Raw genomic sequence first — 63656 nt, 5'->3', positions numbered from 1 at the left:
TGTTTAATTATAGGTCACTACTTTAGAACTGTAAAAAATGAGATCATATGAATTAGCCACCAATTCGCCGAAACATACAATAGTTACAAATTGCCATGAGGTTGTGTCAGACCAGAATGATAAATAAAGTCACAACTGAGAGATATAGACCCGATTTTCAAAAAGAATGTCAAATTTAGAAAGTGAAAATGACGTGACATTCAGCCAAGTATGGTGACCCATACTCAGAATTCATGCTCTGCATTTAACCCATCTGAAGTGCACACACACACACACACACACACTGTGAACACACACCCGGAGCAGTGGGCAGCCATTTATGCTGCAGCACCCGAGGAGCAGTTGGGGGTTCAGTGCCTTGCTCAAGGGCACCTAAGTCATGGTATTGAAGGTGGAGATAGAACTGTACATGCACTCTCCCCACCTACAATTCCTGCCAACCCGAGATTCAAACTCACAACCTTTCAATTGCAAGTCCGACTCTCTAACCATTAGGCCACGACTTCCCATTGTCAGAAGTGGGATTTGAACCCACACCTCCATTTGGAGACCAGAAACCTCAGCAACTGAGAAGGGGGATGTGTTTTGAGCCTGGCGCCTTAGACCACTCGGCCATTCTGACATTACGAGAAATAAAGTTACAATTATGAGAAATAGAACTGTAATAACAATCACAAGTCACACTGAGATGTGTGCTTTTGCTATCTTTCTTTGAAAATAAATGTCACATGGTTTGATTTTTGTTAAAACACATTTGCAAACAGGCACCACATCAGACCTAAAATAATGTAAACATTATACTTGATCACTTAAAAAAAAAAAAAAAAGATTCATGATCATGCACAGCAAGTTAATGTGAGATCTATTTTGCCTGCACGGCATGAACTTTAAGCTTAGAGCTGCACTTTTTCAGCAGGACATTAAATGTAAAATTCAAGGGCATGGTGGCCCATTTCCCTCCATCAGCTCTGTGAATGTTGTTTTGGTTAGAGAACAGAGATCCAGATGTTGAGCTCTAAGCGTTGAGAGTCAGCCCAGCCAAGAGGGGCTGAGAACCGAGTCTCAGGGGTACAGGAAGTCCCACGGTATCCAAGGGAACTTTCGCATTCCATTCTTCGCCGGCCCTCTGACAGCATCTGACGTCCCTCAGTGTGGGCTCACCGCATCACTGCAAGAGCCCTGGTGATCCCAGAGTGAATAGAGAACTACTTCATCTGAGATGGGAAGATGAAACATCCTAAAAGCCGACGGCAGGGTGTTCAAGTAACTTCTGGTGGTGCGTTACAGAAAACACACCCTTTCTTGCACCCCTCCTGCGGCAGAGGATCTAACATCACAGATAATATAACAGGTGGCTGGTAAGTGGATATGTTTGAAACGGGCCGACAGGAAAGGATTTCGATTGACATGCTACCGTCCGTGTGTTATCATGTAAAACCAGTACACAGCTCCCTTCGATAAAAAAAAAACAAATTTCTCCTAATGCTAATTTTAAGGACACGGCTACTTATCCGAGGCTTTTTTTGGCACCAGGCACATAAACAGAAGTGAGATGGGAGGGTCTGGAATAAAATGAGACGTGAACAATAGACGTCCAGGGCTGCAGGGGTTGGAGTGGAGGAAGGTGGGGGTGGAGGGCCTGGACTGAAAGTGATTAAACCGAGAGGAAGAAAGGAGAAAGTGAGGAGGCGTCAATTAGATGTCAGTGTGCTTTGTGTCCATGTCATTGAGACGGGATTTAAGTATTGGAAATAATCTTACGGAGCCGATGAAAGGTCAGTCCGGGAGAGGGAGAGGCCGAGTGGAACATATGGTCCAGATGAGGAGTCTCTAATGTTATACAGCACGTTAGAGACACTAACACACATACATGAATGTGAGAGGGACAGCTCAAATAAAACAAATAAAGAGATCCAGATAAATAAGTATGAAAGGAATCGTTTTACATGTGGTGTAAATTGAAGCACCCAGTGCAGTACGTTACGAATTTTGTGAGCGCTTATGATTTGTTGGTATTCCCCCTGCCTGTGCGAATAAATCGAAAAGACAGAAAACAACCTGCAGCTGGACGATTCGTCAGCTGGACGATTCGGTCAAATATATTCGTCAATAAATGGCAATATTGTTTGTTTACAGATGTTGTTTACAATCCAAATCTTAGTAAATATGAAATTAGTTGTTTTAACAGCATAATAAGGGTTCATTAGTGTTTTTAACACAGATTTGGATTAGCTAGGTTCTTTGTGTATCTAATTAGAGCATCACTCTCAATGCAAAACCAGCAGAATTAGCCATAGCCAGACTAATTACTGGTGTGAAATCAAATCGGCTCGTTGAAAGAAGTGCGCGCTAATGAGCCCTTATTAACCAAGCTAAATAACTCAGAGGGAAAAGACGGAATTTCTGATTTATTTTTCTTTAGGTTACGCATTTAGGAGAAATAATACGTCATAATCGAGACAATAAGAGCTTGTGAGAAAATGTGTAGCTGCCAAGAATACATACCAAAATTAGGTTGTTTTCTTCTTTTTTCACCTTTTGATTTATTTATTTTTTCTTTCCTGCCTGACCCATTTCTCTGGGCTGCAGAAACATGCGACAAGAGATCAGGAGTGACACAATCAGATCAGATCCCAACATCTAAACACTCTCACCTTTATGAAAAAAAGAAAAACATTTTATATGCAAAGAAATATATGTGGGAGGATTATTGAGTAGGACTGAGGGGGAAATCGCAGCACAAATGCATTGCAATTCTGCATCAGTGCAGAAAAGAAAACATTCAGAATTTTAAATAATATTAGTTAAAAAGAACAAATATACAGGACAAAAATAACTATTTGCTATCTTTGTGCTAAAATGATTGCATATATCCCATGTCAAGGCACATTTACACATTTTCTAATGTAGAACATACTGTAGGTATAAAAAATGCATTTAGATAGAAATTTTAATTGCACGACAATACAAATATTATATGCATAGAAAATGATAATATATGTTGGTCTGAACATAATTTAGTACAGCTTTTATGCATTGCGAACTATTATGATTCCCTAAAACAAAACTGAAAGATAAGGTTTCTGAAAATTCCCACGTAGTGGAAATGAAGTAGTTTTATTTTTTGATGGCCTTGAAGTTACCTAGACCTCTCACTGCACATGGGACCAATGCACATGAGATCCTCCAGCAGGTTCATCAGCCTGTGTTCATATCGAGCCTGTGTGCTCAGTGAGGTTTAAAGGCGCATGAGCATGTGTATAAGGGAGCCACAGCTGGCTCCCAAGAGTTCTGACCCGTTCTGGTCAAGTGAAGCATAAACTGTGTCGGCTGCCCACAAACACATGAGCCAGGTATGAAGGGGGCGGCAGATCTGTTGTGTCCAACCGCGGTCGGCTAAGCAGCTTCAGTCACACCTGAGTCCATTCTGCAGGAACGGGTCAGTGGCTGAAACCGAACAGCCACAATTGTCCATCTCCTTTCTGACTGCTGTCTAAAACTGAAGTAAACAAGCAAAGCAGGTTCTGGAGAGCCGATAGTGGCAAACTTTTTTTTCTTCTCAGTGGGGTTTAATTTTTACAAATGAGCCTGAACGGTCTGCTGACAAATGTCACAAATCACCCTAGTCTGGTCATCTGCACACAATAACTCTTATACACCATTCCATGTGGTGTAAATCAAAGTCATTTTTTTCCCTTTGGGAACAGATTCTGACTGAGATATACCCTTGATTTGTGGCCTTTCTCAGTGTTACGGGCGTCTTGGGAAGTTGGGAAGCTGCATATATTCCAGCAAAGGCCATTTTAGTGAGACCAGATGAAATGTGATTCAGTGCTGATTTTCTTCAAACAGACTAAGCAGCTCTTGATATGCTCACCTCGTGTGCCTACATATTGTCTCAAAGGAACGTTTAGAATTTTTTTGTGAGTGTAGCAGTTGCTAACCATTTTGCTGCAACAATGGGAAAAATATTATTTTGTTCAATCCACGAGAACAATGACCTGTCAAAATAAATGCCCTTAGACGTCAGCTAATAGCTTCCACATTACAAAACACATAACTGCGCACAGCTAGCCTGAAGCTAACAGTATTATTGGCAATGAAAACACCTCAAGGACTGTAAAATCTTTAGCGTCCTATTAGCCTTAATGCTAACATTATTACAACTACAATTACATCATTCAAAAAGGATGCAGGGGTTTAATTTTGGATTTAAAGAGATGAATGTTAGGTGAAAGAAAGTGATGCCCTGGGGGATTTAGAGAAATGGCGAGAACAGGGTGAGGGGGGGCCAAGGGTCTTTGCCGTCTATTGTTTCACAGCCCATTATACATGTGGGTTTGATTAAGACAGAATAAAAAGACCAAGAACACTGTCTTTCTTACTTCTGAAGGGGGAACCATAATCCAGAACTGGGCCAGATCTCAATTTGAAATACATACCATGTAGATATTATCTAAATTGCTTACATGTTTACTGTCAAACATGTTCTCAAGAGAAATTACTCACTAAACACTTTTAACACAAAGACTAGCTTTTGACTCGTGCCTTTAGGCCTGTAATTTACTCAGGCAAAGACAGGATTAAAAAGCAGATTAATATCAAGAGTTTGGGCTCAGCCAATCCTGATCCCACAACAAAAAGAACATGGTGGAAAAATAGCAGCAAAAGAAACAACATGACAGAGCATTTAACTAGCAAGTGACTCAAATGTGCACACACGACAGACTCCAGCGTGTCATAAGAACTACTTCAAAAGCAACGTCGACCGACCGCAGCCTCAAACACCATGATGATAACAATGAAAGTATCAGATGTTTTCGGGCACACAAACAGTTTCAGGAAGCGTTAATGAGGGAGAGATTTCCTACCTGTCGATGATGACGGGATCGGAGGGTGTCTCGTTGCGGTTCCCACAACTCTTTTTGTCACAACAACGACTGAAAGAAAGAAGAGATCAGTTTAAATCAGACATCCTTAAGTAAAGTTTTCTGTCCAAAGGAAACTATTTTAGCAAGTCATATATTTTCATATTTTTAAAATTGGATTTTATCCATTAAAGGGTTAGTTCACCCAAAAATGAAAATTAGGCTGCGTTATAGGCCGGGCATACACTGTGCGAATTTCATCCGAACAAAGGTACCTGTAGTGAATTGATGCATTTTTTAAGAAAAATATCCATATTTAAAATGTAATAATCCCTTTAATCTAGCTTGCGACTCACTGTTGTAAACAGAAGCAGTTCTGGGGGCATGACATTTGAGGCCTCGTGAAAACAAACGTTTGTTTACAGGATTAAAAGAAGTAAAGTTTCCTTACTTTAGCAAAGTAAAACTGGTCTCCTCTTGGCTTACATCTAAATCCTCTGACATTCTTCTTTACAAATCTTTGTTTTGTACTTCTAATTAGTGACTGTTTTTATGATCTCTCCGTTGCTTTTCCGCGTGTGTCATTTCTGAGCGGCACATACACATAGCTGACCTCATACGTAATTCCCCCAGAACTACTTCCATTTAAAACATAGATAGATTCAAGTGATTATTACACTTTGAATATGGATATTTTTCAAAAAAAATGCATTGATTCACTACAGGAGGCCTTTGTTCACCGCCCCCCGGAGCCATGTGAGACACTATTTTATGGAAGGGAACTTTTTATTTCACGTCTTTTGGACTGAAGCAATGCAATAGTCGCTGACTGCAATGATAGAGCTTGAAAGATCAAAGACCATTTTTAATATAAATCTGACTGGAGTCATATACACCTAGGATGCCTTGGGGGTGTGTATAACGCAGCCTAATTTTCTTTTTTGGGTGAACTAACCCTTTAAGGTTTGTGCATATTTCTATAGTATAACACTTTGATACAGAAACATACTCAACACTAGAACCTCTAGTGTATACTACTCTAGTCTATTGTAGATGCTAAGATAGCATTTAATTTATCTGGGTGATGACAAGTAGTCAATATATGTCAGATAGTTAAAGGCGAGGGGTTTAAAAGAGGGCTCGGTGACCACTCTAAAAGCAAAGTCATTTCAGAGGCTTACAATTTGATAAATGAGTGACCTTTCTGATTAATTTTAACTGATTAAGAACTAAAACATGTTTAAAATAATTTAGGTCCATTTTTGATGTCTGGTTGACCTAGAACTTAGTTGAACTGTAACTCCATCGCCCTCTTGAGGATTGGAGTTTGTTACCACCACATTAAAACATTCAGTGGCACTGCTAGACCTTCATTGCATTTGCATAGGTGATAAAGGTTTAGCAGAATGATGAGAGGAGAACTTAAGGTGTACGAGGGGCTTCAGCAGCAGTTTGGAGACCACCGGCATCACATTTCTAATGCACAGATGGCAGTAGGATACTGAATAAGGGCTGGGGACAAAACTGTCACATGACACCCCTGGCATTGTCCTTCCCCCTTCAGTTTTTCTTCCACAACTCTATCTGCTTCCACCCTCCCACCTCACGGTTTCTCTTGTTACCTCATTCCCAGCTCCCTATTTTCTCCAATGACACCGTTTTTAGACGTATCAAAAGACTTTATCATTCATTCACGGACTACAAGAGTTCAGATCGTATCATGAGATGTACCATGCTTATTCATGAGGAACCGTGTGTATGTGATTTATATAATACACTTCTTCAGGTATGCATGATGAATGTCTTTCTTTAGAAACTCATCATGAATAGAAGGCTAAAATCTCTCTCTTTTTATCTACATCTACATCTCTATCTCTCACGCCCCCCCTTCTGCAAGGCTTCCTCAACTAGGTCAGTGTCCTCCCAAAGGAGTGAAACAAGGGATTGCAGTGCCTCTGTATGTGTGTGTTTGGAATCTATGTGTGTGTGTGTGTGTGCGTGTGTGTGTGTGTGTGTGTGTGTGTGTGTGTGTTGTGTATTTATACAGTGCAGGAAGAAGATTTGTATGGCCTAATGATCAAATCCGGCAGCGCCCATGAGACATGGTTTAGCTCCATATACTGTACACAACCTTAAGCATTCAAATTTACAGATACACATTCAAAACAATTATAAAGAAATAGTGTTAACTACATTTTTTCATGCAAAACCTGCCGACACGATGCAAGGGTGTTGTGGGTGGTTGACAGTGCATTGTTATATATTTTTGTGTGTTTAATGGGTCAGTAATTGGTCAGTATTCGTGTTGGTCTCAATTTGTTTTGAAAACGTTTACATACTGCAATTTATTTATTTTTTTTAATTATTTTTTTGCTACATTTCGTTTTAACAACTTAAAGCTTACTGCTTTTGTTGAGATATCCAACCTAGTTAAACTAAACTCGTAATTGTAAGTTGGTTGAAACAACATTCTTACTTATTAATTCAAATGTAACGACTATAAAAATGTTGTGTGATATAACCATCAAGTAAAAAGTAATATCATATTCTCCAAAACCATTTATGCATGTATGTGTACACAACTTTCAAAAAATAATAATTTAACTAAGTAAACAGTGTTTTTACCTCAAACTATTTTTTAAATATAAAAATATCATTGTTTTAAGGACATTACGCTGCATGACAATATATTAATATGCAGTGAAGCAGTTCTGTCCCCAGTTAAAAAAAATAAAAAAAGATTTAAAAACCTACTGATCACAAAATAAATGTATTAAAATCATTGCATATATCTGTTATATGTGTTTTTGAATGAATAAATATATTTGGGGGGAAACAAACTGCCACATCATGTACGTGGTTGCTATCATATAAACAATTTGAGGTCAGTAGCTCAAACTGTTTTTGTATTTGAATAAACCCTTAACACCATGTATGAAAAATAATAAATGCTTGCCATAGCAAATAAAACTCCAGTAATTATTACATGACTATATTAGCAGGTTGGAAAGGTTATAATCTTTTTTCCTGATCCTTTTGAAGATCGTCCCGTAGGACACCCAAAGGAAATCACATCTTAGATCTTAACACTTCCTTCCTGATACAGCTTTTGAAGAAATGTCTAAATGGACTCGTGTAATTAGCAGGATGTAGTCGGCACTGTCAACGCTGGAACGCAGGCTACCATCACACGCCTCCAACTTGAGTTTCCTTTCCATGATTCCTTTGATTCATGACATTGCACTTGTGTTATGACAACTTTAATCTTTAGAAGAACAATTTTGGCCACTTTCACAACAAACAACATCCTGAAACACATTCCCTGTTTTTCTTGTCCTCCCCCTAGTTTGTTAAAATGATAGGAATAAGCACTTTTGTCCCACACTTGCAAGCTGGAATGGCACCATATGGCTAAGGGTGGTGTGTGGCAATTAGTGGAGCTGATTAATAGTGAACAGCCTAATTTGCTGCTTATAATCGCAGCAGCGTTTGAAGGTACACATACATGCAATTGCATGCACAGATTCACGATTGCCTATCAATGCTGATTCAGCTAGTGTGTGTGTGTGGGGGGGGGGGGGGGGGGGTTGAGGACTGTATCAGTCTGTATATACATCAGCTGTCAGTTCTAACAGTTACAAAATATCTGGTGCTTTTTTATGCAAAAGTGCCAATACAACATCTTTAAGTTATGTGTTGCTGATAAAACCTGGCAGATATTTCATGGACACCACGTGAGCCAGGGCACATTTGTTAGTGGAGCAGACTGAAATTTCATACTGAGTAATGAGCTTCTGCTTGTCCTAATTAACCAGGCATCAGGGTGATATTCATGGGGTGGGGGGGGTACAAGGGTGGGTGGCACTGTTAAAATACCACTAAAAATAGGTGCGAGTCGATCATCACAACCTACTTTTAAGCAAATTTATCTTTGGATGTTAATTAAATACATAGCATTTGATAGAAAAAGTCATCTTCGGCTTGTTTTTTTCTGTCTCTCTCTCTCTCTCTCTCTCTCTCTCTCTCTCTCTGTTGTTCACTAGGGGTTTGTGAGATTGACCTGGATAGAGTTAGTATGAACTGAAACAGAATACAGCACTAGAGTGTACTGAATAGTTTCCTAACGAGACAACAGAATAAAGTAACAACAAGCAACAAGACGTTTTGATGGTCATGCCCCACCTACAGCAAAATCTCATTGGTTCAACATCCCTGAATATAAAATACTCCAAGAAATCAAAATCTAAAGCTGCTTCCGAAATCGCATAGCTTTGCGAATGTTCTACATAGCATCTGTGGTATGAATGAAATCCAGATGTATTGCATCCGCCTTGTTGTCACTGTCATGTGACTTACAGCGTCAGTTGTGTCTCTTCACTGTCATTCACAACTCCTCTCCTGTGGCCTCATGGGATAGTAAAGAGTCCGTCAGATGCTTACTTCAGAATCTTGGCGGAATTTTCCAGGTACTTTTTGCCAGTTTTATGCGTAGGCTACTGTAAATTTTTTGACATACTACTCTGTTCATGTACTGTTTTTAGCATACTGTATAGTAAAGAGTTAAGCATATTCCAAACACAGAGTGAGTTTTTACAGCAGTCCATGTGTTTTAGCTTGAAGGCTTGCTAAATGCAACTGTACTACTAAAATGTCAACGTAAAAGTTGCATTTTAAACATTTACAGTCCAAAAATACAAACTAGTTCATATTAAAGACTTGCATGATCTTGTTTGCAGGATATTTGTATATTTGTATTTGCATATTTGTCCAATAAAATGCTCTCTAGAATGAGACTGTACGCTAATACCATTAACACACAGCAAATTATGGTTTTCTGGTGTCATGAACAATTCAGTCCACCCATTGAGTTGACTCTGTCTAGGACCCCTGGGGGGAGTAGTTTGTAATGCCTAATCAAAAAATAATATGTATAAAATCAGCTAGAAGTATGCTACTACGCCATTAGTTTGCAAAACATAAGTTGAGTAAAGCAAAGAGAAATATATATTTGCTGTTATACTAATATGTAAAATAGAATTAAAAACACATTAATGGTCACAAAAACATAGATGACAGGTCATGATGCAGTTTCTGTAGGATTTTTAACAAGGCACTGAATAGAGTAGTAATTAAAAGCTCTTTCAGCCAGTGGAATGGACTGAACTGTTATTTAAAATGTAGAAAATTAAACTGTTTGTCTCATAGTTTGATGGGGTTTTAAAAATCAAATATGTTCTGATTTTCTATGATTGTGCCATGTCACGCTGCATTTTCAGCACCTGCTTGGGACAAAGTATATTGGAAAAAGTCTCACCTGCACATGATTTCATGAGTCAGGAGCACACGGCACATCTCTGGGTTCTTGTCTTGACCTTCATATATGATGGCCTTTGAACAGAGAAGGGAAAAAAATCTTTATTTAATACTAGAATGAATCTTTTGGGCAATCAAAATTAAATGTAGCACATTACATATGAAGCTGTATATATAAACACATTAGCTATAAAGCTGTCTATAAATATATATTTCAGGAAGCTGGCATTGACCACAAAACATCCCCAAAAAAAGAAAAGAAATGTCCTCCACTTATCCACCCTCACATTCAGCTATGGATTAACAGAAGCCAATTCCACTTGAGAAACATGCTGCAAGGAGGCGTATTTCTGCCTTTAAAGCCTGTTGGTCTGGTCATATTTAATAAATATGAGCATGTGTCATAGGGAATCGTCTAAGCTGTTCCAATATTTCTGGACAGGCTGTCCAGAGCCCTGGCTCCACACAGGACTGTGGCTCATTACTTAAAGGAAAACAGAAGGTGAGAAACGAAGGTGTTCCAATAAGAGGGGGTCATTGTTTCACTTCTCGCTCAGGTAATTACTTTCCCTACAGGGCATGGTCCTGAGATGGGGTAACATGTGGTAGAGGCTGGGCTGTACAAGAGCACCAGCTCTGAACTGTTTGAGGGATGGGTAACAGCCGAAGATCACCTGTTGTAAGTGGAGGAGATGATACGAAACTTAAACTGGTGGCTCAGATTCTAACAAGCAGGGAGATAATAACAGTGATTCCTATAGATAAGGGAAAACATATTTATCAAAACTAATACTGTTGAAAATCAACAAGAAATTCTGTGCGCAAATTTACTTCTGAAATAAACCATACAGGATATTCAGTAAAGGGGCACAAACCCCCAGAGAAATATACCACTGTATCACAAATTATTATTGAGAAATATTTATCACCAGCAATATTTCAGCAATCATGTTGGGTGTTTTCTATCAGCTGTTTAGAATCATGCCAGATTCGCAAAAATAAATCAGTATTTCGATCTAATTGGTCAATCGGGTTTGCAACAAGATCTTAAAAATCGTTCTCGATTCATCGACGAAGATGCTTTTTATTGTGCGTGCAGCTTGCAAACGACTCTGTACTGCAGGTATGGATGATATATATCCATTTATATCCAAAACAGTGTTTCAGAAAGACACCGTATCACAAAACACCCACAAGAAAGCATCTATTTAGTTATACTTGCCTACTAAATGTAAAAAGAATCAAACAAAGAACGCGAGTGATCTTGTCTGATTCAAATACATATAACTTTTATGAGCTGGTTCTTTTTAGTGTATCACTGTACAGTGCGACAAGTAAGCCGACTTGATTGTTTTAAGTGATTCAACAACATACACAGCACGTCCAAGCAAATGACTCTTACAAGTTAATTCATCTAAGTGAATCATACACACAATGAAGCCAGATCCTTCAATGATCCATTCAAACGAATAAACTCAACGAATCAGAGTGGACAGTGAATCAAGATCGGACTCAATTAGCTACTGATATTTCAGTCAGTCTCAAAATTAAGTTTTGTGTTCTTCAGGTTAGTGAAATTTAAAGAAACATAATTACATAGGGTACACTATCAGTCACAAGTTTGGAACAACTATATATATATTTTTTTTAATGTATTTGAAAGAAGTCTCTTGTGCTCACCAAGGCTGCATTTATTTATCAAAAATACAGTAAAACAGTAATATTTTGAAACATTATTAAATCTAAAAGAACTTCAAATATGCTCATCAGTTGCTCAAAAAAAATTATTAGTCTATTATTATCATTATCAGTGTTGAAAGTGCCAGTACAAAACATTTTTATTTCAAAATGCTTGAAAAAAAATTATCGTTGATTTAACAAAAATACTAAAGAGCAAAAACTATTTTCAAAATTTAGAATGATAACCATTATTAATAATTAAGCACCAATAATAATAAAACATCAAATATGATTTTTGGTGTAAACACCAAATATCATATTAGAATAATTTCTAATGTGACAATTAATAATGGAGTAATGATTTTGAAAAATCAATTTTATTAAATTGCATTTTAAAATATATTCAGATAGAAAACTGTTAGTTTATGTTTCACAATATTACCATTTCGTATTACAGTATTTGTCGCTTCAGTTCACTCGCTCATCTTTTTCTTTCATTTTTGCATCTTTCACTCATGGGTAAGAATATGAAGTTCCTATGCGCTCACTGGCATACTACCTACGCTAGCATATGACGTGCCAAACCATCAGTGGTGTGTGGCACAGGGGCGGTGGGGGGAGGAGGTGGGTGCGAGAGAGCAGTTGGGATGCCAGACTGGAGCACGGTGCACCATCTGGTGCGGCCCCCAAATTTTCTCCCAATTTTTCTCGGCTTTGCTCTCACCCCTCCTTAACACAAAACACAGCGCTGCCAGGCTGGCAAAGCCTTGTGTGTGTGTCCCCTCCTCCCCCAGTTGAATGTTGGACATGGTATGCCATTCCGAACAGTGCCGCGTTTGACTACGCCAAGCGTGCCACCTTGCTAAGATTCTGGGATCTCGTTTGTAGGCAGCAAATCTGTCCCGTTACGCACAGTCATTACTCTCTGCCATGTAACGGAGGTGTAATTCAGCAAGACTGTCCAGCATCAAAAAAAGTTTGTCACATTGACCTTAACTGGGAAAAAAACACTGATGCAAAGTTATATCAACCAAGAAAAGGGTAATTTGACAGGAGAAATATCCAGAGACAGACGATACATTGGCGCATTGTTTGATGTCTTTCAGATGTGCTTTACATTATACAAAGGCACTGAAAGCGATATTGTTACAGCCAGTGCTGGAGTTGGCAAGCTCGGAGCATTTGTTCAGATGGTTTTCTTTCACTCTGAGGGAATGAGGGCCAAGGTCTTCTAGAAGTACACAGCATGCATCAATGTCTGCCAGCCCAAAGACCTGATTCATATTTCTATCTATAAACACCAAATCTATCTTCGCCCATTCTCGCTGAGCTGTGCTCGGGAACAGCAGTATTCTTCCACTTGCCTTACTGCCTTAATAATACAATCTGAAATTGATTATAAAATGTCATACAGGTAATATACTGTCATTAGAGTCATAATGAAATCAAAAAATTACCCTATTTATATTATGAATGCACATTATTTAATTATTTTTATTTTATCTTATTTTATCATTTTTTTCTCACATTATATAATTGTATGTTGACTTCGGCAACATTTTTAATACATTTATTAAAGCAAGACATCACAGTTAAATAGGGTAAGAATAGCAATTCATTAAATTAATTATGTACTACAAGAATTCTGAATTTCTTTCTTTTTTTACAGTTTTAAATATGCTCATTAGGCAATATGTAATTAAACATACACTTATTTGCATGCATTTGAAAAAAGAGATCTGAACACTGGCTATAACCCAATTCAGAACTGTGATTGTGGTTATTTTATTTTTTTATTGATTTTTGTTTGTTTTTCTTATTTATTTATTTTGTTTGTTTGTCACATTTCAGTTAAATGCTTTTACAGAATGTAGATACTTGGATACCTTTTTTTGTATATCATTTTATAAATCAAAGAACACTTTTAACAGCCAGAAAAAAAAAATCACCATATTTTTAGTAATAAAATGTTCTATAAATCAAGCAAATGATATATAAACAAAACCCTCTGCAAAACCTTCAGAATATACAGTAGATAAGAATGAAATGGTAAAGGTGTATGTAAGTGCTACTGGAGACAAGATTTCTGGCTCAGAAAGACAAAAGTCTTTAAAGATATGCATTGTAATTAAAATCTACAAATGAAAATAGATTAAGTGTAATAAAATAAACACTTATATGTGTACTTTGGATATTTTCTTTCCACTAGACTTAAAGAAGTGTCCAGTGCATGAAAAAACAATGTCACTGCTTGAAGTGCCACAAATTCCTCCAGTCATACAAATGGAATTAATCTCTGTATATCATGTTTGTATTAAGCATTCCTAAAAGGGAAATTTTAGGTTTCCGGCTCTTAAAGTGTGCCATCTTGATAACTTTTAAACGCCTTGGCTGCTTTTACTGCGATCAAAGAACAGGAAGTAGTTTTGCAGGAAATGCTTTCCTTTTGATTTAGAAGAAACATAGAATGTGCAAAGGTGCCGCATGAAAAATTACAGCATAATGAAATCATAAAAATTTTTAAAGTATGACGTTCAGGGCAGTTTTAACTGTGTGCCGAAGTGCGAGAATGGCACATTAATAAGCCTTGTAATACATATTTTATCTCGCCAAGCACACTTTTCATATTTCATCTAGCAGTTTCCTCAATGGCTTTGATGTGACGCCTGAAATCGAAGGCAAGTAAACAAGACGCTATAAATACATGGAAACCTACTTCCTACACAGTTGGCATCATCTGTTAGCATGCCATTAAGAACACAACTTATTTTTTTTCCCAGGCCACTGCGCTACCTATAAAGAGGTGCTATCTTGGCAGTGATTTCACTCTTTGTTCTCCCACACACACACAGAAGTGTTCACATACACGAATAAGTATCCCACCCCGATCAGCTGTTCAGACATAAAGCCTGAGAAACAAGAGAAGAAGAAGAGAGAGCAAGAGTTGGACAGGCAAACAGACAGACAGGAGAATAGACGGAGGGTTTCTAGAGACATCTGAGAGACTTCTAGACGGTGCAAGAATTTGAGCAGGAGATCAGGGAACAGAACCAGGCTGAAAAAAAAATAGAGTTGTGGAGTGGATGGGTTAAAAGAGTCATAAAACAAAGCTAAGTAAAAAGAAATCTGTATTGCCGAAACCAATCACAAGTCCTTGCTGACATACCTTTGTAGGGCGGGGTTTGGAGAGAGGGTGTGGTCTGATTCACTGGCTAAGTTTAGCTCAAGCTCAAGTTAGCTCAAGCAAAACAACGAACATCTAGTACTGCATCTTAAAAAACAAACAATCCATGAGGTAATGAGAGAGCAAAAGGAAACGTAGGATAGATGAGGGAGGAATGTGGGAGGTCTGTTTTTCAGATGTGTTGGCGCTGAAGCTGCTGATCACAGATTTAACTGTCTAACTCACACTTAAGGGCCCCGCACGTCTACGACTCCCTCTTCTGTACCCCATTATGAGTTACAATCCAAGGATAACGGTGTGATTTTTTTCCGCCAAATCTCACCCCATGGCCAATTCTAAAGATTCACATCAATCACAGTATTCACCACGCAACTCTGAAACAAATCCTAACGCCTAACCCTGACCCATAATGGATAGCATTACTGTTTGTCGTGATCTGTTCCATTTGTGATGTTTCTGAACTCTGAATGCATGAAACTTTTCTTTTCTTGGGTGATTGAGTTGACCAATGAATTTTGCGGGGTGGGGTTTTCGCTTAATGCATTTTATTATTCCTTGAATTAGCATGCAGAACAGAATTAGCATATCTTAGTATGTGCAGTATTATCCCCTCAGCTGCCTAAAAAGCTCTATCAACTATCTGTGTCATGAAAACAAGACAATGCAAAGCAAAACAGAAATGCGCTACAGCTCAGCATGTCAGATTCAGAGCATTCGAGGTAAGCACTAGGCCACTGCTTAAACAACATACGCAGTAAATTAGCACTATAGCTTCAAAATGTAAAACACTAAGATGTTTACGGTATCTGTTGAATCTAATAATTTGCCTGTGACAGTAACTACTAAAATAACAAGCGTCTGCTGTTGCGCAATTGCAAGAGTAGATCAGTCTCGCCACAGAATAATAAGCTCTGTACTCGCTCTGAGAGCAATAACAGCAAATCTGGACACTAATTACAGTCCAAGATAAAGCTGTTTTAGCTGTTTTTGCCACCGTAACATAAACAGGGTGTAAGTGTTTTAGCCTTGCTAGCATTGCGAAACACTTTAGCAGCCTCTGTGATTCGAATTTGTTCCTACAAAGTAATAGTTTTGCTAACAATTCGAATTAGCGTTGCTACGCTCTAAAGTTGTGACAAAACATCACATTAACTCACTCCACAGCCCAATAACTAGCATCTCAGAAGTGAGAAGTGATTACAGAAGGCTGACGGGGATAAAGAACATCACAAAAGATTACTCAGGTCGTCTGTAACCCGATAACGACTGCCAGCGGAGTAGCATCCGCACTCCTTTCTCAAGAGTGCGTACTCTTCAAACTGAAAACTTGTTTTTAGTTCGTGCCGCAACATGGGCAGAGACACCTGTAGCTGTCCTGTGGTCAGCTGGTATTCAGGTCTCATTTCACCCTCTAAACAGGTCTGACTGCCCCAGAGCGAAACCCCATCTGATCCCGAACTCTCTCTCACTCTCATTCACCTGAGGAAATCAAAGACACATGGCGACCGGTACATATATCACTCGCTACAGTGCTTTTTGAGCTGTTATAAGGTAACTAGCTGTCTTGTTGTTGAAGAAGGGGATTTGATATCCTCCGACTGCCATTACACATGTTCCCCAATCTTTAAGTGTAGTTCTAAGTGGATCCCTTTAGCGAGTGATTTAACAATAGGTTGTCTTCACATCTGAAAGTTTCTCGCACTCAAAACACAGGCAAAGGGGATCGCAATCTCACTTCCATTACACGTGTTGTAATACCTGCACAAAAAATAATGAATACAAGTGCTAAAAATATTTCAAGAAGACTGACATGAAAACTGCCGGCAAACAACTACAAAAAGATTCGTGAGGGGAAAGCCAAGGTGTCTGGGTGATTATTTTTTAACTTGACACTGATAAACAGCGCTCTAGCGACACAAGTGCCATGTCCTCCCACGAAGTGCAGCAAAGCAGATAGTTAGGAAACAACAGCTCTTCTCCCTACTGCCAGACTAGTGCTGTCAAAGTGGCAGCTACTGGGGTTTAATGCGCTTTGATGTCCCCACCACACAACTTCGGCAAGAGGGAGAAGGAGCTGCCGCCCGCAGGTAAGTTAGCGACTGTTAGCGAAGTGTAAAGCGCCTAGTGTGAAGCCTTTCTCAGTTTGCAGGAGGCAGCTAATAAACACAGATATGTTTAATAGACCACTTTCACAAAAGCTAATCACTAAATTCCCAGGGCTGATCTAAGGTAAAAAAAAAACACTAGTTATAAACCATCTAAACACTAGCCCAGGGCCTCACATGTCTTCAGTGACTGATAAAATCAAACAGGAAACAGGAAACAGGCAACACTAATAATGTAGATCTGCCATATTGTACATACAAGAAATGAAACAAGCCAGAGTTCAGAAGAAGGCAGCCGAGCATGACATGTGAACCAACACCAACGGGAAACACAAACGTGTTCATGAAAAGGCTTGAAAGGGCTATGCAAGTGTACTTGTTCCTGCATTCTGGGTTGGCAAAAAAAATAAAATGATAAGAAAATCCTGAAAGGAAAATATGTGTCCCCTAAAAATACACACTATGTATTCACTACTTATATAATCACTATTTGTATACACACTACTCCAAAAGAGGCTACAGGACATCCTATGATGTCATTGCCACCGTGCATGCAAAAATGTGACACTGTCCCTGGGAGATATGCATGCACTCCACTGTGAGATTCATCTGTACGGGGCACAAGGAGTCAACCTTTAGCAAGTCCTGATGCCCCAACATGTATGAATTAGCCTCTGGTGACATGCGCAGATGGTGGTGAATGGGACGAGGTGAACCCTTACCTGTTTAGTCATGGAGTCAATTAGTCTTACATAAAAATCCTGCTCTGTTCTGATGCCTGGAACACACAGAAACTTGACATTAGCATGTGCTTTTCATTACATTTCCCACAAACGCATTCACATTCATTATCTCTAAATCAGCCATTTCAATGCACTGTAATTGCACCAAGCATAATGCTCTTGAAATAGCACAAGCACATTTTGGTGTTGTAATATGTCCACATATTAAATTAGCAATACATAAAAACAATATTCTTTGAATGCCATATTTATTAAACAAAGTATATTTTCGTATAATATAATTAGATATATATTATCTATTATTTTTTTTATTAAGATGTTTTGTTATGTAAAATGCATGATTGGCCTAATTATACCTTTAACACTAAACACACCTGCACATGTCATAAATCATAATTAACGGTTTATTTACTAATTTCTAATTAAACTATATAGCAAATTATACTCATTTAAATGGTTAAATAAGTATTTATGAAAACACAGAATACATGACTGGATTTAAAAATGAGTTTAATTACTGCCTTAAAATCTAAATCTTAATGGTGACTTGCTATGAGTTCATTGCTTTTCAACCACTTTGAATTTAAATACTAATGAATAAAATCAAAACTCAAAATGACAGAAATGATGATGTGATGAAGCATAGATGTAAACTAATGATAAAACCGTTTTGTGCACTATATATGCTTGAGAGGTGGCAGAACTAACAGCTGGTTTATTTAGAAACTGACCAGATGACAAATGATAGACAGGCTGTCAGATTACACACTAATGAATATGATCAATTCACATTCACTCCAAGAAAAGCACATTAACAATTAATATCGCCTGGTTGGAAATAGGTTTCTGATTGATTTAACCCTTGGGTGAACTGTTAATGCTTTAAAATAAATCTGATTCATTGTGAAGAGTCATGCTTTGATTTGAAGAAAATAAATGAGAATTAGTTCGTGTTGAGGAGTCAATGACTGATTGCGTTTAATTGTTCAGACAGAAACAGTCTCGATCGGTTAAATCATTGATTTAAATCACTCCCAATCTTCGTCAAATTGAGATCTCTAATGGCAGCAGCTGCTGCTGTTGCTATTTTAGTGCGATGAACTGCAAATCACTTTCGATGAAAGTGCGCAAACTCAAGCCTCGTGCGCAAATATGAGCATGTCTTACCGTTGCTGTAGAGAAGTTGCAGTCTGTAATGAATGCCATTGTTTGTCTTTTCTCCTGTAGTCTCCTGGGCATGAAAATAATATTACAACAGGTCTCAAAATCATACTCTACTAATGCCATAGCCTACTACTGGAAGGAAAGTTACTGCGTTTACAAAATGATCTCGTTCGGGCCTGTTCAATAAAATCAGCTGGAGCGCTAATTCTATTTTAGTTAAAAATATAGCGTGTGTATAAACAAAACGGAATTATCTCATGAAATGTATTTAATGTATGAGGTCAAATAAATTTATTCTTAAATGTATTAGGTCACATTACTTAAGTTATAGTATCATTATTATACGTTATAGGCCTTTACTTATATTATCTACTAAGATAATATTGTTTTATTATGCAGGATACAAAATGCATAAGATACATCTTATGTATCTAAATATGTAAATTAAGCTCTACTAAAATGGTTGAATATTTCCTGTTTAACGCGGCTGAAAAAAATACAGATGATTGAGTTTTGAAGGCATGCAAAATTAACAGACATATTCGTGAATTTTATTTATAAATGTAAGAAATGCATATTAAACCTTAATCTTATATTTTAAATTAATCTGTCTTCGCTTTGATCATATTCAATAACCATCCCGTTTAAATAATATCCGATTTAATTCCTGAAATGTTTATTTCAAGGTAATATTGCATTTTATATCATTTTGATTTTACTGATTTGTTTTTTTGTTTTTTTTCAATATATTCACATATTAATTATTTCGACGGCTTTCAAATGTGCATGGTATTGCTGTTCACTTGTCATATAATATCTCCTGCACTTTTAAAATAATAATAAAACAAAACAAACAAAAATAACATAAAGGCGTGTGCGATCGTATTTAGTGCTGCGGTGACATCGTGGTGCTGAAAAACATTTTTTGAAGCTCGTTCATGAAACTCACCTTCTCTTTTTCCACAAATCCGACAAAAGAGGTTCTCTCAATTTCCACCGGCTGTCCTTGTCGGTCATAAAGGGCTAAAACGAAGTGGAAGAAGTTGGATTTGCGGAGATTTGAGGGCGGCTGTTTCTCGAAGTGCGCCCGGGCCAGTCCCACTCCACTGCGGGGAAGACACGCAGAAAGGGCCGTGTTAAAAACATCCTTCAGATACTAGACGTAGATGTGTTATTGAAACAAATTGATTGTTTAATTTCTATTCCACTGATTGGAGAATTAAAAATTCCTGTACACGTGTATATGCGAAATAATAATTTATTATTATAATTGTTGTTATTTTGCTATTAGTATGCTATTATTGAGCAATTATTATTCTTATTATTTCTCCAGCAAGTTCAATCCAGTGGTCTTAGGACCCCCAGATGTGACTGCATGCAAAAGAAGGTGAGCTTTGGCAAAGTACCCAAACTTTGCATCCAAAGGAATCACTAAATGACAAAGCAAAGCGAATCAAAGCGTTAATCCTCCACAATCCGGATCGAGTTTCCTCAAAACAAACGCCAGCAGCACGATCGGTCCACGCTCCGCGGGAGGTGAAGTCGCAGCCCCGGGGGTCTCTTACCTCTGCGCGGCCGTGTTCGCATCCAGCACCCCGGCGCCTTGCATCCATGTTCGGACTGCGTCCATGCCGGCTCCGATGGGCTCCTCTTTCAAAATACTCCCACTCCTTTGGATGCTCTCCTGAATCCCAAACATGAAACCGGGATCTCTCACACTCTCTTCCCGTTGGTAGTGTTCTCAGGTGCCCACCTCCCGTGCGTAAGAGAGAGAGAGAGAGAGAGAGAGAGAGGCAGTTCAGCGCTCCGACGGGAAGGAGTTTGGAAACCAGGACAGATCACGGTGTCACTAAGACGCAAAGTGGAAACAAAAAGAAAGACGTGTTTTCTGTGCCGATAATGTTTCCTGTGAGCAGCTGGTGCGATCAAGCAGATCTCATATCACATGTCATCATGACCTAACAACTTCTCGCCTCTTGTCTTCTTTTTTCCGGTTTTCTTTATCAGGAGAAAAAAAAACTAAAAAGTGGATAATTCAAGATGAGGCTGTATCCTGAGCCCTCTCGATCAAATTGAAGTGATTTGTGTCTCTTCCCAAAGGAATCAATCCTTCCTTTGACTATGAGAGGGGCAACTAAACACGAGCGCAGCAGCCCCGGAGGCTTGAGGAGGGATCGGGAAAGGCGGTCCGAAGGCAAACCAGTGTCAGATCCGCCCAACCAGAGCTCTCTCTCCTCCACCCACTCCATCAGTCTGTCAGATTACTCGAGCATTCAACAGAAGCTGATTGGAGTTAGACGCTACAAACCTCCCGCAAAATGGGTCTGTATTGATCCATAGTTATCTTCTTGACGCTGTAATTGCCGGCGTGACAATAAAACACTTGTGTCTTGTTCACGCGTAAAGGCTTAATGTGAACTTGAGAAAGCCGTAAATAAGGACAGATTGCAAGTCGCAGTTGAATACGGCACGTGTTGTGCAATGTTGCAGTTGCATCCACATTGACATTCGCCATTTGGCATTCTTCAGATTCTTTGTGAAAAAATAATAATAATAATAATAAAATAAAAACATCTGTAGGCAGGGGGAACTTGAATTCTCAAGATCCTGTATCTGAAACCTAAAAATAACCATTAGAGAACATTATGTAAACGTGCACTGTAGATAGTCACACAAATAAAAACTTAGCCTACTTAAAGAGTGTTAGGAATTGATTCACAAAAAGGAAAGCATGCGGTTGGTTTGTGCAGGGAAGATTATTAGCAGTTCGTTAGAATTATCTGAGGCACTTAAAATGTCCAGTGAAGTTCAGGGAATTCATTACAGTGTAGATGTGTGGCGCCTTCGAAAGGTTGGCCAGAGGTTCTCCACTGGTTCCGTCTGAGAAACATCAACGTTGCCTCGGTTAGGTGACTTTTACGCTGTGAAGTAGGCTAATAAAACTTTCATGGAATTATAAAGCCATGTTTGAAATTTTACGGACGAATCTGAAGATAGACTGACAAAAATTCAGTTCCTGAGATTCCACAGTCTCCATCTCCTTAGCCTATCTTTCAGTCAATCAAATGTTACAGTGCTGTCATTAAATTTAAATTTGGGGATTTATTTGTTTTGTTTGTTTTTACATATTATTTGTCCAAGGCATTACTGTGCACTTAGCTACTTGATTGCTAAAGAGGAAACAACCCAAAATGTATAGAAATCGAATATACGATTTACATGTTCTTGCAAATTTACATGTGCAAAATATATAAAATATATAAAATATTGATATAATTCCAATCTATGTATTACTCTTGATTTATAGTGTGTTATCGACCGTTTCATATCAGCTTCGTCTCCATGCGCGCGCCTGCGTCTTATACCACATCAAAATAATCTTTATCTCTGTGCTGTAGTTCCAGGATATTTGTTTTCTGAAATACCATTTCTTTATGACAGCACATGATATTCAAATCCGTCTGATGTTTCTTTTTTTTTTTTTTTTTGTATCTCTTTTTTGAACAATAATAATAAAAACAAAAACATCGATCTCACAAGTCAGATCTACTTTATATGAATTATTTCAATGAGATAAGACACGAATATTTGATGCAATAGATCATAGTATATGTTATAGGCTAGTTGGTGAACAAGCTGCAGGGGATTTATGTGGAATCCATTCTGAAACAAACACGCTCCTCTCCGGCTTAAACACACACACACACAAACGCACGCACGCACGCACACACACGGCGCAAAGCATCCCTCACTCTGACCGTTATTTTTCCAAGCCGTATTGCCGTGACTGACAGCTATGCAGCCGTGTGCACCGGACCCTGGGGCCACTATATTTATAGTTTGTCCCCTTATTCTCCCACGGTGCACACTCCTGCAACTTACAATGTTGAGTAAAAAAATCATGATGTTTGTATATAGACTGTATAAAAACAGGTATATACTGATACTAATATAATTATTCTCCATTTTAACATTAATTGCATTATTAATAGGCCTACTTGTTATTATTATTATTATTATTATTATTATTATGCAATACATTTTATGATGTTAATTCAACAGGTAACCCTAATAGCCTACCTTACTTTTCTCGCGGATAATAACTCTTAATAAAATCAATAAGAAAAAATATATATTGTTTTTTTGTTGTTGTTTTTTTTTTTATTTTGTCTGAAATGAAATAAAGACCTAGTGTTGCGCGCTGCGCTTATAACGCAAGTGGTAAACATTTAGTGTTTCTAAAAAAATATTGATTATTTAGAGAATTTACATTTCATGTCTATCACCCTGCAGCTTTCTGTGTAATGTTTTTATTACTTTTTTTACCCAGAACATATGAAAGTTTTTTTTCTATAATACTGTTACACTTTATCGAATTTATTACCATAATGATTTTAGCATAGCTTTATTAAATAATTTTCCACCTTCGTTAAAGAGCAGTAGGCCTAATCAATTATTTAATTTTAAGCTCTCAGTTTGAGACCTACGCGTCATCAGACTCACGCGTACCTCTATGAACATGATGCAGCAGCGCCATCAGGTGATCAAATTTAAGATCACACTAGCAAACTAGTTAAATCACTGAAAATTAATCAACAGTGAATAATGACATTTAAGTTCCATTTTTATTCCTGATCCTGAAAAAAATCTAGTTGCTGTAGAAAATATAAATTCTAAATAATAAAATAAGAAAACAAATAAAAACAAACAAACACAGCTCTTGAAAAAAAAGAGACCTCTGCAGAATTATTACTTTCTCTGGTTATACTGTTTTAGTAAAATGATTTATTTTTTTTTATTCTATAAACTACGGACAACATTCCTCCTAAATTCTAAATTAACGTATTGTCATTTAGAGGAAAATAATAATAATAATAAAAATAATAATAAAGACAAAAAAAAGTTTTTTTCAGACCTCAAATAATGCAAAGAAAACAAGTTCATATTAATTTTTAAACAACCACACAATACTAATATTTTAACTTAGGTAGAGTTCAGATATCAGTATTTGGTGCAATAACCCTGATTTTGAAACACAGCTTTCATGCTCTCCACTTGTCTTTCACATACACCACTCCTGGTGCAAAAATACAAGCAGCTTGGCTTTTGATGGCTTGTGACCATCCATCTTCCTCCTGAACACATTCCGTCGGTTCAAGATGGGGTTCAGGTCTGGAGATTGGGCTGGGCATGACAGAGTCTTGATCTGGTGGCAGTGTTTTCATAGGGGTGGCCAGTGAGGAGCCAGCAACCAGTCTGGGGTGGCACAGAGATCTTCATTATTTCAATATAAAAATGTGTTTGATTATAATGTACTGGACTGTTTTAGTGCCTAAAACACAACTGAGTACAATTAATTTCTGCTTAACGGTAATTGAGATATTTGTGAATTAGATGAAGTAATACTGAGTGAATATGATCATTTTTGTATTATTTATCACCTCCAGGTATTTTAATAAAAGGGCTCACTTTAGCTTTATATTGGTCATTCAGATCCCCAAACTCCCAAATGCTTGCTCTCCAGCATTGCATACTCATGGATGGGGCAAGCAAATAGTGATAAAAGTGTGAAAAAGGAAGTCAGCAGTACACATAAAAGCCAGAATATAAAATATAATTTTTTGGATTTAAATGGTTTCATTTTCAAATGTTTTATAGCATAAGTGGTCTGTGCTCACATTTATTTGTGCATTAAATCACAAATAAAAAGTTCATATCAGCATGTGCCTTATATTGTGATCCCGAATTGCAGAATATATTTTAGTTTGCACATTAGAGACGTTCTTGTGTGCTGAGTATACATGCACAGTTTGCAACTTTAATCACCTTTATGGTAATTTCATGACTTACTGTAGCTGACGACAGAACTAGGTATGTATGCTCATAGTTTCTTTTGCAGGTTATTTATGCTGAAGCTGTAAAGAGCGTGCGCCACATATTTGCGTACCATTGAAAAGTGTGCGCCGTGAGCACAGTAAAACGGCTGATGGGACAGGAACGTGTGTTTTACTGACATAGTCTTACAACATCTCATCAGACCGAAGGTCACAGTTGTTCCTCTGAAGCTCAATTGGCTGCTGTAGCTTTTCCGTGCTCGTCTCACTCGCGCCTTACACTGAGGTGAAGCTGAAGTGCACGTCTGAAAATTCTCCTGTTTGGTGTGGTCATAAAGAGATATTTTAATAAATGCATTTCTTGTCAAGAAAAAAGGGACAAAAGCTGCAGTTTTGATTGGGGTGGCCAAGCTTTCGTCAGTGGTGGCCACCCCCTGGGTCCGCCCCTGTCTGGTGGACATCCATCCACACCTTAAATGACCTGAAAACTGGACTCTTCAGTGAAGGTTCAATCCTTTTGCAAACCTCAGCCTGGCTCTTCTTTGCTTCTCATTGATGAAGGGCTTTTTACAAGCTTTGCATGCCTTCAGACCCTAGGAGACTGATTCGAACCATCCTCGTCTGCACTTAACCCCAGCTGCCGTATGCCAATCTTTTTGTAGGTCACTTGAATTCATAATGCAGCTGTTAAGTGACATTCAAATGAGCTGGCGGTCATCAGAGAGTCATTTGCACCCTGTAGCTTAGTCGTCCCTGATGGCTGCAGCTGGACCTCGTTCTTGTGAGCCACTGTCTTTGAAATTTTAAGGATGGATGCAACCTGACACTCACTGTATCCCTCTGCCAGTAAAGGCAAGAAGTAAAGGCAAAAAAAGTAAAGATTCTCAGATCGAGTTGAGCAGGTCATTCCACCAACATGCAACAGCTAAGGTAAAAAGTCTGTGAAAGTAATTTTGTGCCTCTAGGGAAGGCACTATCATGCACCACTCCCTTGCAGAACACAAGCCTCTGGAGGGCACATAAGTCTAAAGTAGGTAATTTAGATAAAGGAGTTCAGACTGCAGAACCAGTGCTTGTTTTGTAGGGAAACATCAATGCCTTAAATTTTATATGAGCAGCTATTTGTGGCCAGTGAAAGTTGATGAACAGAGATGTGGCATACACTCTTTTGGCTCATTAAAATCTACTCTTGATGCCACATTCTGATTTAGCTGTAGAGGTTTGTTAGAACTGGCTGGAAGACCTACAAAGAGAGCGTTACAATAGTCCAGCCTGGACAGAATAAGAGCATGAACAAAGGAATTGTCTAGCATATTCGGATAGAAAGGGCCTGATCTTCCTAATGTTGTATAAGCCCAATCTGCAGGACTGGGCAGTTTTAACAGTGTGGTCTGTGAAATTATACTGGTCATCAAATACAACTCCAAGGTTCCTGACTGTCCTGAAAGGACTTATGGTTGATGCGCCTCACTGGATGAAGAAATTTCGACAAACTGTTGGGTTGGCTGAAACCAAAAGTAGTTCTGTTTTGGCAAGGTTGAATTAAAGGAGACATACACCTTTTTATAATATGTAATATAAGTTTCTGGTGTCCCCAAAATGTGTCTGTGAAGTTTCAGCTCAAAATACTCCACAGATCATTTATTCTAACATTCCGAAAATGCCTATTTTGAGTGGAAGCAGCTGATTTTCGGGTCAATGTATTTAAATGCAAATGAGCTGCTGTTCTCCACCCCCTTTTCTAGAATATAACTGTGCCATTACAGTTCTGACCTGCTAAAAAAACATCTGTTTTGGTTCTGATTATCATGTTTATCACGCTGAAATCATGTTTTAAACCAGTGGTTTTCAATACTGGTCCTGGGGACCCACTGCTCTACACATTTTGTATTTCTCTCTTATTGGACACACTCAGTTCACTTCAAGGAGCTCTCTCCTAATGAGCTGATGATCTGAATCAGCAGTGTTAAATAAGGGAAACACACAAAATGTGCAGAGTGGTGGCCAGGTTTGAAAACCACTGTTTTAAACCATATGAGTTGAAACACGGAAAGAAAACAGCTGTTTAGTACATGTGTGTACTAAACTAAGTTCTCATTAACACACAAATGTATGTAAAAAATGAGAGGAGACACATGAGATACAAAAACAGTTGGTTATGTCTATAAACGTAAACTGCTGGGACATAAAGTAGATGTTTATTTTAGATCTGTGTGGTAGCAGCAATATACAGTAAATAAATCAATAAATTCACTGCTCTCTTGTCTCCTCTGAGTCTGGGACTCTAAATACTGTTCTGTTCTTGTCTGTGCCGCCAAAGACAGATTAGTTCACATGTTTTGCTCAAACTTTCACCATGGCATTAGAACTGGTACACCGTTGTCGCTTGCAAAATCAAAATGACGGCGCCATGGATATAAATTTACAGATTAAGGGTTGGAACTATTATAATGAGATTATTTTGGCACATCACATGGGAGAGAATTCTGACATGCTCACTTTCTCAGAGAAAAAGGCTTACCAAAACAAGGTTACTGGGTTAATGTTTTTCATGTTTCCTTAGTTTGTAGATGCACAAGGGACCTGATTATAGCACTCTGAAAAAGTCAGATTATTATCATGATGGTTCTTCATCCAGCAATAAATGTCTGTAATACATGCTAGTTATATGAAAAGCCATGTTTCTGAATGACAGAACCCAGTGAGACCACGTAGATAGAGAAAAGAAGTGGTCCAAGAACTGAGCCCTGAGGCACCTCAGTAGCTAGATGTTGTGAACTGGACACATCACCCCTTAAAGATACCTTGAAGGACCTATCTATTAGGTAAGACTCGAACAACTGGAGTGAGATTCATGAGATGCCCTTTGCCATGAGGGCTGACAGGAGGATCTGGTGGTTAATTCAATTGTGTCAAAAGCATTGTACAGATCCAGCAAAATTTGTATTGAAGATTTTGAAGTCACACTTGCAAGTCTTAGGGCTTCAAAAATCGAGAGCAGCGCAGTCTCCGTTGAATGCCCAGTTCTGAAGCAGTTACTGGTTGCTGTCCAGGAGGTTGTTCTTTGTAAGAAAGGCAGAGACTTGGTTGATCAGGCATAACATTATGACCACAATCCTAATATTGTGTTGGTCCCCCTTTTGCTGCCAAAACAGCCCTGATCTGTAGAGGCATGGACTCCACTAGACCCTCTGAAGATGTGATGTGATATCTGGCACCAATATGTTATCAGCAGATCCTTTAAGTCCTGTAAGTTGTGAGGTGGGGCCTCCATGGATCAGACTTGTTTGTTCAGTACATCCTACAGATGTTTGATTACATTGAGATCTGGGGAATTTGGAGGTCATGTCAACACCTCAAACTTGTTGTTGTGCTCCTCAACCATTCCTAAACCATTTTTGCTTTGTGGCAGGGTGCATTATCCTGCTGAAAGAGGTCACAGCCACCAGGGAATACTGTTTCCATGAAAGGGTGTACATGGTCTGCAACAATCCAACAGGTAGGTGGTACAGTACATGTCAAAGTAACATCCACGTGGATGGCAGGACCCAAGGTTTCCCCGCAGAAGATTGCCAAAACATCACACTACCTCCACCGACATGCCTTCTTCCCATAGTGTATACTGGAGCCATGTATTCCCCAGGAAGGCAACGCACACGCACCGGGCCATCCACATGATGTAAAAGAAAACATGATTCATCAGACCAGACCACCTTCTTGCATTGCACCGTGGTCCAGTTCTGATGCTACCATGCCCACTGTTGGTGCTTCCAGCAGTGGACAGGGGTCAGAATGGGCACCCTAACTGGTCTAGAGCTGCGCAGTCCCATACACAACAAACTGCGAGGCACTGTGTATTCTGACACCTTTCCATCAGAACCAGCATTAACCTCTTTAGCAATTTGAGCTACAGGAGCTCATCTGTTGGATCAAACCACATATTGGATTCGCTCCCCACATGCATCAGTGAGCCTTGGCTGCCCATAACACTGTCGCTGGTTCACCACTGTTCTTTCCTTGGACCACTTACGATAGATACTGACCACTGCAGACCAGGAACACCCCACAAGTTGGAAGTTGAACATTCTCCAGAAATAAACTCACCCACTTTAGCGCTGTGGTCCTGGTCAAGACAATCTCCTGAACTCCAAACTGAATGTCAGAATGGGAAAGAAAGGTGATTCAAGCAATTTTGAGCATTGCATGGTTGTTGGTGCCAGACGGGCCGGTCTGAGTATTTCACAATCTGCACAGTTACTGGGATTTTCACTCACAACCATTTCTAGGGTTTACAAAGAATGGTGTGAAAAGTGAAAAACATCCAGTATGCGGCAGCCCTGTGGGCGAAAATGCCTTCTGTAGCTAATCGTAGCTCGGTGTAGCTGTTTTTATTTTATTTTTTCTCGAGAATCTCTATCTTACTATCACTCTCTGTTTTTTAAAGTGTTTTTCACAACTTCATCAAACAACCGCAGAAAGAATATTTCATTAAGCACGGTGAGTAATGGCTTCTCCTGCTATTGTTATTTGCACCTCTTGCCACATGTACAGTTTATCTATCTTTGTCGCTGATGAGGGATTCACATGTGGCGCCACTCTTCTCTCTAGAAATATGGCAAATAGTCTTAGTGTTTATACTTGATTAACTGGGGCCCAGGTCAGGAAGCAGACAGACTGGCTAAACCGACCGTCTGCTAGCTGCCTCACGTCACAGAGGTCAGCTAATTCTCAGCACATAGAGACTCTTTCACCTAGATATCACACTATAGAGACTGTGTCTGTTCCCCGAACTAGAAAATACAAAAAACGTCCAAACCAAGTTAAGATTAACAATTTAATTGAGGTTCAACAAATAAAAAACAGAAGCAATATGGATAAACAAATGATAAAGCTTGGCTTATTGAATATCAGATCCCTTTCTACGAAAACACATTTTATAAATAATATGATCACTGATCATAATATAGATGTACTCTGTTTGACAGAAACCTGGCTAAAACCTGATGATTACATTATTTTAAATGAGTCCACCCCCCAAGATTACTGTTATAAACATGAGCCGCGTCTAAAAGGCAAAGGTGGAGGTGTTGCTTCAATTTATAACAACGTTTTCAGGATTTCTCAGAGGGCAAGCTTCAAGTATAACTCGTTTGATGTAATGGTGCTTCATATAACATTATCCAGAGAAACAAATGTTAATGATAAATCCCCTGTTATGTTTGTACTGGCTACTGTATACAGGCCACCAGGGCACCATACAGACTTTATTAAAGAGTTTGGTGATTTTACATCCGAGTTAGTTCTGGCTGCAGATAAAGTTTTAATAGTTGGTTATTTTAATATCCATGTTGATAATGAAAAAGATGCATTGGGATCAGCATTTATAGACATTCTTAACTCTATTGGTGTTAGACAACACGTTTCAGGACCTACTCATTGTCGAAATCATACTCTAGATTTAATACTGTCACATGGAATTGATGTTGATAGTGTTGAAATTATTCAGCCAAGTGATGATATCTCAGATCATTATTTAGTTCTGTGCAAACTTCCTATAGCCAAAATTGTAAATTCTACTTCTTGTTACAAGTATGGAAGAACCATCACTTCTACGACAAAAGACTGCTTTTTAAGTTATCTTCCTGATGTATCCAAATTCCTTAGAATATCCAAAACCTCAGAACAACTTGATGATGTAACAGAAAGTATGGACTCTCTCTTTTTTAGCACTTTAAATAAAGTTGCTCCTTTACGCTTAAGGAAGGTTAAGGAAAACAGTTTGACACCATGGTATAATGAGCATACTCGCACCCTAAAGAGAGCAGCCCGAAACATGGAGCGCAGCTGGAGGAAAACCAAACTAGAGGTATTTCGTATTGCTTGGCGGGAAAGTAACCTATCCTACAGAAAAAAATTAAAAACTGCTAGATCTGATTACTTTTCTTCTCTTTTAGAAGAAAACAAACATAACCCCAGGTATTTATTCAATACAGTGGCTAACTTAACGAAAAATAAAGCCTCAACAAGTGTTGACTTTTCCCAACACCACAGCAGTAATGACTTTATGAACTACTTTACTTCTAAAATTGATACTATTAGAGATAAAATTGCAACCATTCAGCCGTCAGCTACAGTATCACATCAGACAGTGCACTATATACCCCCTGAGGAACAGTTCCACTTATTCTCTACTATAGGAGAGGAAGAATTGTATAAACTTGTTAAATCAGCTAAACCAACAACATGTATGTTAGACCCTATACCATCTAAGCTCCTAAAAGAGGTGCTTCCAGAAGTCATAGATCCTCTTCTGACTATTATTAATTCCTCATTGTCATTAGGATATGTCCCCCAAACCTTCAAACTGGCTGTTATTAAGCCTCTCATCAAAAAGCCACAACTTGACCCCCAAAGACTTAGTTAATTATAGACCAATCTCGAATCTCCCTTTTCTGTCCAAGATACTAGAAAAGGTGGTATCCTCACAATTATATTCCTTCTTAGAGAAAAATGGTATATGTGAGGATTTCCAGTCAGGATTTAGACCGTATCATAGTACTGAGACTGCTCTCCTTAGAGTAACAAATGATCTGCTCTTATCATCTGATCGTGGGTGTATCTCTCTATTAGTTTTATTGGATCTTAGTGCTGCGTTTGACACAATTGACCACAACATTCTTTTGCATAGACTTGAACACTTTGTTAGCATCAGTGGAAGTGCATTAGCATGGTTTAAATTGTACTTATATGACCGCCATCAGTTCGTAGCAGTGAATGAAGATGTATCATATCGATCACAAGTGCAGTATGGAGTACCTCAAGGCTCAGTACTAGGGCCGCTACTCGTCACGCTTTATATGTTACCCTTGGGAGATATCATCAGGAAACATGGTGTTAGCTTTCACTGTTATGCTGATGATACTCAGCTCTATATTTCTTCGCGGCCCGGTGAAACACACCAATTTGAAAAACTAGTGGAATGCATTGTCGATATAAAAAACTGGATGACGAGTAATTTCTTACTGCTAAATTCTGCAAAAAACAGAGGTGTTAATTATAGGACCTAAAAACTCCACTTGTAATAACCTAGAACACTGTCTAAGACTTGATGGTTGCTCTGTCAATTTTTCGTCATCAGTTAGGAACCTAGGTGTGCTATTTGATCGCAATCTTTCCTTAGAAAGCCAAGTTTCTAGCATTTGTAAAACTGCATTTTTCCATCTCAAAAATATATCTAAATTACGGCCTGCTCTCAATGTCAAATGCAGAAATGTTAATCCATGCATTTATGACCTCAAGGTTAGATTATTGTAATGCTTTATTGGGTGGTTGTTCTGCAAGCTTACTAAACAAACTACAGCTAGTCCAAAATGCAGCAGCAAGAGTTCTTACTAGAACCAGGAAGTATGACCATATTAGCCCGGTCCTGTCAACACTGCACTGGCTCCCTATCAAACATCGTTTAGATTTTAAAATATTGCTTATTACTTATAAAGCCCTGAATGGTTTAGCACCTCAGTATTTGAATGAGCTCCTTTTACATTATAATCCTCTACGTCCGCTACGTTCTCAAAACTCAGGCAATTTGATAATACCTAGAATATCAAAATCAACTGCGGGCGGCAGATCCTTTTCCTATTTGGCGCCTAAACTCTGGAATAACCTACCTAACATTGTTCGGGAGGCAGACACACTCTTGCAGTTTAAATCTAGATTAAAGACCCATCTCTTTAACCTGGCTTACACATAACATACTAATATGCTTTTAATATCCAAATCCGTTAAAGGATTTTTAGGCTGCATTAATTAGGTAAACCGGAAACACTTCCCATAGATCCAGTCTATTTCCAGATCAGAGGGTCACTGCAGTCACCCGGATCCAGTACGTATCCAGACCAGATGGTGGATCAGCACCTTTTAGGGAAGTCGTGGCCTAATGGTTAGAGAGTCGGACTCCCAATCGAAAGGTTGTGAGTTTGAGTCCCGGGCCGGCAGGAATTGTGGGTGGTGGGAGTGCATGTACAGTTCTCTCTCCACCTTCAATACCACGACTTAGGTGCTCTTGAGCCAGGCATCGAACCCCCAACTGCTCCCCGGGCGCCACAGCATAAATGGCTGCCCACTGCTCCGGGTGTGTGCTCACAGTGTGTGTGTGTGTGTGTGTGTTCACTGCTCTGTGTGTGTGCATTTCGGATGGGTTAAATGCAGAGCACAAATTCTGAGTATGGGTCACCATACTTGGCTGAATGTCACTTCACTTTCAGAAAGGACCTCTATTGCCCTGAAAGACAGTGGAGACCAGGACAACTAGAGCCCCAGATACAGATCCCCTGTAAAGACCTTGTCTCAGAGGACCACCAGGACAAGACCACAGGAAACAAATGATTCTTCTGCACAATCTGACTTTGCTGCAGCCTGGAATTGAACTACTGGTTTCGTCTGGTCAGAGGAGAACTGGCCCCCCAACTGAGCCTGGTTTCTCCCAAGGTTTTTTTCTCCATTCTGTCACCGATGGAGTTTCGGTTCCTTGCCGCTGTCGCCTCTGGCTTGCTTAGTTGGGGTCACTTCATCTACAGCGATATCGTTGACTTGATTGCAAATAAATGCACAGACACTATTTAACTTGTAGATTACAATCTGCAACTAGATGGATGTACTGTTACTTCCTCTACAGTCAGAAATCTGGGTGTTATATTAGACAGCAATTTGTCTTTTGAAAATCATATTTCCGATGTTACAAAAACTGCATTCTTCCATCTTAGAAACATTGCCAAGCTACGAAACATGTTATCTGTTTCTGATGCAGAGAAGCTAGTTCATGCATTCATGACCTCTAGACTGGATTATTGCAATGCACTTCTAGGTGGTTGTCCTGCTTCGTCAATAAACAAGCTACAGGTAGTCCAAAATGCAGCAACTAGAGTCCTTACGAGGTCAAGAAAATATGATCATATTACCCCATTTTTACAGTCTCTGCACTGGCTACCTATTAAGTTCCGTATCAGTTACAAATTATCATTACTTACCTATAAGGCCCTAAATGGTTTAGCTCCTGCGTACCTAACTAGCCTCTACCACGCTACAACCCATCACGCTCCCTAAGGTCACAAAACGCTGGACTTTTGGTAGTTCCCAGGATAGCAAAGTCCACTAAAGGAGGTAGAGCTTTCTCACATTTGGCTCCCAAACTCTGGAATAGCCTTCCTGATAATGTTCGGGGTTCAGACACACTCTCTTTGTTTAAATCTAGATTAAAAACACATCTCTTTCGCCAAGCATACGAATAATGTATCTTTTAAATTGTGAGTGTAGTTGCATCTGATCAAATGTGCATTTTTATTCATTAGCTTGGGTTAAACTAATTTTACTTTGTTGGATCAGCAGCTATGCTAATGATGTCTCTATTTTGTTTCTATGTTTTGCCACGGGATTTACATCCCGTGGTAACTAGGATTTACACAAGCTCCAGTCTGGATCCAGAACACCTGAGAAGAGATGATGCTGACCCTTAGAGGACCCCAGATGATGCTAACCTTGAATCAACAAACAGAACTAACAATTATTGCTACATGTGTGACTGCATCATATAATAACTATTAATTAATAATATTGATAGTTCGTCTAGCTGACTACGTCTTGTATTATTATTATTATTTTTTATTTTTTATAAAATCCTTTCAAACGTGCACAAATTACTAGCTACTACTAAATATTGTAGAAACATAATTTTCTGTAAAGTTGCTTTGTAAAGATTTGTATTGTAAAAAGCGCTATACAAATAAACTTGAATTGAAATTGAATTGAATTAACTGAACAGAGATGACATCACTGAATTCAATGATGAACTGCCTTTAACTATCATTTTGCATTATTGACACACTGTTTTTCTAATGAATGTCGTTCAGTTGCTTTGACGAAATGTATTTTGTTTAAAGCGCTATATAAATAAAGGTGACTTGACTTGACTTGACTTGTTGATGCTAGAGGTCAGAGAATGGGCCGACTGATTCAAGCTGATAGAAAAGCAACTTTGAATGAAATAACCACTCGTTACAACCGAGGTATGCAGCAAAGCATTTGTGAAGCCACAACACGCACAACCTTGAGGCGGATGGGCTACAACAGCAGAAGACCCCACCGGGTACCACACATCTCCACTACAAATAGGAAAAAGAGGCTACAATTTGCAGAAGCTCACCAAAATTGGACAGTTGAAGACTGGAAAAATGTTGCCTGGACTGATGAGTCTCGATTTCTGTTGAGACATTCAGATGGTAGAGTCAGAATTTGGTGTAAACAGAAAGAGAACATGGATCCATCATGCCTTGTTACCACTGTGCAGGCTTGTGGTGGAGGTGTAATGGTGTGGGGGATGTTTTCTTGGCACTCTTTAGGCCCCTTAGTGCCAATTGGGCATCGTTTAAATGCCACGGCCTACCTAAGCATTGTTTCTGACCATGTCCATCCCTTTATGACCAAAATGTACCCATCATCTGATGGCTACTTCCAGCAGGAGAATGCACCATGTCACAAAGCTCGAATCATTTCAAATTGGTTTCTTGAACATGAAAATGAGTTCACTGTACTAAAATGGCCCCCACAGTCACCAGATCTCAACCCAATAGAGTATCTTTGGGATGTGGTGGAACGGGAGCTTCGTGCCCTGGATGTGCATCCCACAAATCTCCATCAACTGCAAGATGCTATCCTATCAATATGGGCCAACATTTCTAAAGAATGCTTTCAGCACCTTGTTGAATCAATTCCACGCAGAATTAAGGCAGTTCTGAAGGCGAAAGGGGGTCAAACACAGTATTAGTATGGTGTTCCTAATAATCCTTTAGGTAAGTGTGTATATATATATATACACACACACACACACACAGTGCAAAGCATAAATGAGCATGCCCCCTCTGAATAAATATAAAATATTTATTTTCTTAATGATTACTAATATAATTCATGGAAAGATTGCAAGAATTGAAACATTTTAAACATATACTTTATAAACACAACAAAATATATGGCAATATTTTCTATAAGATAGTAAATTAGCCAATTTTGTTTAAATGAATTATTGCAGAAATGAGTACACCTTAGATTTAATTCAGAAAATGTATAATATTCTAGTACTTAGTATGTCCTCCAGAACTTAAGTATACTGCTCTGAGCCTTCTTGGCACTGAGTGTACAAGTTCATGACATATTTTCACATCTGTCCTGTTTAACTCTTGAATTAAATGCTCTGGTCTTTAATAGGGAGTTTTGCTCAGCTAGTCTCTACAGAATCCCCACAGCTGCTCAAGACTGTGAAGAAATACATGTCCACTGAAGGATTTTCACCTTGGGAGAATTAATATATTCATTGTCATGCTGACAAAAATGCCCAATAATGCAGGGAATGAGGGGAGGGTAACATCTTCTGTTTCAAGTTTTTGTATTACATCACACAGTAGTGTGTGAATTCATGCCAGCATTGATAAAGTACAACTCCCTCTCACCTTCAGCACTCATTCATCCCTATAGAAAAACTTTATTACCACTGAACATCTCTGTGGGCACCAAACACTTCTCACTGTACTCCTCCTCTAGCAACACCAGAACATTTTGGATGCTTTTGGATCCGAAATGATTGACTTGGTCTCTTGAGACAGGAGTATGGATTCCCAGAAGTCTCTATTTTATAAATATGGGCCTTGGAAGAGGTTAAATTTGTTTATTTTTCTTTGGCTACAGTAGGTAATTCTAATGGTGACAATGCATGCCACTTCTGTAGGCTGTGTTATACTCTGTGAGATAAAGTGACACTCTTTTCATAGCTTTTGCCAGCTCTGAGATACTTGCATGTTATTTCGCCTGCTCTTTTTCTAGCAAAGATTCACTCATCACTAAATGAAAACTTAAAGTGAAGACCTGAGTATTTCAGGAGCCTTATCACAAGTCCATCGTTTTTGAAAGTCGGTGCTACTTCTGCTATATTTTCACACATACAACAATAATTTGTTATTCCTCTCGCACCATTGTCCTCTTTTATGATAAGAAAAAAGTCACCTGGCAGTTCTCTCCCATGCGAGTCTTTTTTTAATTTAGTAACTTTCAGGAGGGTGTACTCATTTTTGCAACACAAAATTTGATCACTTTGATAAGAAAATCTTATTTTGCTAAAATCTGTTAGATCTGTTAAATCACTAATTCCACTTACTTAAACTCAATCATATCAATAATATATACATGCACACACATAAAAACCACAACATTCTTTCAATCTACATTCCCACTTTATTTTCTTTCAAGAAAATTGTGCAAAAACTACTTGAAAGTTTTGAATGTCATTTGTGTTTGCTCATACATCAGATGTATTCATGGACACAAATTTGCCATTCTGAAATGCATCTTTTAAAAATCAGCAAAACCAAACATTTCTGCATCCTCAGGATCAATCCCACTTTAGAGAGTGTTCATACAATGCTCAAGACACTTCATTATGTGGTTTAACACTGCTGATTTAACACTGTGCGGCATATCAAAAACATGATAAAAGATTATACAAAGGAATATATTTGCCCATATATGTACACATTTATAATGAGCTATACTTCATCTGCTCTGTAAGCATTTGCTGCCCAACAGGACAAAATATTATTCGCTATAAATGACATTAGTGCAAACATACAGTATGGCATGAAATCCCTGGCAAAAAAAATTGAGCGTGTTCCTGACCCAAATAATGGCAAAAATAAGTCTATAATGACTAAATAATGTGTAAATGAAATAAAAGAAGACTGTTGATGATATAAACTGCTTAGTCACCAGCCAATATTGAGGTGAATCTCAAACCTTCAAAAAACAACAACAAAACAACTGAAATACGACTTGATTTTGAGATTCAACCCTAAACAGCACACACTGAAAGAAACATGCCAGTTTTACCGTGAGCAAACTTAAGATGGCCTTAATGGAACATCTGCTGAACAAAAAAAAAAAAAAAAAAAAAAAAGTATTGCATTGATTGTCTACTCATTATACGTTCATTAAAACCAGAAAACAGGTTTGGTTAATATAGTCTGCAATATGCTTTTTGAAAATGCTCGCTTCCAGGAATCAAGTCTACTGCCAAACTGACAACTTAATGTTTTCCGCAGTGATGGTTTAACATTATTTCTGACACATGGTAAAGAGTGACAAAAATATATATGAAAAAAGCCATATAGCTTCGAACATCCCTTTAAAACTGGGGTAAATATGGAGAGGCTCGCTGTGATAAAATATAAATGAACTGGCTCGATGGCACTTTAAATAACATTCCTCAGTTTGACTTTGCAGGGGTCTGGATTCTACAGCGGCTCATTTGGGATGCACTTCCAAAACATTTATACACACACTCCTACAAATTAGTATAGCGAAAGAATTATGAATCATCCATTACATTCATAGAAATGATGTACATTTTCAGTCAAATGGACACATACTGAAAACCATTCTGTCCTACAAAGGCAAAACGCTGTACCTGCACCAGCACTCAAACAGAAAAATGTTTCTTGATTTCATTGTTACACTCTAGCTTTTCCGAATCTAAGCTTAGTTGTGCCAAATCCATCGGTCACAGTAGATATCATAGTAAGAGCCTATTCTAGGAACTCAATTTGAACACAAACTAAATCTGTAGTTGTTTTGTCTCTGTAGGCCAGTATTCTGAAATGTTTTTTGACCAGCAACAATGTGAACAGATCATATGAAATGCATCCATGAGCTGAGAGACATGTGACCAGCTTAAAGGGACAGTTCATTCCAAAAGTCTAAATTGTGTCACCCTTTACTCATGCCAATTCAAATTCAAACAATGTTCTTTTGTGGAACACAAAAGGAGAAGTTTAGCATGCAAAACACTTTTTAATTCAGCATTAATATTTTGCAATTCAGCAATATTTTATTTTCAAAGAATTGTGATAAAATCGAAATTTTCAGATAAATACTGGCAAATATTTTTTTATTCTATGGTGGAAACAAGCTGTCATTCAACAGCCTTTGTCCCCTTTACATTATATGGAAAAGAGCAGCTGGAACAAACTTCTAAATATCTCCTTTTGTGTTCCACAAAAAAGGTTTGGAAAGTTAAGAGTGTGAGTTAATGATGATAGAACTTTTATTTTAAAAAAGGTAAACCATCACTTTAACTATTTTTGCGACACCTAAGCAGGCTGATAAGCGTTGAAGGTTGGCTTGGCATTTGCTTATGAAGAGGAATGGACATGTGACATGCTGCACAAACCATCTTCCAAATCACTAGCTGGCTCGGCTCTGCCCTCGGCCTCTAAATCACATTCTTTAGGCTGGATTTTTGATCTCTCTGATAGCAAGTCCGTTCCAAGCTCTGTCTCTGCTTGGGTGCCTTCCTCGGTGTGCAACTCAACCTGCGGTTCACCCTGCTCCTGTTCCACCTCCGCTGGGTTCTGATTGGCTGGTGGCGTTTCTTGAGTGGTGGCACCTGGAGAGCTAGCTGGCTGCAATTGGCTCTTGAGCTGCCCGTGGCACAGAGGACACGTTTCTTGCACGTACAGCCACTTCTTTAAGCAGGCAGCATGGAAAAAGTGGCTGCATGGCGTGATGACAGCAGACTTCATATCCTGGAATTGAAAGATGGAAGTGTGAAACAATGTTTAAAACTAGGCAGCCAAGATAAGAAGTGAAATTATGAACATGTTGACAAATGAGGAAATGGTTGAATGGCTAGCAAGAGCACTGTATTGGTATTGATATCAATAAATGATTCATGATTCACCATCTCTAGATTTGATTCAATTTAGATTCGGATTCATCTGGGTATACTGTTCATTGGTGGTTCCATGAATAACCTTTAATATCCATGAAAACTATAACTATATATATATTAAGTTTTATATTTTTTTGAACGATTCAATTAACTTTTGTGAATAGATGCACTGCAAACATCTTAAACAATCCCTTACCTGAAAGCAGATAGAACAGATGTCATTATGTTGCTGGAGTTGTAATGTGGAAGCAGTGGGCATGCTTTGGATCTTGTGAACTGCATCTCTGCGCAACAGGAAGCTTTGCCAGCCCAGCTGGGCCCTTAGCCACACATTATAGTAGGAATGAATCAGGATGATGGTAGAGCCCATTACAGTCCATTCTCCAAACAGGGTCTCTGAAACACCATAGGCCACCACGCAGACAGCCACCAGGAACTCCAGGAGCCGGTAGGTCCCATTGACACAGTAGATGACTTCATCCATGTTCTCAACAGGAGCCTTACGAAACTCCTCCACCATGAAGAGGATGTAGATCAGAAGAGTGCCAAGAACCTGAGAGAGGGTAATTCATTACATGAATTATATTATATTATATAACATTATACCTTTAGATTATTTATATGCAATTGTAAATGTATAGATCGTATAAATATTTTCAGTATCTCTCTCTCTATATATATATATATATATATATATATATATATATATATGAACCTGGACCACAAAACCAGTCTTAAGCATACATTTTTCGAAATTGATATTTATACATCTTCTGAAAGTTGAATAAATAAGCTTTCCTTTGTTAGGAGGACAATATTTGGCTGAGATACAACTATTTGAAAATCTGGAATCCGAGGGTGCAAAAAAATCTAAATGACGAGAAAATCGCCTTTAAAAGTTGTCCACCTGAATTCTTAGCAATGCATATTACTAATCAAAAATTAAGTTTTGATATTTATGATAGGAAATTTTCAAAATATCTTCATGGAACATGATCTTCACTTAAGATTCTAATTATATTTGGCATTAAAGAAAAATTGATAATTTTGACCCAATGCTTTTTTGGCTATAAAAAAAAAAAAAAAAAAAATTCTACTTCTGGACCACTATTTATTTCTGTTTCCACAACTAAAGTAGACAACAGATCATAAATGCCTGGTTGATCAACTGTTATATACGAATATACCACTTCATCTTTAAACAAAGCTTGACAATGCAGTAATGTCTGTGTTGTGTTAGTGACTTTTCATTTGTATTTGCGGTGTGTGAGTTTTGTGTACCTGCAGTGATGTTAGAATACTCGAGGAGATGATTATGAGCAGCCAGAAGTCCATGCGGAAGAACTGGCAGATCATGTAAGCCATGTACGCAGGGAAGACCAGCAGGAAAAGACACAGACTCACTGCTCGGAAGTGCTTCCACAGACTCCTGCAACAACACCGAATAAAAGAAATGCTCAACATACAGGTCCTCAGATAGAAAAACACACATATCGCCCCGCCAGTACTCGGAGAGGGCCCTAACAATGTTATTTCCTCATTCCTCCTATCAAATCTAGTAAAAAAGTAAATGAAAGGTCCCATGACATGAAAATTTCACTTTATGAGGGTTTTTTTAACATTAATATGAATTTCCCTAGCCTGTCTATGGTCCCCCAGTGGCTAGAAATTTCGATAGGTGTAAACCAAGCTCTGGGTGTCCTGCTCTGCCTTTGAGAAACGAGAGCTCAGACCTTTCCCCTTATGTCGTCATAAGGGGAAAGGTTACCTCCCCTTTCTCTGCTTTGCCCGCCCAAACATTTACATTTAATTCAGTCGCAATGTCAGCACAGGCTTTACAAACAGACTTTTACGATATGGATTCGACAGCACCACCACAAACAGTGAGTAACAGTGTTCATTAATGATTGCTGATGTGTAGCTAATTATTCAAGTTCACACAGACTTTCTTTCTAAATTATTTAATACTGTTTATGCATCACTGAACCAAGCCAGTGACTAAACAATCAACTTCACATTGTTTCTTTTAGTAGCATGAAACAAATCTGTTAATTAAATTGTGATTTAACTACAGAGAGTGATTAAGGAATGCTCCCTTTATATTGTTCGGAGCTGTCAATCACACATCGCGAGTAACGTTATATCTGCACACTTGCCCAAACTGCCGTTATAATGAATGACGCTGTTATGCTACACAACGAAGCTCTAACTGTATTCATGTCGATATTGTGTTTGCTGTTAGTTGTGGTGAAAGCATTTTGTGAGAGAAAATTCGTTGCAATGCCGAGATCACTGCATTCACTCGATAAACAGTCTACTCAATGCTCATCACTGCAGCCTTTCATGTGATGGGAAATATCTAAATAATAATGCTATAATGCAACACTTCCACGATTCGTTCATCTCGAAAGCTGTAATAGTAAAAAAAAAAACATAGTAAAAGTATTTGAGAGGGGTTCCTCATGTAATACACATTTCGAATGCAAAGATGTCAGCCAATCCCAACAGCTGTCGTCTCACAGCAGACACGCCCCTTCAAACAGAGCATTCAAGCCAGAGGGCTAATATCAGGATATAAAAATGCCTTTTATTTCTAAATTTTAAATGTAAAAATCATACTAACAAGATAAGTACGCCTCAGGAAACATTAAAAAAAACATTAAAAAAAAAGAAAATCCACGCCATGGGACCTTTAATAAATAATGCATGTTAACATTTACTCTGGTTTATACTGTCACAAGACTTTTTTGGAAGGTAGTCAATTGCTGAATGAATACATTAAAACTATAAAAATAAATAAACTTTCCAACCATATAGAAAATGTCAAAAATCTGCCATCAGACTAAACATTTGTTTTTTTAATCTTGTCAAAAATTTACATGTGCAGTGTTTCTCATAACAAGCCTTGTCTGAAAGTTGCAGGAGAGATGTATTCTGATCAGGCGTGAAGTATACAGGAGGTGTTGAGGCTCTTACTTGTCTCTGGAGGCCCCCAGTGCCAGAACTATGGGGTCAGCGATCTCCAGCATGGACTGCAGGATGGAAGCCACCACGACGAAGAGGATGATGCTGAGGAGGAAAGCTCTGTGAATGACCTGCAGCTCAATGAGCCCGGTCTGAACAGCCAAGATCAGCAGAGTGATACCCTCCGTCATGCCCCTGAAAACCAGACGAGAAACAAACTATTGAGTGTTTACTAGTCATTTTGCATTATTGACACACTATTTTCCTATTTAACCCTTATGCGTTGTTGGGGACGTTTTCGTCCACTAGGGGGTAAAGTTGAGTCTTATTTTGGCCACAACTTTCTCTGTGTTTGAGCTAATGGAATGATGTTTGGTGACAAATCTTATTTTGACCCATATTTTGGGAAAATGCATTGTAATATTTCAAAAACTCAACGGTACACTGTGGGCAAATTCACTACCCTTTTGGTATGTTCGTGGTTGAAAACATCCACTAAATTAAACTGCTGTAAAAATGTGTCAGATAAATATTTTTTTTGCATAAATCTATTAATCAACCTCAGTCCTGATCAAAACTACCAAATGTTTAAAAAAATTCCAAGATTTTTACTCTTTAATTACCAAGTTCATAAATGATGTCACTGATTTGGGAAAAAAACCACACAAAATTACATATTTTCAATATAAAAAGTGATTGTGGACTGGACATTTTTTACCTTTTATCACAGTCTTGGGCATGTCAAAGATTAGTAACAAGATTGGCTTTGATGCATTGTTAGTTTTTGTGCAGCATTACATTTTAATTTTTTCTCCCTCATTTGTTGTTGATGGCTGTTTTTGCCCCATTGACTTCCATTATAACGACATTTTTTGATTGCAAAGCCATGACACCATATAATCATGCATTCTTGATTGTTGGTGGTTTTCCCTGTTGGGAAGAGGTAACATTTGTTATTTTTTACAGTTGATCACTAGGTGGGACCATTAACCCTTTAGATAGGCCTGTGCAAAAAAAGGCTTAGTTTCTGACTTGTAAATGAAGCTATATGGAGTATAACAGCATATTATATTGTGTGTGTATGTGTGTGTGTGAGAAAGAGAGAGAGAGTGTGTGTGAGAGAGACCTTTGCGCACTTACCTTGATGTACAGTATCTGAAAAAATCCAAATATGCACCTCATGCTCTCAGAACTACATGGAGTAAACAATAAAAAAAGTAGTGTGTTTATGCACCTGCTGCCTTTCGATGGTGAAAAGTACAGATGGCCTATATGTGAAATGCTCGTCTTTTCTTGATGGTAAAGCCAGTTTAAAACCTTAAAATCCTGTAAAAAAAATCTACTTTGCATCAAATTTATAAACAATGTATTATGAACCAAAATGCAATACCAACTTCAAATAAGCTGCAGCTCGCTGGAGGGGTCACGCTACATAATCATTTCTAAAACTTTGGTACAAGTCAAGCCCTTTCTTGTGTTGCTTGCTGCTCTTCTCACCATTAAATGACCAGCACGATGGCATGCAAGTGTTTAAATCCACGTACTTTGCTTTTGTTTAGTATATTCGCTTGTTAAGTCTGACGTAACGTAGCAGCGCTTCCGTGTCCAAACACTCTATCAGTTACCACGAGAAAACAACAAAAGGTGCTAATATAAACTCACAATGTGATAGAATACTAGCGAAAAAGTTATAATCTTAACCTTTAACTCCATACCGAAGTCCCAGATAGCCAGACAATGAAAATATAAATATAAAAAAAATATCTTAAAATTATTTGTGTTTGGGACGCTGTGAGCACAAAGACTGTAGTGTACAGTCGTGGCCAAAAGTTTTGAGAATTACATAAATATTAGTTTTCAAAAAGTTTGCTGCTAAACTGATTTTAGATCTTTGTTTCAGTTGTTTCTGTGACATACTGAAATATAATGACAAGCACTTCATACGTTTCAAAGGCTTTTATCGACAATTACATGACATTTATGCAAAGAGTCAGTATTTGCAGTGTTCGCCCTTCTTTTTCAGGACCTCTGCAATTCGACTGGGCATGCTCTCAATCAACTTCTGGGCCAAATCCTGACTGATAGCAACCCATTCTTTCATAATCACTTCTATGAGTTTGTCAGAATTAGTGGGTTTTTGTTTGTCCACCCGCCTCTTGAGGATTGACCACAAGTTCTCAATGGGATTAAGATCTGGGGAGTTTCCAGGCCATGGACCCAAAATTTCAACATTCTGGTCCCCGAGCCACTTAGTTATCACTTTTGTCTTATGGCACGGTGCTCCATCGTGCTGGAAAATGCATTGTTCTTCACCAAACTGTTGTTGGATTGTTGGAAGAAGTTGCTGTTGGAGGGTGTTTTGGTACCATTCTTTATTCATGACTGTGTTTTTGAGCAGAAATTTGAGTGAGCCCACTCCCTTGGATGAAAAGCAACCTCACACATGAATGGTGTCAGGATGCTTTACTGTTGGCATGACACAGGACTGATGGTAGCGCTCACCTTTTCTTCTCCGGACAAGCCCTTTTCCAGATGCCCCAAACAATCGGAAAGGGGCTTCATCTGAGAATATGACTTTGCCCCAGTTCTCAGCAGTCCATTCACTATACTTTCTGCAGAAGATCAATCTGTCCCTGATGTTTTTTTTGGAGAGAAGTGGCTTCTTTGCTGCCCTTCTTGACACCAGGCCATCTTCCAAAAGTCTTCGCCTCACTGTGCGTGCAGATGCGCTCACACCTGCCTGCTGCCATTCCTGAGCAAGCTCTGCACTGGTGGCACTCCGATCCCGCATCTGAATCCTCTTTAGGAGACGATCCTGGCGCTTGCTGGACTTTCTTGGACGCCCTAAAGCCTTCTTTACAAGAATTGAACCTCTTTCCTTGAAGTTCTTGATGATCCTATAAATTGTTGATTTAGGTGCAATCTTAGTAGCCACAATATCCTTGCCTGTGAAGCCATTTTTATGCAACGCAATGATGGCTGCACGCGTTTCTTTGCAGGTCACCATGGTTAACAATGGAAGAACAATGATTTCAAGCATCACTCTCCTTTTAACATGTCAAGTCTGCCATTCTAACCCAATCAGCCTGACATAATGATCTCCAGCCTTGTGCTCGTCAACATTCTCACCTGAGTTAACAAGACGATTACTGAAATGATCTCAGCAGGTCCTTTAATGACAGCAATGAAATGTAGTGGAAAGGTTTTTTCAGGATTAAGTTAATTTTCATGGCAAAGAAGGACTATTCAATTAATCTGATCACTCTTCATAACATTCTGGAGTATATGCAAATTGCTATTATAAAAAGTTAAGCAGCAACTTTTCCAATTTCCAATATTTATGTAATTCTCAAAACTTTTGGCCACGACTGTATATCGTAAGTTTGAAAGCGTTTAGCTTAAATTATCAATATGAATAAACAGTGCTCATAAACGGCTGCTGAGGTCATATTCTCAAGTGAAGCGAGTTGAGGCCTGGACCCAGAAACAGCGCCTCTTACATCATCACTTAACAACCAAATACTTTCACCACCATTAAAAGGCAGCAGGTGCATAAATACACTTTTGTTTACGGAGGTGTACATTTTGATTTTCTCAGATACATCAAGGTAAGTGCGCAAAGGTCTCTCTCACACACTCTCTCTCTCTCTTTCTCTCACACACACACATACACACAAAATATAATATGCTGTTATACTCCATAGCTTCATATACAAGTCAGAAACTAAGCTTTTTTTGCACAGGCCTATCTAAAGGGTTAATGGTCCCACCTAGCGATCAACTGTAAAAATAGCAAATTTTACCTCTTCCCAAAAGGGAAAACCACAAACAATCAAGAATGCATGATATGGTGTCATGGCTTTGCAATAGGGCTGTCAACGAATATTCTAAATTCGAATATGTATTCAAATAGTTTTAAAAAAACGAATTTCAAAGGTGAAAATTAATATTCGAATAAAAAAAAAATTGGAAAAAAAGGCCCGTGGTAGTAGAGGTGTGGCTGTCTGCTTTGCGAGTGGGCGCGCTAGCGCGCCTGAGGGTTCAGGGACAGGTCACAGCCTCACAGGAGTCGCACTGTCTGGCAAAGCATCACTGCTGAAAGTTGACGCGTCTTCATGGAAGATGCCAGCAAGTGCAGAGCCCAACTCGACCGCAGCAGAAAAAATGAGGTAAAATTGTTGACCCGCGAGATTGTTGTATGAAAGCTATTTAAGATACAGTTAGCATAGCATTCGACCACTAGCAACATGAGGTCACATCTCAAAAATGTGCACCCAAATGAACATGGCATAATGTGTGGAACTCCAGCTAAACAGTCACGTCTCGACACTTAACGTTACTTTGCATCGCTCGCTGCAAGCACTTTGTCTGCAACACGACAAGAGGCCATAAAGGATAAAATAATTTCGTTCATTTGTAAGGACATGAGACCGATCAGTATCGCGGATGGGGCACGCTTCGGGGGGTTCTGTCAAGCAATGGATCCGAGGTTTGATTATTTATTGTTTCATGTCAAGGAAAAGTTCCATGTTTACCACAGCACAGCTCGCTCGGAGCATTCAATGTCAGTTCTATATGCTGTAAAACTTCATTTAATATTAATAATATTTGTTTCAATCACTGAATGAAGCCTGCTATTTTTGGGACAACAGTCGCAATTGTTTGTTCATTTAAACCATTATGCGCAGAGAACGTGAGGGTGAGAGAGCTTGAGGTCTGCAGTCTTGGCCATTAGTTGATTTCCTTGTTTTTGTGTAGGTAATACGTTGTCATATACGTTTAAACTTAAATAGATTATCTATACAATTAGTTATGCCTCTTTGTATTATTTTTGCCTGTTATTGACGTAATGCGCGTCATTGACAACATGCGCAACCAGATGTTCGAATAGTTCGAATATTCGTGTATTTTTTAGAGGGTATATTCGAACGTCAATTTTGAGCAATTTTGACAGCCCTACTTTGCAATCAAAAAATGTCGTTATAATAAGTCATTTTGTGTGTTTTTTTCCCCCAAATCAGTGACATCATTTATGAACTTGGCAATTAAAGAGTTAAAATCTTGGATTTTTTAAAAAACATTTGGTAGTTTTGATCAGGACTGAAGTTGATTAACAGATTTATGCAAAAAAAATTGAAAAAAATATGAATCTGATACATTTTTACAGCAGTTTAATTAAGTGGATGTTTTCACCCTGATCATACCGAAAGGGTAGTGAATTTGAACAATCCACAAGGGTTAATGCCGCAAAGTTGCTTTGATACAGTCTGTATTGTTAAAAGCGCTATATAAATAAAGGTGACTTGACTGTATACACTCTTAAATATTTACAAGTACCTGCAAAAAAAAGTTGTTTTGAACTGGAGGACTATAAGCAAATTGGGTGGATGTTTCTCACCTGTGCATGGTGTTGTCATTCATGAAAGCTCTGTAACCCTGTAGGTAGAACTTGCAGAGGGTGAGGACGCCCAGCGCCACAAAAGACACCGTGAAGACCAGCCCCAGCAGTGAGTACGGAGTACTACAGCACTCAGCGATACTGCAGGGAACACACACAACCAACAAAACATTAACTTATGCTACATATTGTTAAATGGGGATCAGGGCTGCACGATATATTGAAATGTTCAAATTATTGCAAATGCATATATCGCAACGGCATCTCATATCTCAAACATTTTTACTAGGCTACTTCAAAACGTTGCAAAAAGAAGTTGACGCATATAGCAGAGAATAGGCTGGGCACGAAACTGACTTGGTAGATGTTAACAAGCTATCAAGTGCAATAAGATGCAGAAAAAACAAGTCTTTGCCATCTCGTATCACTGTCTGACACACACACCTGAAGCCCACACACAAGCCACATCTTGGACCTAAAGCATGCGCACCCCAAACCCCATGAACATATATATACCCCATGAATACCCATCTCTACAATCATTCTCGTAAAAGCAATCAGTTATGTCTTAAATGAATGTAAACAGCTGAGAAAGAAATTGAATGTGTATCATTATACGGGATCAGTGCAGTCAGTCTTAAAGGGACAGCAGCCTATAAATACCTGCTGAATATGTCATTAATGTTAATCAAACAAAAAAGCACAGTTTTAAAAAAGATTAATAAAATGTGTTTAAATTTCATTAATTAAAAGACAAATGAAATTTGGGTGAAACTTGTTTACTGTTTATCATAATTACATTACTTGTAGAAAATCTGTAAACACAATTGTAAATAAGTATAAAGAATGGTATTGGTTTTATTTTTAGTGATAAAAAGTTTTTTTTCTGTTTAAATTAGCATATTTTTGTGTTTTGTTTTGGTACCGAAATTGGTACAGAGAACCGTGGATTTTCACTGGTATCGGTACCGAAAACTGAAATTTTGGTACCGTGACAACACTACATAATAACAGTTAATTGCTGGAGCTGAATGAGAGAGAGAGAGAGAGAGAGAGAGTGAGAGAGCAAGATGCAGAGTGTGTGCAGAGCAGGGGGATGCGAGGAACAGGATTAAAAACCGCTGCTTTAGAACACTGATTTTAAAACTTGTGAATCCATTAGAATCGTTATAAGACAGAATCGCGATTTGTGTATGAATAGATTTTTAAGTGCACCTCTAGTTTTCTCTTCCTCTTCTCTAAAGCAGCGCAGCATGGCCTCGCCCCCTTTGCTGCCTTTTCCTGAGGGCGGGGTTTATCTGGGTTTGTTAAATCACAAACCTAGAAAGTAACTTGTTGTAGTCCCTACATTTAGTCCCAAATTTTAAAAGACAGAAGATATCTCCGTTTGCATTGAACTTTTAACTTTGTAACTTTGCAGATATTATTTATGCTCAAACATCAACATAACACACTAACATTAGAAAAAGTGAAATCGCAATGAACCACCCCTTTAACAAAATATCACATATCGCATTTTTCTTCAATATCGCACAGCCTTAATGGTAATGCGTTCCATTTTTTTTATCTAGACTTGGGATGTCAATTTATGGTCATCCTCATGATCGATCATCAATTAAATTAACAATCAACTGATCGATTAATCGCTAACCCTAACATTTCAAAATGTGTCTACTGCAGTGTATAGTCACCGGCATTACAGGATGTGCAAATCCTGTAATCGGCTCCTGAACGATAATCCCATCGTGTTCAGCCAGGAATCTTGGGGTTATTCTTGACGATCAGCTGACCTTTAAAGATCACATTGTAAAAACAGCACGATCATGCAGGTTCGCACTACATAAGAGGAAGATCAGACCATTCCTAACAGAGCATGTAGCGCAGCTTCTTGTCCAGGCTCTTGTCATTTCTAGACTGGACTATTGTAATGCTCTTTTGGCTAGACTTCCAACATGTGCAGTCAGACCTCTTCAAATGATTCAGAATGCATCAGCAGTAGCCCAAGAGAGCCCATGTCACACCGCTACACATCTTTCTGCACTGATTTCCAGTCACGGCTCGCATTCACACTCTCCGTACACTCCCACTCGTCTACATCCCCTCCGGAAGCCTGCGGTGGCTTGTGGTCCCATCACAGAGAGGCACAAAATCACGATCTAGGACATTTTCTTTCACAGCACCCTGTTGATGGAATGACCTACCTAACTCCATCCGGACAGCCGAATCCCTGATAATCTTCAAGAAACTCATCTCTTCCATGAGCATCAAAATGCCTCATCATTAAAAAAAAAAAAATTCTATGCCTTAACTTTTTCTATTCTCTTATTATGCTTTATCCCTTCCTGTACTAGCTTCTACTGTGTTAAACTGAAATCTTGCATAATGGGCACTTCTTGTGTTTATTGCCATCAATTAAATGTAAATGCCACTCATAGTGCCATAGTTATGTTTGGATTTTTTTTTTTTTTTTTAATCAAGGTTATTGTTGGCTGTTTCATATCCTGTCACAGAGACCACTAAATGCATCATTTTTAAATAGTATCATGGTGCTCATTACTGTATTGCATTTAAGAAACTCAATCAAAATTTTTGCAATTAGCATTTTCACCATTTTAAGTAAAATGATCCCAAACGTAAACGCTAAAGCATATAGGGATGTGCAAGTAAGTATGACTAACTGCTACCACCACTGCTGCTTTCCCCTACAAGTGCAACATCCTTGCTTGTGCAGTAAATATAATTCACTTTTCCGACCATTTACAAATGGTGTCAGTTGCTCTGGAGTACTGGGAGAAAACATTTCACTTCTATTTTTGTAGCTTATATTTTATGCACTTCTAAAGTCTGGGTCACATTAATAGCATAATTTGTACATTGTGAATTATTTGCACAAGAGATCCAGCCCATCTCTGTCGCTTCTTTTTTCTTCATGTGTCTGCTGCATGTTTTGTGCATGAACCGCACAAACCCCAAAACTACACAGTGCTTAGTCGAACATCGATAAGTTTCATTGATTTAATTATTATCGACAATTAATCACTAGAATCCCTAGTCTAGACGCTAACCTTTGCACTGATTAAAAACAGTGTGACTCAGTAGCTGGACTATATGGAGTCAGACCTGGTGAGGAACAGGAAGAGCAGCCTCTCTCTGGAGGGTGGCTGGTCCCGTGTGCTGAAGTAGGTGTAGATCTGCAGTGCAAACAGCACCAGCCAGAAGCACATGAAGAGAACAGGCAGAACCAGCTGATTCCACAGAGACATGCCCAGAGCTAGCAAACCATACACCTCCACCACCTACAGAACAACACAAGAAACAGGGCGATGTTACCAAAGAGGTCTGGCTGGTAGGATGAAAAAAATTATTAATAATTGATTGATAATTTCTGAATGATCATGACATTAAAGTTCAGCTTTGTCATAACAGGAAAAAAATGAATTAAACAAAAAACATACGTTTTTAATAATATTTGACAATATTACTGTTCGTACTATACTTTTAAACAAATAAATACAGCTTTGGCAAGGATAAGACACTTTAAAAAAATAATAATTTACATACCATCAACAAACTATTTAATGGTAGTGTACATGGGTTTTCTAAAACATTTTTATACAAATTAGCTTAAAAAAAAATGCAATGTAAAAAATGCAGATGATCACATGAGAAAAATATTGCAGTTTGTGAGATTAAGGGGGTGACATCTTCCCCCACTCTCTACAGCTATAAATCTGTACCTGCACCAGCTCTCTGTAGGCAGTTTTGGCCAGATTGTATGGCACCAGTAGGTGGGATGCGATGAAGTAGAGCACCTCCAGACCGGTGAAGATCATCGCAAAGCGGTTGATGAAGACGATGGTGTCCAGGGGCACCAGGCACAGTCTAGCCACCAGGGGGAGCAGGTGTGCAGAAAACAGCCAGATCTGTTTGGTCTGCATGACGCAGGAACACAGCGTACACACCACGACCTGACCTGAGAGAGAGGATAGTCTAACTGAACAAACACTAACTTACACATGCTCTGAAAAACACACCTCAATGTTTCCTTTAAAAAGTTCCCAGTGGGAGTGCTCACAATGTGGTCGGGCTTTGCCGTGTTGACAAGGCAAATAAAAGACATCAGCTCAACTGGACTCAAATCAAACAAAACAAAAAAGGTTAAACTTCTGAAGTTATGTGTCTATTAGTTTGGTCGGAAGGGTTTAAACTTTTGTATTCAGATATAAAAAGGTCAGTGGCTCTTCAAATGAGTAACTGAATAACTTTTCTGTTCAACACTGTTGCATCATGTGAATCAGCTGCCATCACAAGGCTGAAAGAATTTAATGACGTACAAATTATACTGCAAAGAGTTTCTCATTGGTCTTACCAAAGAGGACGCGGTACGTGGGCTCCGCATACAGACTGTGGCACCACTATTCAAATGATTTAATTTTAAGTCAAATGAGGAAACTACCCTGCAGTGCTGCTGTCTTTGTGAACTATGCTAAACATATTAATGTACTGCAGTGTGATTCTTCTACATAATACAGAGCTTTCCAGGTTTAAATATCTAGATATAAAGAAAGTCTGAGTCAAATCTTTGATTAAACATGACTTTCAACCTTTCCAGTTGATATATTTTAAAGCTTCAGAGCTACATCAGAATATTTTAAAAGTATCTTAGAAATAGACATATATAATTTCTGTAATAATAATTTTTTATTATTATTTTAAATTTTTGTAATAAATTACAAAAAGTCATTTTACCTATTGAACTTTTTTTATGAGTTTGGCATAACTACAAAACAATTATATCTTATTTTCCAGGAAATATGTGTGACTTTTCCATGACTTTTTATTATTATCATTTCCATGACTTTCCCAGGATATTTAAACATTCTACAAAGGAAAAAAAAAAGCTAAATCCTATTTTAAATTCAAAACCTATTTTAGAATTTTTCAAATATTCTATAATAGGGATTCTATGGTTTTCCAGGAAATGTCAGGGAATTTGTAAATTGTGACTTTACTGAAACAAGTTACATACATCAGAGCTCCTGCAGCATTACACAAGTACAAGTTTTTGTGGCATACATTACTTCCTAAAATTATGAAAAACATTGCTTTATACAGAACCGAGCAGAAACGCATTTGGCTATTTTTGGTTCTACTGTAGAAAGTTACAAGTGTGAAAGACACTCGGGACAGTTCACAAATTTGTCACTTACCCGATCCATTTCATCATGAAAGTGTTTTTAAGCTTTGCTAATTTAATTAATTGATTAATTTAATTAATAAATGGACAAGTACTGTATGCCAAAATACCTGGCTTGGCGAGTAACATTGTATAGCTTTAACAATGAATAATTTTTTTTTTTTTACTAATCATTTAATTTATACAGTGGCGTAGAGATGGTCAACCGACCATTGTTTTTTTTTTTTTTTTTACATTTTTTATTTCGGGCTCTTTCTGTTCTGTTCAAACGGCACTGCAATCATTTTCCTAAATGTCATTTGTGTGGAAATATTATGTTATATTTAGTCTGTAATTGGCCTTTAACAGAGGCCAGCGACACTGAAGACAGATGCAGAGGAGAAAATACTGTAGCTGGCAGAGCAAGATCACTGCGAAATATAGGAAGAAATTCCAAAATATTGAATATTATATGAATGTGTTTTTGAGGGGAACTGACTGTCTTTAGAAAAGTTTATATGGAATTTTCTTTTCATCTTACCTCTGTATAATGCATATTAAAGTTGCTTTGTTTAGAGCGGTAAGCAAGTAAACGCTGCTGTTCAGCCCGTCTGCTGTCTCGGTTTCACGCAGGTGTTTTATGTAGCATAATTTCACAAAGCTAAAGTCAGAACATTCATTCAGAATTAAACAGGCTAATCTAAATCAAACACTGCACATGTTACAAGGGTGTAGAATCTTTTTTTTTGTTTTGTTTTTGTATTGATTCATGATTAAAATGCAATGGTTGCCTCTGGCTATGAAAAATCAAGATGTAACATTGAATGAAGTTTGATGATTTCTGTCATTAATCTTCACAAAACACATGAACATAAAACATACAAACCTAAGGTATCATTTTAGTTGTATCTTTGTTCTATATATTCAATTGTGCCATTGCTTGTAATTTGTTCTTATTTACTGACTGTTCACTTGTCTTTGAACTTTAGATTTGTTAGGCTAGTAATTTTTGCTGTGGTATCGAAATTGAAATTGAGAATCGTACAATTTTATTGGTATCTAAAATTTTGCTGTAAATTAAGCTTATTTATTAGGATACAAGATAACATGGATCAAAAACAATAATAACAGCAATGGTTTAATTTTTTTGTGGCAGAGCCAGTGAAAATGTTGGCAGGGCAAGTAAAGTTTGAACCACTAGACCGACCGGACAAGTAGAAAAAATCCTTAGCATTGAGCCTTGCAGTGTCTTGGCTTTTACTACCTTGGGATGAAGTTTCACTCTTTGACATCAATTAAATCGGTTAGAAATGTATTCAAGGCTGTTTTCCTTGGATAGGGATGGATCACGCAATTCCATTCCTAAATGCCTCATTAGTAAAACTGGAAGTATTTTACAGGACCTCTATTCATTAGCAAATTGAGCACACCGTGATCTGGTTTCTTCTTTTTCGAGATACTGTGTTATAGTTCAGCATTCTCTTTTCTAGCAAGGGCGGGAACTGAAGTTCAGCAACCCAACACCAGTTGTGGGTAACTCATCCCACTTAATGCTTCAGGAACAAATGTAGCAGTAAAGAGAACAAAATCGTGTTGTTTTGGAGTTGAGAATGCAGGACGTACCGATGAGTGCTGTGGTAAAGCGGTTCATGGAAAGTGGCTCCAGGTAGATGGGTCCCTCGTAACCCGAGTCCAGCTCTCCACGTACGTAATCCCTGCAGGAACACCAGTCAATGAGCTCTGTCTGTTTGACACTCATGAGGAGTACTAAACAGTTCATTTATTTCTAAATATGATGAGCACTTTTTTTATTAGCAATAAGTGACTAGAAACAACAACTATCAGCACTTCGAAACCAACGTGTCATTGTGTTTGTGTACAGTCGAGCATGAGAGACCTGGAGAGCTGGTGCCCAGCAAAGAGCAGAAGAGCTGTGAGCACATAGAGGTAGAGCTGCACCAGATGCTGCCGGGGTAAAGTCAACAACACCAGACTGAGGATGTAGCCTGAAGAAGAGGGAGTCTCAATTACTGACAGGGATAATTATATACATAGTAGGGATGGGACGGTATGAAAATTTAATATCACGATTATAGTGACTAAAATTATCACGATTATCAATATTATCACGGTTTTGTTGAAACGAGATGAAAGTGTTCAAAAATAGTTGATGCTCACACTGAAAACATTTCAGCAAGTTTTATATTTAATAATCAACAAACAACTAATAAAACAAGCAACTCTATGCACTTAATTTAAAGAAAGATTAAATTCTGTGGCATTTCCTTCCTTACAATGAAAAGTGTAGAAGCATAGAAAAGTCACTGACTTTCGCCATTCCTTCTCGAAAAAAAACAAAACAAACATTGTGCGCTGCGCTTGCGTCAGACTGTTGCTGGCTGGACATTATTTAATAGTGAGTTATTAAAACAGCGATAATCAAACACGGTTTTAATGATAATTCATTTTTAAACGATATTACTAACCTTCAGCACATTTTATCACGGTTATCAATAAAACCGGTTATCGTCCCATCCCTAATACATAGAGTATATACACCGCATTTAAATTAATTATTAAAACAGTTTCAAATGAAAAAAAAAACACAAAAACTTATTTTGGCTTTAAGTTACACATAAGTGTCAATGACATTATTACATAAAGCCCACAATTAAGGAAAATGCTTTTAAAATGCAAAGTAAAAAGCATTTGACATAAGAAAAGTACCCTTTGTATTCATTTTGATTTCATAGGATTTTCAAAGTTTCATTTAATGTCTCTAAAATGTCATGTGATGTACCCAATTAATAACATTTCCCCTACACCTAGAATACATGCGAGTGTACACGTCTCAACCCTTCTGTTGAGTTCAAAAACTAGGTGCACTGGAGAGAAAAAAATTAATAAAACCTAGATTCATTCAAACCCACAAAACCACTGTTGCAGCTTGACAGAGAATCTCATTAGAGGTCAATTTGACAAATTGTTGTTCAAAATTAGCTGTACAGAGAATTTTTCCATGACTACTTGCACACTGAGGTACAAGCAAGTATGAATATAACTTTTTGTATGTATATATAAAAGAAAAAAAAAATACTACTAATATATTATGCCCAAGTAAATGTTTTTTTTTCTTCACTGTTTTAAAGTAAATATTTACATATTTTTGCTCATATTTAAGGTAAGCTTCATTTTGAAACATTATTCTGATATACGACAATACAAGACTACTTCTGTGTTATGACATACTTTTCCAAATTAACTTGCTAACACTGGTGATTATGAAACAAAATACATGAAACAGAAAATTGGATGCAGCTCTGGTTTTTACAGTCATTGCTAATTGCACTGTGTTCAATTGCGATAAAATAAGCCTACAACTAGAAACAGGAATTAACTTTAATTTGGTCAAAAGATTGTGAGTGACATTAGCGGTGAGAACTTTATTGCACCAGTAGAGTGTCATCAACCCTGCCTGTTTAACCGTGTCAGCAGTATCTGTAAGCCACACTAAAGCTAAAAGACCGCTCAGGCCGACAGGAAGCTACATCAAAAACCCTGATGATTTATCTCCTGGGCTGGGACAGCTCTCTTCTGCAAATATCTTTAGCCCTGGGAAAGATTCTGACAGTAGTTAAACCTCTCTGGCTCGCAAACAACTGTCCTTGTTGTGGTTGTTTATGCCTGCTGCACCGAACATGCAGAGAGAATCCAAGGTATTTAAATAAGAGGAAATCTAATACACTGCCTGGACAGCTGGGTGAGCATCTAGCTGGCAAGTGATCATCTATAAAGCATTTGCTGATGCTTAAATCATTCCGGGCATTAGTTTACAGGGGGATGTGTGTGTTGGAAGCACAGTGAATCTGTTCTATCCATACTGACTACCGAACAATGATCATGCTTATAAAATAGTTTACATAGGTATCCAAAAGCCATAGACTTTTTTTGCTTTCAATTGAAGCCAATTTTAAATTAGGCTAACCTAAACTCTACAACTAAACATAACTTTAAAAGAAATCTTATTCTATAATTAAATTACATAATAAAATTAAAATATATGCAAATCACCATCAGTGTCAACAATATTTAATAATAATAAATAAATAAATAAATAAATGTATTGCATGCCTGTTTATTTCCAGGCAACTCAGAAAATAAGTGCTTCAGTGAATGACATTTATTTCCAATTAAAGAATTCTTTCATAAATAAAAGATCCCGCATCCTTGTCACTGGATTTGTAGCAGTTGTTTCAGGTTTGTACACTCAGAGACAGGGTGCTGGATAAAAGGAGAAGTCAAAAAAATATATACTATTAAACAACCACTGAAAGATTTATTAAATTTCATTGTATTAATTGATAGTCAACCCAGCCCTACGAATGATTCACACACAAAAACATCATTCTGCTAGTGTTTGAGGCCCGATAACTATGTGAATAAGCACAAAAGCAATGCCAGATACCAGTGGATGCCACGGCCGTAGTGTAAAATATTTAATACACTTATGAAATGTTATCTATTTTACAGTGCAAGTGTATTGCAATTAGGGTTGCAAATATTCTGGGAATTTTCAATACTGGGAAATTCTCAAGGGAATTAATGGGAATAAACTGAGAAATTGCTGGAACAGGAATTTTAATGTAGTTATTTTATAAATCTTCCAGCATAATCTTGGTTAAAACAAGCAGATTTAATTGCTATTTCAGTTGGATTTCGATCCTGTACATTCCTCACATGCACAATGCACACCCTACATGCATTGTGTATTGCTCTATAACATACCGGTAAAAGGATCATTTCTTGAATCTTGCACACAGATTAATTTCAAAATGTCCATCTTGGTGAGTATTAAACATAAATTACCTAAATATAACAAATTTATGTTTAAAACTTTCTTGTGTTGTGTGTAAAATATTCCACAATGAAATTATAGGAGAGGAGATTAAAATAACTGTCTAAAAACGACCCTCGCCCAACACCCCTTGTCACCTAAAGGGGGAACCCCCCTCATTTTATACATCTGCATGCATGTCAGCTTATGAGCAAACAAAAGGTTTATATTTATGTTTGTATATGATACAGTTTCTATACATTTCTCAATTTCCAATGAATTCACATAAACTCCTGCAAAGTTTCCAACTTGGAATATTTCTAAAATTCCCCAGATAATGTTACCATGGAAAGTCTCTGGAAATAAACCGGAACTTTCCCACCCCTTTGCAACCCTAATTACAATAGTAATCATATTTCTGTCTTTGAAATATTATTATTATTGTTATTATTATTAAATCCCGCTCAGAATCTCAGACAGCAGAGATTCAGCTGGTAAGAAAATACTTTGACTAGTATATGTGCTTTGACTATATGTGTGTGTGCGCATATATATATATATATATATATATATATATATATAAAATAAAAAAAATATATAACTTTGCTTTACCATAATTATGTTTCTACTCCAGTTTGTTGAAATAAGCATGTAAACAGTGAATGTCATATCTTTTTTTTATGATTCATTTATTCAGAATGTGTTAAATGCCGCTTTCTAGGGTTTATTTTTGTAGCTGATCATCAAGTTGAATGTCTTCCCTGAGGTAACTGTGATGTTGCATGACACACTGCTCACAAGCTGTTTCGCTGACGTCTTTCCACGGTTGAAATGCTGATTGAGCGATTACATGAAACATGAAACATTTCAGGAAGACGTACTATGCTGAACAGCACCACAACAGTATTTACGGTTTGAATTTAGAAATAAAACTACCAGAATTTAAACACTATCAGAAGCAATGTAGCTTGCTGCGATTTATTAGACGGGATGCGTGCTGCAAATAATGTTTTATTAAGTTTTGTTCATCAGCTGAAAACAGCACAGAATGAATCTTGGGATTTATAAATTGCTATCAGTTCATCAAAATGAGAACGGATTAAAATATTTCATCAGAGCCCAATACAAGGCATTGTGTCAACTTATGCTATCGTGACAAGTTGACAACATTACCCAGGCTGCATCTCATATGGTTGGCTGAGAGAAGCCCATAGTGCAGAGCTGGACTTCTGTCTATAAAGAATAAGAGTGATCAAACTCTTTCCATATCATTTACATTTACACAGCTTTTCTCTGTTTCCATGTTTCCTCTGACACAAACAAAACAGGAATCGTGACCTAAAATGAGCCTTAATTACAGCTTGCAGTTCTATGGTTTAATTACGCTTTACCGGCTAACAACCCAGACTGTTCCCATCATAAAACTCTTCCCAACTCCTGACTCGGTGTTTCCACTGACTGGCCCAATACAAGAGGACTCCAGCCAGAGAGCAAACACTAGCACTTTCGGTTTTCTTCAACAGAGAGCACAGACAGCTAAGAAAACCAGCACACACACAAGAGATGTTACTGCGTGTGAAACATAATCATCATGACCACCACATACTAAGAAAAACCAGACATGAAATTTCACTTTAATAATGCATGCTTTACATTTGGTTAAGAAAATGTAAGTGTGACTTGGCCACACAACATTTGCAACCGTGTTGCAGCTATGGTTTTATGGGTGGTATCTTACTGGGCAAAGTCAAAAAAGCCCACCCTTAACTCTAGATAAGACTCTATGCCCTTAACTTTGCTCTCCATTTTATCACTGACCAGTTAAAAAAAAAAGTAATAATACATCATCGTTCATGCTTTCCCCCATCATTAAAGGGTTAATTCAGGCTAAGAAAAAACAAAAACTTCAAGAAGTTCTTTCCAAGAGCATTTCCAGTGCAGTGTCATTTAGTGGTTGTTGTATAGACAAGGAGTAATCACTTGTTATTTTTGGACATACCGACATAATGCAGGTACAGGGCAATATATTTGTACTGGAAGAGAGGGTTATTGTTGAGACTGCTCCTCTGGATCTTCTGGAAGAAGGAGCTGACGTCCCAGCGGTACAGCACTTCCAGGAGCATGATGCTGGGGATCCGCAGACCCACGTTCAGCATCGCCTCCACACGGGCTTTCATCGCCATGACCAGCAGGGCACCGAAAGAAGGCCTCGACCTCAACTGAGAGAGAAACATCAGTTCAAGCAGAGAATAACAGAGCAGTCCTACTGAAATGACACATTGCTTTCTGGCCTTTGAGGAAATAAATCATGAGACACTCAGACAAGATAAGTTTATATTTTAACTTAATAAAAATTTATGATAATTATAATGGTGCATACATACACTGCAATTCAAAAGTTTGGGATCAGTAATATTCATACTGGTTTTTTTTTTTTTTAAAGAAGTCTCCTCTTTCTTATCACGGACGCATTTATTTAATCAGAAATACTATAATATTGTGAAATATTCTAGCAAAATTAAAATAATGGTTTTCTATAAAAATCTGTGTCACATGATCCTTCAGAAACCATTTTAATATGCTGATTTATTATCAAAACTGGAAACAGTTTTGCTGCTAAATATTTTTGGGGGAACCTGTGATACTTTTTTTCAGGATTCTTTGATGAATAAAAAGTTAAAAAGAACAGCATTTATTCAAAATAGAAAACTTCTGTTTCAATTTAAACTACCGTTCAAAAGTTTGGGGTTAGTCATCTCCTTTCTTTTGGAATAAATTAATTTATTTATTCAGCAAGGATGTTAAATTGATTAAAAAAGGGGATAATAAAGGCTTACATTGATGGAAAAGATTACTGCCTTGTGTGTGGATTTTCATATACAACTTTTAGTTTTATATACAAGTTTTTGCGGAGTATTCTAAATATTTCTTTGCTCAAAAATACAGAGAAAACAAATAATATATATATATATATATATATATATATATATATATATATATATATATATATGATATTATCTCCCAACAAAATCATAATAAGTTATCTCTAAATCAATAATAATACGCTATCTTTATGAAGCCATGAGAATACGAAGGTACTTACTTTTCGGAAGTCTAAGAACGACACACCTAACGTTACTTCTCTTATTACCACATGACGGAAATAAACACTTCGCTTACATAACCATAACCATACTTTCTTTCTTCAACAATACAGTCGAATAATTGTGTCGTGGGCCGTGACTAGAATAGAGAGGGCTGTATTTCCCATATTTAAACTCACGTGGATTAGTTAAACGTGTTTGAACTCTAGTAACCCCGACACACCAACAGTCACACAGGACGACTGAGAAATATTGAAAAGATAAACCTTTCACAGACATAAATATTACATCCCTAAGACGACAGAACACAAGTTTAAACGTGAACCAGGACAATAAACATTGACTTTCACTGGCTTTTGAGGAGTTTGTGTTGACTAAAGGATACCGCCTTAATGCTAATAATCCATTACACTTTATATGTAACTGCTTTAGATGTCTTAAAACACTAACGAATAATGTTTTTTAAGGTAAATGTGTTAAATAAGTAACGTTAGAGTTTGTATGAGCCCAGCTAACAGTAGCATTACAAACTGTGTCCGTTATTCCTTTACAAATACTTCGATAATTATAATAAACAATATACTTACATGTTGGTTAATCACTTCACGCTGTTAGATTTCGTCTTAGGCTGCGTCTCTGGGTGAATATAAACCATTTTTAACTCAGGCGTCTCGACGTTATGGTCAAACTGAAAGCAGAAGAGACGGAGCATCTACATTCACTGACTCCATCAAGCAGCCATTACACACATCGATTGATTGTGCACTACGCATGCGCATTTTTTGAATACCGGAGATTAGCCGCTAGATGGCGCTTGCCTGTCTCACAGAAATTCTACTATGGCGAAGGCTTGGTTACAATGAATAGTTTTATTGACAAAAGCAGCCAAGTAATTATTTAGGAGAGAGTGATCGTGTTCGATTCGGATCTGATTTTTTCGCGGAAGCTTCAAGGTGAATGCAGAGTACCCAGTTACACAGTTACAGATCCAGATTCGAATAGGTCATGAATATTAATCAATCATATTGACGTTCTACGTAAATTTTCAGGAACGTAGTGATGTAATTAAATTTCATGAGCCAAATATTCGTACATTTGCTTTGCCCTATAAGCTGACAAGTAAATAGTGTAATGTTTTCTAATGTGTTTTAGTCTGCATTTATACTTAATGCAGGATTAAATAAAAAATAATAATTAAATTTATGCATTTAGCAGACGCTTTTATCCAAAGCGACTTACAGTGCATTCAGGCTATCAATTTTTACCTAGGATTATTACATATAACAACCCTACTGGCAAAGGGCATCTCAGGAACCACACTTCAGTGGTTTGAGTCTTACCTATCAGATAGGTCCTTCAAAGTATCTTGGAGAGGTGAGGTGTCCAAGTCACAACATCGAACTACTGGAGTGCCTCAGGGCTCAGTTCTTGGACCACTTCTCTTCTCTGTCTACATGGCATCATTAGGTTCTGACATTGAGAAACATGGCTTTTCATACCACTGCTATGCTGATGACACTCAACTCTACCTCTCATTCCATCCTGATGATCCGACGGTAGCTATTCGCATCTCAGCTTGTCTAAAAGACATTTCTTGCTGGATGATGGACCATCACCTTCAACTCAACCTTGCCAAGACAGAACTGCTTGTGGTTCCAGCAAACCCATCGTTTCATCACAATTTCACCATCAAGTTAAGCACATCAACCATAACTCCTTCAAAAACAGCCAGAAACCTTGGAGTTATGAGTGACGATCAGCTAACTTTCTCAGATCACATTGCTAAAAACTATCTGATCCTGCAGATTTGCTTTATTCAACATCAAGAAGATCAGGCCCTTTCTTTCGGAACATGCTGCACAACTCCTTGTTCAAGCTCTTGTTCTGTCCAGTCTGGACTATTGCAATGCTCCTTTAGCAGGTCTTCCAGCCAGTTCTATCAAACCTTTACAATTAATCCAGAACGCGGCAGCAAGATTAATTTTTAATGAGCCAAAAAGAATACGTCACACCTCTGTTTATCAATTTGCACTGGCTTCCAATAGCTGCTCGCATAAAATTCAAGGCATTGATGTTTGCCTACAAAACCACCACTGGCTCTGCACCCATTTACCTAAATTTGTTACTTCAGACTTATGTGCCCTCTAGAAGCTTGCGTTCTGCAAGTGAACGTCGCTTGATTGTGCCATCCCAAAGAAGTCACTTTCACAGACTTTTAAATTAAATGTTCCCTTCTGGTGGAATGACCTCCCCAACTCAATCCGAGAAGCTGAGTCCTTAGCCATCTTCAAAAATCAGCTAAAAACACATCTCTTCCATCTTTATTTGACCCTCTAACTTTAGCACTCACTATTCTAATTCTATTCTTTAAAAAAACATCTAACTACCTTTCTAATCTTTTTGTATTCTATTTTCTTTTCATTTATTATGCAATTATGTATATATATATATATGTGTGTGTGTGTGTGTGTGTGTGTGTGTGTGTGTGTGTGTGTGTGTGTGTATGTATGTATGTAAGA

General features: G+C 38.0%; 2 protein-coding genes and 1 non-coding gene across 6 annotated transcripts in view; all 3 read right to left on the bottom strand.

Annotated features, from left to right (window-relative positions):
* The window catches only part of LOC132130902 (transcription factor COE1-A-like), a 176424-nt gene extending 155079 nt beyond the window's left edge, over positions 1–21345 (bottom strand). For 2 of the 4 annotated variants that reach the window (XM_059542766.1, XM_059542765.1), the window contains exons 1-6: positions 20623–21345; positions 20007–20163; positions 19061–19124; positions 17873–17928; positions 10183–10256; positions 4872–4940 (exon numbers count right to left, since the gene is read on the bottom strand). In XM_059542766.1, coding sequence (XP_059398749.1) covers positions 4872–4940; positions 10183–10256; positions 17873–17928; positions 19061–19124; positions 20007–20163; positions 20623–20756 — 554 coding nt within the window. In that variant the 5' untranslated portion in view covers positions 20757–21345. The remainder of the gene's footprint in view (positions 1–4871; positions 4941–10182; positions 10257–17872; positions 17929–19060; positions 19125–20006; positions 20164–20622) is intronic. The other 2 variants (XM_059542763.1, XM_059542767.1) reach the window with 1 other exon arrangement.
* On the bottom strand, positions 511–622 carry trnal-caa (transfer RNA leucine (anticodon CAA)). Its single transcript has 2 exons — positions 585–622; positions 511–556 (listed from the first exon to the last, which is right to left on the bottom strand). It is a non-coding gene; the product is annotated as a tRNA-Leu (tRNA).
* Positions 21346–37147: 15802 nt separating the features above from the next.
* rnf145b (ring finger protein 145b) lies at positions 37148–61902 on the bottom strand. The gene is made up of 11 exons (XM_059542761.1): positions 61725–61902; positions 60033–60252; positions 55097–55205; positions 54823–54914; positions 51761–51996; positions 51144–51319; positions 48024–48164; positions 42638–42820; positions 40943–41090; positions 39858–40214; positions 37148–39515 (listed from the first exon to the last, which is right to left on the bottom strand). Exons 2-11 carry the CDS (start codon positions 60214–60216, stop codon positions 39123–39125), a joined length of 2019 nt encoding a protein of 672 aa, XP_059398744.1. The 5' UTR covers positions 60217–60252; positions 61725–61902; the 3' UTR covers positions 37148–39122.
* Positions 61903–63656: the final 1754 nt, after the last annotated feature.

This window comes from Carassius carassius, chromosome 47 (assembly GCF_963082965.1).
Source record: "Carassius carassius chromosome 47, fCarCar2.1, whole genome shotgun sequence".
NCBI classification, from domain to species: domain Eukaryota; kingdom Metazoa; phylum Chordata; class Actinopteri; order Cypriniformes; family Cyprinidae; genus Carassius; species Carassius carassius.
Note: the sequence above shows the minus strand (reverse complement) of the source record. Positions and strands in the feature narration are given on the sequence as shown.

Bases quoted from the DNA above. Each gene is read 5' to 3' on its own strand.
- rnf145b (XM_059542761.1), bottom strand. From the start codon at position 60,216: ATGGCGATGAAAGCCCGTGTGGAGGCGATGCTGAACGTGGGTCTGCGG. The intron at 42,821-48,023 runs GTGAGAAACATC...TCTGGTTTTCAG, and splicing joins AATGACAACACCATGCACAG to GGGCATGACGGAGGGTATCA. The intron at 39,516-39,857 runs GTAAGGGATTGT...TTTCAATTCCAG, and splicing joins TCTGTTCTATCTGCTTTCAG to GATATGAAGTCTGCTGTCAT.